Source organism: Hemiscyllium ocellatum, chromosome 37, assembly GCF_020745735.1.
Source record: "Hemiscyllium ocellatum isolate sHemOce1 chromosome 37, sHemOce1.pat.X.cur, whole genome shotgun sequence".
Lineage (NCBI taxonomy): Eukaryota > Metazoa > Chordata > Chondrichthyes > Orectolobiformes > Hemiscylliidae > Hemiscyllium > Hemiscyllium ocellatum.
Window position 1 is genome coordinate 17,091,740 of NC_083437.1, and position 61,963 is coordinate 17,153,702.

A 61,963-nucleotide genomic window follows, 5' to 3' on the forward strand; every position below is an offset into this window, starting at 1 on the left:
AGAAAGTGAGGAGTACACATGCTGGAGATCAGAGAGAGTGGTGCTCGAAAAGCACACCAGATCAGGCAGCATCCGAGGAGCAAGAGAATCGATATTTCGGGCAAAAGCTCTTCATCAGGAATTCCTGATAAAGGGCTTATGCCAGAAACATCGATTCTGCTGCTCCTCGGATGCTGCCTGATCTGCTGTGCTTTTCCAGCACCACTCTCTCGACTCTGACAACAGCGACTTGAGAGTAAATGTATAGCAGAACAGTGGGAGCGCTCAAAAGGTTACTAGGAGTGTACTCACTGATTTACAGTGAGTCTACCATCAGTAATAGGGAAATAATTGGAAAAATAATGAAGGAGAGAATGAATCTCAATTTAGAGAGGCAAGGTTTGATCAGGGATAGTCAGCATAACTTTGTCACAAGGAGATCATGCCTAACAAATCTCGTAGAATTTTTCAAGGAGGTGACCAAGTGTTAGATGAGGGCAGGGCTGTTGATGTGGTTTATATGAATTTCTACTTTGTTAGAAGGAGGTCATACTTAACAAATCTCATGGAACTTTCTGAGGAGGTGACCAAGTGTTTAGATTAGGGCAGGGCAGTCAATATAGTTAATATGGATATTGGCAAGGCCTTTGACAAATTCCCACATGGGAAACTGAAAAAGAAGGTAAAAACTCATGGCATCCAAGGTAACGTAGCAAGATGGATCTAAAATTAGCTTAGTGACTGGAGATGGAGGTTTCTGTTCAAAGACTGCTTGACTGGAGCCCAGTGTGCTGTGACATACCACAGGGATCAGTGCTGGCTCCCTTATTGTCTGCAATATTCATCAATAATATAGATCAGAATGTGGGTGGGATGAAAATCAAATTTGCAGATGACACAAAGACAGGTTGGGTAGTTGAAGTTACGAGGAATGTCTGCAGTTACTGAAGGATAAAAACAGTTTGGTCAGATGGACAAATCAGTGGCAGATTGAATTTAACCCTGAGAAATGTGAGACATTCTTCCAAAATACATCACCTCAATGAATGGTGGGACACCAGGAAGCTTAGAAAAACAGAGGAATCTTGGGGTGCTTGTGTCCACAACACTGCAAAGGTTGGAGGTCAGGTTAATGGGGTTGTTCAGAAAATAAATAAAGAGAATTCAAGGTAGCAGTGACCCAGTAGGTCTGCCCTGCTGAGCTCTACACCAGACAAAATGCTGCACTCACCCTCCCTTTATTATCCAATGTGGTAGAAGTAACTATTTTTTGACCCCTAGAATTGTTTAGTGCTAGTTTAAAATTGTTAGGGAAATGAGTAAAAGGAAGGGACCATAACAAGCAGGGACTCCCCTGCAACAATGGACTCAGCTGTGGCTGCAGTTTCAGCCTCCACATTCACGCCAGGGGACATACCTATAGAGCAGAGCCTGATCTCGGAGTTTGTGAAACTCCGGGTCTGGGCCTTGGAAGAGCAGGTCGATGACCTCAAATTGAGGTCATTGGAAGAACATCCACCTGGTGGGCCTTCCGGAGTGGGAGGAGGAAGGCCAGCTTGTCAGCCTCTTGAAGCAATGGCTCCCACAGTTTTTGAAGCTGGAAGTCGAGATAGGCGCAGATTGGACCCGCGCTCCTGCCCGGTCCTAGTGTGACTCCAGCATTATAGAGAGAAGCAAATGGAATCCTCTAGAGCACTGGGAAGGATCCACAGGCTCTGATACACAAAGGATCATGAATTATGTTTTTCCAAGACTTTTCTCTGGGCGTGATTTGTAAGAGGAAGGCCTTTGATGAGGTAAAAAGGAGGCTGAGGGACTTGAATATCCTAAGGGTCAAAAATAGCTACTTCTACCACATTGGATAATAAGGGGAGGGTGAGTGCAGCACATTGTCTGGTGCAGAGCTCAGCAGGGCAGACCTAAGTATTCCGTAAGATATCCAGAGGGTCCGTGTTCAATTTTGACTCACTGGAAAAGACAAAGGACTTCCTGGATGCTTTAAAATAGACTCGCTGGCTTGTATAATATTTTGTCTTTCTCTGTAGTTTGCCTGGTTTACCTGGTTGTTGGGGTGGGACGCTTTTTAAAAAAATATATATCAGGGTCAGAATTGTTTCTTTTTTCTTCTTGCTCTTCTCCCTTCTCTCTCTCCACTCTCATCATCCTTTGTTCCTTTTTTTTCCTTATCATTTCCTTTTGTTTTTTTCTTTGGGTATGGGATGGGAAGAGGGGGTGGTTGGGGAAGGCGGGGAGAGGTTATATATTTCTGTTCTACTAGGAGTGCCAAGGGTTATAGTATGGAGGAGATGGGTTCAGTGCCCACTTTTAACTTTCTTGTTATAAGATGTGTGTATTTTTTTCTCAGCTGAAAATGTGTTGCTGGAAAAGCGCAGCAGGTCAGGCAGCATCCAAGGAACAGGAAATTCGATGTTTCGGGCCTAAGCCCTTCATCAGGAATGAGGAAAATGTGTCCAGCAGGCTAAGATAAAAGGTAGGGAGGAGGGACTTGGGGGAGGGGCGATGGAGATGTGATAGGTGGAAGGAGGTCAAGGTGAGGGTGATAGGCCGGAGTGGGGGTGGGGGCGGAGAGGTCAGGAAGAAGATTGCAGGTTAGGAGGGCGGTGCTGAGTTCGAGGGATTCGACTGAGATGAAGTGGGGGGAGGGGAAATGAGGAAACTGGAGAAATCTGAGTTCATCCCTTGTGGTTGGAGGGTTCCCAGGCATATTTTTTCTCACTTTGTCTTGTCTGGGGTAGGGGGTATGGCTTCAGCTAGAAGGAGTCTTAGAGGGGTTAATGGGTAATATGACTGCTCTCTGTGGGCAAGGGGGAAAGTCTCCTTTCATTTGTGTTATATGTTGGTATGTTGTAGAAGTAGCGTTTAGAAGTTTTGATTTGGTAGCTTTGGAAGTTGTATTTTTAAATTTATATGAACTGTTTGTTGTTTTTACTCGGCGCGCTATGAGTGGGGTTCTTCCTCCCAGGGGGTCACGGACTATTTCGGATAATCATGGCTAGCCATTCATTTAAATGGTGCACCTGGAATGTTAAGGGGCGTCATTCACCAATTAAGAGAAAAAAAGGTACTGTCAAGCCTTAGAAAAGAGAGGGTTGATGTAGCCTTGCTGCAACAAACATATTTAACCGAAAAGGAGCATTTGAAGTTGCAACAGGGAGGGTTCGGACAGGTGTTTTTCTCATTCTTTAATTCAAAAAGTAGAGGAGTTGCGATCCTTATCTGGAAGAATCTCCCATTTCAAATGTTAGACCAAATTAAGGATGAATATGAGCAATTAATAATTCTTAAAGCTTTAATACATGGAGAGGAGTGCGAGATTTTGAATGTATACCGTCCCCCTGCACATCCCCTCAAATTTTTAAAGGATGCGCTTTCCAGATTGATGATCCATGGGGCACGTTATACAATTATAGGAGGAGACTTTAATTGCCTTATTGACCTCGAAGTGGACAGGATGCCTCGGGGTCCTGCAGGTACATCCCCATCATCCAGCCAGTTGGTGGACCTAAACAGGGAGCTGGGGTTGGTGGATGTGTGAAGATGTCTTCACCCCAAAGGTAGGGATTTCATCTTCTTCTCTAATCCACATAAGTGCTACACCAGAATTGACATTTTTTTTGGCCTATTGACCTTCTTGAATTCGATGCTGTCTTGCAGAATAGGGAATATACCCATTTCCGATCATACGGCAGAGTACATGGAGGTCAAGGCCAGTGGTAACGGGATAGGCTCCCAAAACTGGCGAATGGACACTTTCCTCTTGAAAGATAGCAAGTTTATAGGGTATTTTTCGTGGGAATTTAAAATCTTTTGGGACTTTAATTTGGGTACGGCCAGTAATCTGTCAGTGCTCTTGGAGACTGCCAAGGCCTATGCACGGGGTTTGATGATTTCTTACTCTGCGACCTGGAAGCGGCAGAGCAGAGAGCAGCAATGTTTGCTCGAGGCTCACCTGAAGGCAGCTGAGTCAGCATACTTTGTCAGACTGTCTGTAACCAAATTGCAGTGAATCACAGCCCTTAGGGCTACTTTGTATGCTGTTCTCACCCAGACAGCAAAGAGGGAAAGCTCATTTGTGAAACACAGAGTATTTGAGTATGGTGATAAACCGGGTAGATATCTAGCGTACCTGGCCAGAAAGAAGAATGCCTTCAGACTATCACAGAGAGTGCTGATACTCTTACTTGCAATGCCAAAAAGATTAATGCAGCATTTAGGAAGTTTTACTCTGAGCTGTACTGGTTGGAGGGCTGTGAGGACAGGCTGATGAAGATGGAATCCTTTTTTAAGACCCTGGATGTAACTTCAGAGGAGGCGTCCTTTCTGAATGCCTGACAATCCAGGAAATACAGGAGGCGGTGAGGCAGCTCCAGAGTGGTAAAACGCCCCCCACAGATGGATTTCAAAGTGAGTTTTATAAGGAGTTTATGGACATGCTGGCCGGACCACTCTTGGATATGTACAACTACTCACACAGTCAGGACTGCCTCTCATCCTCTTTGAGAGAAGGAAATATCTTTCTTATTCTTAAGAAAGAAAAAGAGGATTGCACTTTGTACAACATGTAGGCTCATATTGTTACTAACTTGGATTTTAAAATTCTGTCCACAATGCTGGCGTTAAGGTTAGAGAGGTTTTGCCTTTCGTTATAAAGGAGGACATGACAGGTTTTATCAAGGGTCGTAGGTCTACTAACAATATTAGAAGAATATTAAACATGGAGCAGGTATGCCAGCAAGGGTCGATTCTGGGGCTTGGTAGTCTCCCTGGATGCAGTGAAAGTGTTTGACCGGCTGGAGAGGCCGTACCTCTTTTTTTAACTGGAGTTGTTTGGTCTTGGAGGAGTTTTTGCCAAGTGGGTGGCAGTGTTATATAGTGACCCAAAAACAGCGGTTCTCACCAATGGTAGAAAGTCGGACAATTTTAGTATCAGCTGAGGCAGCCGACAAGGGTGCCCTCTCTCAACATTTTTATTTACATTGGTGTTTGAGCCGCTGGCGGAGGCCATTCAGAGGGATCCCAACATAATTGCCCCGGAGATAGGGTCAGGCAGGCATAAGATCACTCTTTATGCGAATGACATTCTTCTCTTTTTAACTGATCCGATGACATTTGTGCCCTGTTTAATACAAGTGATTAATCAATTTGGTTTGTTCTCAGGGTATAAAATTAATTTTATGAAGTCAGAGGCTATGCCTATGAGGGGCCTCACTCAAAGATCCAATCTTGGGGATGGAACCCTTTTCCCTTTCAGGGAGGTTTCCTGTTTTATCACCCCAGCCTTTGATCAATTATATAAAGTTAACTTTGTGCAGTTGCTAGAGAACATAAGGCAGGACCTTCAGCGCTGGGAAGATCTTCCAGTATCTTGGTTGGGTAGAATAGCTCTGGTCAAAGTAAATGTTCTTCCTTGTTTATTATATCCCATGCGAATGCTCCCTTTGATGCTGTCTAGGCAAGTACTACAAAGGCTTTACAATTGGCTTGGATCTTTCATCTGGCATCACAGGTGGCCTCTTATTAAGCTGGATAAATTGCAGCTTCCGCAGGGGATGGGAAATTTGGACTTCCCGGACTTTAAGAAATATTAGTTGAATTCCTTACTTTCCTATGTGGCTGACTGAGCCTGCCAAGACCCGCGATCAATCTGGTTGGACAACGAGGCCTCCCAGGCAAAATGCCCCCTCATCAATTTGTTGTTTATGGACAAGATGAGGACTGTTATGGACCATTGCAGAAACCCACTTGTCCTTAACACAGTTAAAGCATGGAGAATGATGCTGCATGGTGAGGGCAACTTACAAAAAAAACTCCCCCTTTCATTCCCATTGTGGGAATGTTAGGATTCAGGCCAGGATCGATGGACTGTGGCTTTAAGTTCTGAGAGTCTGGAGGAGTCTCCTGTCTGGAAGATTTATTTGATGGGGAAGTCATAATGTCTTTCGAGCAACTGAGTTAGAAATATGAGGTATCTAGGAAGGACCTCTTCCATTACTTTCAGGTTCAGGACTTTATACAAAAGAAGACTCCACTGATGGTTAGTCCCTTTAAGTCGGATATGGAGAGGAGAGTACTCTGGTCTACGAGCGCTCTCTCGATCAATACCCTTTGTCACTTGTTAAAAAGTAATGTTTTGGAGGACATTGAGTGGCTATGTAGAACCTGAACCTGGGAACTGGGGGTGGAAATCTCGTCAGAGGTGTGAGAGGATATTTGGGAGAACATAAGGAAGATTTCTATTTGTAACAGGAAGCAGGCTATGCAACTGAAGATACCCCACAGGGCTCATCTTGCACTGGAGGAGCCTATAACATTTAAGACGGAGCGTCCCAATGTGCCCCAAATGTAAGACAGGTGTTGGCACTCTTACTCATTGCTTGTGATCATGCCACAAGCTTCGTAGGTATTGGGGTGCCACAGCGAGCGTTTTGGAAGAGGTTTTGGGAACCGAGGTTAAGTTGGATCCGGTGTCCCTCCTCTTGGTCTTCCAAATCTCCCCTCTTCGGACATGCATGGCAAGAAATTGTTTAATATTCTTTCATTCTGTGCGAGGAAGGACATTCTAATGAGCTGGGTATCAGAGAATCCCCCAGGACTTTCAGGCTGGCATAGATTAGTTATGGAGCACATCCCCCTAGGCTTCCTTACGAGTATGGTACACCAGAAAATTGAACTGTTTTATAGAACATGGCAGCCCTTTCTGAATTATATAGACACAGATTAGTTAGTTATATTGATCAGGGCCTTTGTGTAGTCACGAGGGCTATGTCTGGTGGTCCAGGGGCCTCTGGGGGGAAGAATCTTGAACAAATACAGGTCTGCTTACTAATGCTCCCATTGGTGGGGAGCTTTGATGGGATTGCGCTGAGCGTAGTAAATTAACTGAATGTAAGTTGACCTGGTATAACTTGGTTTAATTTTGGTTTTTTTTCTTAGTTATTTATTTAAGTGAAATTTTTGTAGGTGTTTTTTTTCCCTCCCTCTCCTTAGTGGTTGGTAGAGTAGAGTAGTAGTTTGTTTTCTGTTATTGTCATTATATTATTAAGTTTTTACACTATATTGTAGTGATTTTGTAATTTTGTAAAAAAAAAATCTTTTTCTCAATAAAAATATTTACAAAAACAAAAGAAAGCAAATAGAGTCATAGAGTCAGAGAGATGTACAGCACATAAACAGATCATTTGGTCCAACTCATCCATGGCTGACCAGATATCCTAACCTAATCTAGTCCCATTTGCCAGCACTTGGCCCATATCCCTACAAACCCTTCCTATTCACTGCCCATCCAGATGCCTTTTAAATGTTGTAATTGTACCAGCCTCCACCACTTCCTCTGGCAGCTCATTCCATACATGCACCACCCTCTCTGTGAAAAAGTTGTCCCTTAGGTCCCTTTTAAATCTTTCCCCTCTCTCCCTAAACCTATGCCCTTTAGTTCAGGAGTCCCCCACCCCAGGGAAAATACCTTGTCTATTTATCCTATCCATACCCCTCATGATTTTGTAAACCTCTGTAAGGTCACCCCTCAGCCTCCGATGCTCCAGGGAAAACAGCCCCAGCCTGTTCAACCTCTCCCTATTGTTCAAATCCTCTAACCCTGGCAACATCCTTTCCTGAAACTTTCAAATTTCACGACATCCTTCCAATAGGAAGGAGACCAGAACTGCACACAATATTCCAAATGTGGCCTAGCAGCAAAATGATCTCCCAACTCCTATACTCAATGGTCTAACCAATAAAGGAAAGCACACCAAATGCCTTCTTAATTATCATATCTACCTGCTAGTCTATTTTCAAGGAGCTATGAACCTGCACTCCAAGGTCTCTTTGTTCAGCAACACTCCCTAGGACCTTACCATTAAATCAATAACTTCAGCCCTGATGTGCTCTTCCAAATGCAGCACCTCGCGTTTATCTAAATTAACCTCCATTAGCCACTCCTCAGCCCATTGACCCATTGGTTCAAGATCCTGTTGTACTCTGTGTTGGGATGCTTGCTGTTATTAGTTGTGTATAAGAGTAGGAAAGTTATGTTGGAGCTTTTGTCATGCCTCGACTGGAGTACCGTGTACAGTTATGGTCTGCATACAAGAAGGACAATGTGATTGCACAGGAGAAGATGCAGAAGAGATTCAGCAGGATGTTACCTGGAACCTTTAATTCCTTTACTGTTCTAAAATCTATCTTTGCTTTGAAAATATTCAATGCGGCAGACACAACTGCTTTACTGGGCAGGGAATTCCATAGATTCACAATCCTTTAGGAGAAGACGTTCCTACTTAAATCTGCTCCCTCTAATTTTGAAGCTTTGTCCCCTAGTTCTAGTTTCACCCGCCAGTGGAAACAGCCACCCTGCTTCTATCATATTTATTCCCTTCATAACTCTATATGTTTCTTTAAGATCCCCCCTCATTCTTCTAAGTCCCAATGACGATAGTCAAAGTCTATTCAATCTCTCCTCATAAGCTAACCCTTTCAGTTTCACAATAAACCCAATGAACATCCTCTCATCCCTTCCAATGCCAGTACATTCTTTCTCAAGTAAGGAGACCAAAAGGGGACGCAGTACACTAGGTGTAGCCTCATCAGGACACTATACAGCTGCAGCATAACCTCCTTACTTTTAAACACCATCCCTCTGGCAATAAAAGACAAAATTCCATTTGCCTTCTTAATTACCTGCTGCACCTGAAAACCAACTTTTTGTGATTCGTACACAAAATCAGAACAGTGGGAACAGTTCTAAGGATTACTAAGGGAGTGCACATTGGTCTATAGTGAATCTATCATCAGTGATTGGGAAACTACTAAAGAAAATTGTGAACTAGAAAATGAATCTCCATTTAGGGAAGCAAGATTTGATCATGGATAGTCAGCGCAACTTCGTCACAAGGAGGTTATGCCTAACAAATCTTGTAGAATTTTTCGAGGAGGTAACCAATTGTTTAGATGAGGGCAGGGCAGTTGATGCAAGGACGTTGACAATGTGGGATTCTGATAAAGAAAATAAAAGCTCATGGGATCCAAGATAATGTTGCAAGATGCATCTAAAATTAGCTTAGCGACAAGAGATGGAGGGTTGTGATCAAAGGCTGTTTGTGTGACTGGATCCCAGTGTGCTGTGACATACCACAGGGATCAATGCTGGCTCCCTTATTGTCTGCAATATTCATCAATAATGTAGATCAGAATGTGGGTGGGATGATGCTCAAGTTTGTAGATGACACAAAGACTGGTTGGGTGGTTGGCAGTGAGAAGGAAGGTCTTAGTTTACTTGAGGATAAAAACAGTTTGATCTGATGGACAGATCAGTGGCAGATTGAATTTAACCCTGAGAAATGTGATGCACTTTGAAAGAATGACTCAATGAATAGCAGGACAGTAGAAAGTTCAAAACCACAGAGGGATCTTGGGGTGATTGTCTACAAATCCCTGAAGGTGGGAGGTTAATGGGGTCAATAAGAAAGCAAGTGTGACACTTGCCTTTATTAGTTGTTCTAAGAGTATGGCGCATTTTTAGATTCCCTACAGTGCGGAAACAGGCCCTTCGGTCCAACAATTCCACACCGACTCTCTGAAGAGTAACCCACCCAGACCCATTCCCCTACTAATGCACTTATCACTACAGGTGATTTAGCATGGCTAATTCACCTGACCTGCACATCTTTTGGACTGTGGGAGGATAATGGAGCACCCGGAGGAAACCCACACAGACACGGGGAAAATGTGCAAACTCCACGCAGACAGTTGCCCGAAGCTGCACATTATTTTTACATTTTTAAAACTCCCTTTGGCAACTGAACTGGGGAAGTGCACTTGTAGTTATCACGCTCTGATAATGGAAGACAAGGTGAGGATGTGGATCATGAACCGCTCTCTCATTCCAACACTATGATCAGGCCCATTTTCACTCCATCTGTTTGTCTAATTACTCCTACTTGCTCTGATGTCAGGATGTGAGTAACTATGAGCCAGATCTCAGCATTCACACTGCCAAGGCTGGCTCCCATAATCATGACAGGGTTTTAAGTCAACTTAAAGCAAGTCTACTCAGCTGCCATCGTGGTAAAGGAACCAGCTTTTCTGAGCTACTCAACTTCAATGATGAGAGGCTGGCTAAGTTCAGTTTGTTTCTTTCAAGAACAGAAATGGTTGTGGTGGCACCTGATGGAAAAACATCAGAGGAACAGATCCAACGGAAACATTGGATGTCTTGTAATGTCCTGTAGTTGCAGAGGTCAACTGTCACATCTGCACAATTATGTGACTTACACCCAAGACAGTATGTGATATGAAGTATAAGAAAGCAGCTCTGTGATAAAGAAGTATCTAGTTCCAAAACCACACAAGAGAAGGTGTTTAAAAACAACTGCACCAGCGTCTCGGAGAGCTTGTCTGTTGTTCTAGTTCTAATGGAGCCGCAGTGTGCTGTGACAGTCACTGCTCAAGAATGTTCACTAGGCACTCGTGTGTCTGAAGATAAAAGGCAAAGTCTCTCTCTCTCTTTCTCTCTCTCTCTCTCTCATTGAGTGTTAGAAGTAAGTCATAACTCATCCAGACTCTGTTAAAAAGAAAACAGGACAACTCTTTCCAGCCAACTTGTAAAAACAAGAAATTCTGGATCAACAGTGGCACGGACTTGGCAGATTAGCCATTGAAATTGTCGGGTTATAGGGATATGTTAGACAGATGGGTTTGGGTGGGATGCTCTTTGGATGGTTGGTGTAGACCCAATGGGCCAAATGGGATTCTAAATCTTTACAATAACCACGAGATGCCCATTTCCAAACAGGAAAAGACAAAATCTTCCTTTGCAACTTAAATCATTTCTTGCATCTATCTAACAGAAATAAAATGGTCCACTTTATGCTGATAAGAGCTGCTTTTGATCCCCAAAATTATACTTGCTTTATAAAAAGGGACCTAAGGGGCAACCTTCTGTTCAGAGGGTGGTGCGTGTATGGAATGAGCTGCCAGAGGAAGTGATGGAGGCTGGTATAATTACAACACTTAAAAGGCATCTGGATGGGGATATGACTAGAAAGGGATATGGCATGGCAACGGTGAAGGATCTTGGCGTGACACCATTGGATGAGTTGAACACTGCACTATTGGCCAAAGGCCATAGAACATTCAGGAAGGTTAGGAATGAGGGGGAAAAGAACACACACCTGGATGCCACCACCCTCAGTGAAGATTCTTAGCAAGATCCCACCCGGTGGAAGGCTGTGTGGCAACTCAAGAAGAATCGAAAGAAGCGTGCTTCAAAGATCTGTAAGGCTACAGTGTTTGGCAGCTGCATGGAGCAGCTGAGAGGTAGGCAATGAGAGAAGGTGAAGCTCTATAAGGAGCTGGAGGAAGTGAAGCAGGAACTGTAGAAAGGAAGAGGCAAAGCAGCAGAACAGGAGCAGAGGGACCAGATGAACATGGTACACGTGGGACAGTTTCAGACCCAGAGCAATAAAGTGTACCAGGAGGCACAGTGCACTCACAGTGATCAGGGCACAGAGCAAAAGGCTGTGCACAATCTAACCCCCAAAGACAACATCCTACAGGCTGTACCCAGAGTACTGCAACATATAAAGAAAACAGAGCCCGCACCATGGATCATCCACAACACCAGTACAAGATTGAAAAATTAAAGTCCCGGCTTTCTGTGTGAATGGGAATGGTTTGTACATTTGGGACAATTGAATCAGATGGGGGTGGCAATGATGGGATAGACTGTGAGGAACCTGAAGAACAAGCCAGAGATACGCTGAGACCGGTGAAGATTGGGGAACCCCCCGTCCCAGAGTGGATCCTTTATCAGCCCCAGGATCTGAACCTGTCCTGATGAACCCATTGGCCACAATCCATCAAAACAATGATCCAATGAGTGATAGAGCCTGGTTTAAAGTGGCACGATTGGCGGAGATACAGATAGCATCCCTGGATTTGAGACCCCAGCTGAGCCTTGTACATTTTCCACCAACAAAAGGGGCTTTCCACAGCCTCTAGGATAGTGACGGGGGTAAACTTAAATGGGAAAGTCCCAGGGCCTCACCATCCATTCTCCCTTCCTCAGTCCTCAGGATGTGGGAGGAGTGGGTTGGGTGGGGGACTGCAGGCCATGAAAACAGCAATACTTCATAACTGCTGTAGGATACAATGGAGGAGCTAGAACAACAGGTGTTTAGGAGGATGGCCTGGGCTTGGGAGAAAGAGACTTGTGAATCAGTGCACCCCAAATCATAAGGGGGAAAAATGCACTCAGTAAAAGCCCCAAACCCCAGTCCCATGTGGAGTGGGGCGATCAAAACAAAGTGGAGTTACTATTGGAGCCATCCACCTCTATACGTCCATCCTGCAGCGAAAGATAGGGATCAGTAGCACACAGCTCCAGGGCTGTAACAGCCACTGCTCAGGAGGGAAATGCTACAATTATAGGGGCACAGGCACTGGGGACTGTAGGGTACTCAGGCAGTTAGCACCACCATAGGAACCCAGTTCATGCCACTGCATGGACTGGGAGATGAGCTGCAGTTAATTCGGTGGGGGAGAGCACACAACCAAATTTAGGGAGGAAATCCCACCATCTAACCCCCACCTCTGGATACACTCCCCAAGGCCGTGCCTCTCCTCAGGGGGTGTGCAGCTCCAGATGGCACAGTGTGGCCACAGAATGGCCCCTGGTAGACAGTGAGGTGGAAGACCGTCACACTGAGTTTTAACTGAGGGGTCAAGGACGACACTTAACATGTCCTGAGGTTTTGATAACACATGATCGGCCCATCAGAAAATTCTTTTAGATGGACCCAGTGCTTGGGTAAGGCGTTTTTAATACATAACCTGGTCAAAGTGTCTAAAGCACAGACTCAACATGTCAATCACACAACAAGGATTTGTTTTAATCCAGATTCTGGTATTCCTGCAATTCCATGGCTAAAATGTCTGATGGAGCCTTTACTTACTGAGCTGCTACAAACACTGGCCCTACTCATAAGCAGACACTGGCCCTACTCACTCATAAACAAACACTGGCCCTCCTCACTCATAAACAGACACTGGTCCTACTCACTCATAAACAAACACTGGCCCTACTCACTCATAAGCAGACACTGGCCCTACTCACTCATAAGCAGACACTGGTTCTACTCACTCATAAACAAACACTGGCCCTACTCACTCATAAGCAGACACTGGCCCTACTTATAAACAAACATTGGCCCTACTCACTCATAAGCAGACACTGGCCCTACTTATAAACAAACACTAGTCCTACTCACTCATAAGCAGACACTGGCCCTACTCACTCAAAAACACACAAAGTTGGTGGCACTTTTATTGTCAGGATAACCATGCTTCAGGTGAAGTTGAGGACCTTCATGGTAATCTCAACTATTGATGAGAATTGAACACGTACTATGGGTATCACTGGTATGGCAAACCAGTCATCCAGCCAACTGAGCTAACCACTGCCCAGAGGCTGGCCTATGCTTTAGTGCAGGGCTTCCCAAAATGGCGACTGAGGTTCAAAGTTGGACTGCCAACAACCGACTCCAATGTCCTGAAAGACGGGTCATTGATCATTTTTAAACCTTGAAATGGGGTCATAGATAGAAAAGGGTTGGGAAGCATGACTTTAGTTCATTTGTCAACAGTAGTCCTGGACCTTGGATTGAATCAGTCTGCAACACTCAGATGTGGACAACTCCTTGCAATGGAAAACCAGCAAACTTTGGACCTAAAGCAATGGGACAGTTAGGTTCTGCAAGGTTAGTGTAAAGGATGGATGGATTAAGCTGAAAGATGACATTTAAAATCCTTTCTGATACTGAAGAACAGTCATATTGGACCGAAATTTTAAAGATTTCTTTGTCCACAGATGTTGCTAGACCTGTAGAGTTTCTTCAGCACTTTGCTTTCATTCCAAATACCTTCACACACACATACCTGAGCCAGATGATAGTGGTAAAACCTGAAACAGGTAAAGATACAACTTAGTTACTGACCGTTTGTTAAAAGGGGGGCGGGCAGAAGTGGGGTGGAGTTTACCAGTTGTGATTTTCATTTCAGTCACGAGGTCGACATTTTTTTGGAGAAGAACAAACCTCAAACACAAACTCGCAACATAATCGTTTCTGTTTAAAATTTTTTTTTCAAGACTTGATTGCTGTTCTGTGTTCGCTGCTGTTAATTCCTTCCACAGAGATACATGCCCTTTAATTGTAAAAGCCGAGGCTATTCTCTCCTAGTTCTGAATCTATCAACACTGCCTGTAGGCTAAATAGTGCCTATCAGATCGGTGTAGTTTGATTTTGATGAGCTCTTCCAAGTGGGTGAATTCACAGTTAAACTTCTGCTTCGACTCTGCACAACTAGAGGCAACAGTTTAAAACGTGGAAAGGCTGCAAGGTTAGACTGATCTTATTTCAAGAGGCATCTGTATGCTTTTAAAACTAAAACTCCCTTTAATGGCTCCAAGGTGGTTGTCCCGTGTAAAGTGAGTATTTTTTTTATATTTGTACGTGTCTGAATTATTTTTAAGCTTTTGGAATGAAAAAAAGAACCTATTTCTGTCTGCCTGACCCACTGTTTTAAAGATTATTCGGAAAATTAAAGACGCTAGAGCAAGGATTCTGAGAATTTTAGTTCAGATGGTTTCAAAGTGTGGAGAAATTAATTTTGTCTTTTAAGAGTTTTCTGCATGGATTTCTTTTCGCTGCAAATATTAAATTGCTGTTTGGAGAGATCAAAAGAGCAGTGCACGGGCTACATTTTAAATGCCAAAAAGTCGGTGTTGAGAGAATTTGGTTTGATGGCATTTAGTTTCATTGTTTGTCTTTGGTTTCTTACCCACTGGCCTCTTTTTCTTGAAAAAAATATCAAGTTACACAGTGAGAGAAAGGTATCTCGCTGAAGGTCTTCTGTCTGGTAGAGGATATAATCAAAAGGGACCTCTGTACCCATTGTTTGAAACCAGTAAATGAAGCGCACTGTTTGTGTTTGCAGTAAATCCAGGTTTATCACTTTTTTTGTTTCGTTGTCAAACTATTCTGGTTAATTTGGATAAATGTGGTCGATAACTACTTCAAAGGGGGGGGTGGGGGGGAGAGGGAATGGATGTTTGTAATAACTACAACTTTTAACACCTATAAATGAGTTATCCTCAATCTCTTACAACACACTTATTTTTCCCCTTCCCTACTCGAAAAGTGAGTGGGCACTTGTTGCCAGCACCTCTTCCTTTATCAGCCTCCGCTTTCTTCCAGCTCTGCCCTTGTGAACATAGTGCTCTCATAGTGAACTCATCATGAATCATATATCAAATTTGGGAACTGTGGTGTTTGTGATTTCATGCAAGGCCATTGTATTTACTTATCTGCACTGTAGACATTGCACTTATTCTAGTGATCACAAGTTTGGTCACTCCTCACTTTCCTCACTTTTTTTTTGAAAGAGTTTTAACTTGCTCAGAAATACTGTTACTCACCTTTTGGACTGTTGGGACTTCAACTCGGGCTTCCTGGTTCAGAGAACACTACTGCTTTGCCACAACAGTCATAAAGTCATTTTTACTTTGTAAAATTTATGCAAAACAATTTCAGTTGAATATTTTGAGCTGTTGGAGCAAATCTATACATTTACGGTGTTATGTGTCATGAGAAAAGAGAGCATTTGACCTCAAATTTAAAGTCTGTTAAACTTTTTTTTAGTAGATTTGTCTCCAACAAAACTTTGTTCCAATCTAAACAAAATGCTGCATATGTTAGACATCTGTGAAACTGTTAGAAACAGTGTGGTGGCGAAACTCAGCAGATCTGGCAGCTGGAGAAAAAGACTTCACTTCAAGAAGTGGTGTCATGTTGGACTCAATGTTAACTCGCTATCTCTCTCCAGAGGTGCTGCAGGATCGGCTGAGTTTCTTCAACACTTTATATTACTTTCTTGCTGTTTTAGAAAAGACCAGAATTGGGTTTAGTAAGCAAATGACCTTTTGATTTATCCATTGTTTATTTTCATATTATCACTGTAGAAGCCTGTACTAATTATAAACTCTCTTGATAATTTTAAATTCTCTCACTCTCTTGGTAGTTTCAAATTCGATTTCGATTTGACTGTCCTTGTATTTCAAAATTCTCACCTTGACCATCAGGTTACCACATGGTATTGCTCCTTATTTCAAAATTTGCTTTCAGTTCAACAGCCTTCAGATACACCCTGAGCCACACCAATTTAAATCACTCCATAATTGGTGACAATGCCTAGGCCCTACCTGTTAGTGTTCCCTCTTTTAAGTCTCTCTATCTTTTAATCTCTTTCTCTCCCTCTCTGAGATGCTACCTAAAATCTATCTCTTTTTGACTGAACTTTTGGTCTTTTGCCTCAGTATCCCCTCCTGACTTGGTATCAAATTTTATTTTGCGGAGGGTGCCTTGTGACACTTTACCATACTAAGTGTTGTGAAGATGCAAGCTGTTGTTCAGAAAGATATTAATAGGTTCTGCATTGAATTTTGCATTAATTGAGGTAGTTCGAGAACATTGTTGAATCAACAAGTTCAAATTATTCTCTCTCATTTGTAATGGAAATGAGCAACGGTTGGCTTTTACCACTGTTTTATATTCAAGGAGTGTTTTCAAAGAATAGTTATCAAAGCCTGAAAAGAAATTGCTGAGTATCACTGCAGTTAGCAGACTGGGATGTTTGACTGCATCTCCTCAATTCCAGTGTTGAGTCCATGAATATGAAAGTGGGTGAAGCACCTTTTCCAGCGAAAGCAGTCCCTGGGTGGCAGTTCTGTCAAAGGAGAGTTCCAGAAAATTGGAAGCAGACCCTTGGCACTCATTTGCAGTTCTTGACTGAAGAATCAAATGTTACTTTTGTAAGAGGAGGGGCAGAGTTTTCCTAGAGCCGCTTGACAAAACAAATCAGCTAAGTGTTCTGTGACTGATGGTCGCTGCTAGTTGAACATCCACCTCTGCCATCACCATGCAGTCATCCTGTCCACCACAGAGGGATTTCAGATTGAAAGTAGTGTGTAGGGTGTTCTGAGGGATAGGGATCCATGATCTAGGTTTGGCACCAAGTTCCAAGAGCATTGCCCAACTAATGTCCAGCTGTAATTATTTACTGCTTTTGATTTTCAGCTAACTTTTTTTCTTTATTGAAAAGAAGCTTGTTCTTGGTGTTCATGTGAAAACTGCAAGGCTGCATTTTTGTCCCCAGTTACTGTTGAGGACTTTCAGAGTTGCTGCTTTTATGTCACCATGGTAATTGGTCTGCTGGAGGGATCCTGTACTGCAATGTTCAATGGAGTTCTACATTAGTAATGCACTGACTTACTTATTTATCATGGAAATTCATTGACCTTTTATATCTCTGGAACCTGCAGAGTTACTTATTACCTGGACAAGCTTTTTTTTATTGTTATATATCCCTCCAATTTACAATGACCGTAAACACCAGAAGGTACAAAGTCAAAAGTTACAAAGTGAACATGTAACCACAGTAATTATTTTGAAGCGACTGAATTATTGTGTGCCAGAGCCCACATTCTACGTGGTGGGCTACTCTCAGTGAAAATGCTCATATGCCTCAGATAACCATGGCTGACATAGAATCCTTCATCTTCAGCCATGGGTCTCTGGAAACAGTGATAGCTAGTCACACCCTTCCTTTGCTATTCCAAAATATGACCTGTGAGTTGAAATAGCTAAGGTGCCCTGAATCACCAATGGAGACTTGTCTGTGGTCTCTTTCTCTCTAACCTGTGCTCACGTGTGCATTGCCCTCCCCTTGCTTCACCCTTTGTGACATTTGGTAGGGCGGAAAGCACGTTTTATTTTCCGGGGCAATGTTTTGGCTTTCAGAGATTCTTTTTTCTTGTTTTCATGAACTCACTTGTGAGCTGATGCAGTCATGTAATGTTCTAGTGTTGATGTGGGGAATTTGGACTGAAGCAGAATTAGAAGAATTCATCAAATCCCCAATTACTAATTTACCATTCAACTTCAAGCCACAACTCCCCTGAAATTCTCTCGACACCATGGTATTTCATTTTGGTACAGGACAATAGGCATACATTTTTCTCAGAATAACTAATAGACATCTGCGCATGTAAAGCCTTTTCCCTAAACACGCCCTCCACATACTGAGATCACAATTATGGAGTGGCAGAGGCTGAGGGATGACCTTGGAGGTTTATAAAATCACGAGGGGCATGGATAAATAGTCAAGGTCTTTTTCTGCAAGGAAGTGGAGTCCAAAACTCAAGGGCGTAGGTTTAATGGGAGAGAGAAAAGATTTAAAAGGGACCTAAGGGGCAACATTTTCATGCAGAGGATATGCTTGGATAGAATTAGCTGCCAGAGGAAGTGGTGGAGGCTTATTACAACAACTAAAAGGCATCTGAATGGCTATATGGATAGTAAGAGTTTCGAGGGATATGGGCCAAATGATGGCAAATGGGACTAGATTAATTTAGGGGAAATTATCTGGTTGGCATGAACAAGTTGGACCGAAGAGTCTGTTTCAGTGCTGTATGTCTCTATGACTCTATAATACATTCTTATTGTGTAGGTACAAAGAGACAGGAAAATTTTAAACAGGTAGTGTACCAAACATTATATGGCCACCATTCCCAACCCTTCCCATTTGCAGCCTCTTTTCCCCACTCCTTCCTTTTGCAAGCCTGATTACCTTCTCTCTTTCTTCTCCCACTCCACTCTCTTGCAACTGAAGAGTGATTAGATAGAGATAAATATGATCCAGTAAGAATAACAGCAGTTGTGTACTGGATCCTGAGAAATGAGAAGGAACAGTCTGTACCACAAAGAGAGATGTGCTACTTCACAGTACGGCATGTATTATCATGTAAATAAAGAGTGTTGCAGGAACTAATCAAATACCAATGATAATCACTTTTAGCAGAGGAAATCTTCATGCAATAGACGAGTGTTAGCTGACACGATTCCAAATAGAATTCAGAAGGGGGATCAGAAACACCACTCTCCAATCTCTTTCTCTGAAGCTCCTCTCACCACAAAACCCTCAGAACTCTCACTTTTCCAGCAACAGGCCTGGACTCTCTTCTGCTGCTTCTCTAGCAACAGCCCCAGGCCAATTCTGAGGGTGGGTGATGTGAAGGATGCAATGTGAACCACCTGATGTGTCTGTTCAGAGGACTGTTGCTAGCACAGACATGATGGGCCTGTATCTTTTCTATGGTTCTATAGTTCTTCTGGTTCAATATCTGGAGTAACTACATTTTTAGATGGCATGGCTTGTGGAAGAAAACAGCAGTGAAGATGGGATCAGCTGAAGTAGCTGTCCTGTGTCTAAGATTCACCCAGATGTCTGACTCTGGCTGTTTGTTTATTCAGGTACCTGGTGATGAAATGGAAATTCATTTTATTATTCCTCACGATCTTCGTCATCAATCCAGAATTGGGCCTCAGTTTCTTCAGGTAGGCCCTTCCTCCTCCTGTGCCCTGGAATGCTGGGTAAATAACTTGTTTCCCTGTTGTACAAGCCAACTTTGAATTTTCACAATGGTGCTGGAGCTGTTCTTGGCCTTTGTATGCCTATTTTAGGATAGTAGTGAGTGTGACCCTTCTAGTCACTATTCAGTGACATCCCCTGGAAAATATCGTGATGGATATAAGACTGGTGTCAGCCAAGATTGTTCCGACTGTAAAATAAAGCATTTGATATTTGCTTTCTATGTGCAGGTAAGTGGGCAAATGGTTTTATTTTGTACAGGTATCTGCCAAAAAAAGTCAATTTCAAGTGAGGGTATCAAACCTCTAAATCAAAAAGTGTGGTGCTGGAAAAGCATAGCCAGTTAGGCAGCATCCGAGGAGCAGGGGAATCTATGTTCAAACATAAGCTCTTCATCAGGAATGTTGGAGGGGAGTGCTCAAGGGGGCTAAGAGATAAATGGAAGGAGGGATGGGGCTGAGAGAGAAGATAGCTGGGAATGCAATAGGTAGATGAAATGGGGGGGGGGGGGGGGGGGGGGGGGGGATAGGTGGGAAGGAAGATGGACAGTTCAAGAGGGCAGTGCTGAGTTAGAGGGTTGGATCTAGGATAAGATGGGTACAGAGGAAATGAGGATACTGGTGAAATCAACATTGATCCTGTGTGGTTGGAGGGTCCCAAGGTGGAAGATGAGGCGTTCTACCTCCAGGGGTTGGATAACTAGAGTTTGATGGTGAAGGAAGCCAAGGATATCTTTTTTTTTCTTCTTTGCTGACAGAAACAGTTGTGGTTATGTTCTGCAACTGTGGAGTTGAATTTGTTTGCCACAATTGGGTGAATTCTAGAACAAACCCCTTTCTCTGTAGCCCCAAACTAGGACTTGCAATAACCAAACTAGGAATGATGAGGAAACTGGCACTCAATTACCCCTGCTAATGTAGGAGTGTGGGCGCCTTGTGATCACTGAGCTAGGATGGCATGGTGTTGATGTGACAGGAGGCGTTAACAATGGGTGTTATATATATAAATTATATTGATTCAGGGGTTCTGCTTTGTTCTCAGATGGTGAAAATATGTGAGATGGCATTTTAGCCTGAGGATGAACTTTGACAAATCAATTGTATGTATCTCTCTTGTGCGCTCTCTCTCATGACTGATAACAGACAGATGAGAGAGGTGCTGGAAAAGCACAGCAGGCCAGGCAGCATCCAAGGAGCAGGGAGATCGATGTTTCAGGCAGGAGTCCTTCCTCAGAAAGGAAGCTGTAAGCCTCTGGAGTGGTTAGATAAATGGGAGGGGGTGGGGCTGGGGAGAAGGTAGTTGAGTGTGCCATAGTGGACTTCACCAGTTTCCTCATTTCCCACTCCCCACCATACCCCAGTTCCAAACTTCCAGCTCGCACTATCCTCATGACCCGTCCCACCTGTCAATCTTCCTTCCCACCTATCCACTCCACCCTCCTCTTCGACCTATCACCTTTACCCCCACCTCCATCCACCTATTGCACTCTCATCTACCTTCTCCCCAGCCCCACCCTGTTCCATTTATCTCTCCACCACCAAGGCTTCCAGCCTCATTTTTGATGATGGGCTCCTGCCTGAAACGTCAATTTTTCCTGCTCCTCGGATGCTGCTTGACCTGCTGTGCTTTTCCAGCACCATTCTAATCTAGATTCTAATCTCCAGCATCTGCAGTCCTCACTTTCACCTGATGGAAAACAGAACCAGGTTCATTCAATTACCTAAAATACGCCATAGACCATTTCCAATGGAAGCAATTATGTAATCGTGCCAGACTTATTTGCCAGTGGTAACTGCAAGGGGGATTCCAGAAGGGCGTTGATGGGCAGAGAGCTTCTATTACCCATCCCTAATTGCCCAGAGGGTAGTTGTCAGTCACCCGTGTTGTTGTTTAAAAGCACACAAAATCTAATCAATGAGTACATGTAGAAGTGCTGTCTGAAATATTAACTGCAGCCTTTCAATTGTCTCTTCTCCCTGCACCAATCTTTTAATCGCATGCCTGGCTTTCCTCATCTGTCTGTCCCTATGCCGGTTAGCATGTGACTAAGGTTATGGTCCTTAGATTGCCACTCGTGAAGTTGTTAGCTTCCAAAATTTCCTTTGCAGGACCTCTGTCAGCCTGTCATTAGTCCCCTCAGCAACATGCCTTCCTGAACCCCTAGTACTGAATCCAAGGGGCTAAATGCCTCCCCCATCCCACCCATCCATCCACTGCCCTCAGCAGTGGGGGCAAGTGCAGAAGCAAGTAGATAAGCACGTAATTCTTATGGTTTTGCTGGCACCATCCCAGTACTGGTTGTTTTCCTGGAGTTGGGTTCGGGGATAGAAGGGCTCCCCTCCTGCAAGTGGCAAACAGCCAATTCAGGCAAGTAAAAGGCCAACTACTAGTAGCCTCAGGACATGGTCAGTCAAATGGATGTAGCCTATCAAAGACAAACAAGTCAATCAAGCTTTGAAACCACAGTCATGGCCATTCGTTCGTTGAAGGTTTTACAAGTACTACCTCAGATGGAGATGTTACAGTCTTTTCCTTGGCTGTGAAGATGAGGGTCCAACACCTACAGCTGCAGGACTTATTAATTTTGATCCTTCAAACTTTAAGACATCATCCATTGTCTTGGATGATGAACGTGCTGTCAAGCCATTAGTTATCCCAATAAGGGGAAATTAGTATTGGCAGCCATTCTCAATGAGGTGCAGACTCCATTTTGCTGACATAGAATCCTGCCCTGATATAACGAGATTCATCATGATGTGACCGATAATGTGAGTCTGATATTTGTAAGAGAGAAAACACCAGTCTGGAATGAGTATGTGAACAGAGGGGTCTTGGACACTACATTAGAGACCGTTGCTTAATAAGCTATGTATGAGTTTAAATGAAGGAATGTATATACAGAAAGAGTTAACAAGTCAGGTTTCAAGATAAAGATGAAGCAGCCTCAGGCACTATGTATATGCAGACATCCACAGACTATCATTCAAAATGTGTAGGTGGTTGTGTTTGTTTGTGTCCAACTATCTCAATGCCAGGGTGTTGTCCAAGTTTCTCAAGGTGGTTTCTGAGACCCAGGGATCTTCAAATGCTGTATCAATGATCTTCTGTTCATCATAAAGTCAGTGGCGGGATGTTTGATGATTGGACAGTCTGCAGTACAATTTGTACCACCTCATACACATCAAACAGCCTGTTCCAAAATGCAGCAAGACCTGAACAACATTCAGGCCAGGCTTGACATGTAAAAATCAAATCATGTGAATGTTCATCTCAAATAGGATGAGACAAATTTATAATCTCCTCTCGATGTTCAATGGTGTTAGCATCACAGAATCACTCACTATCAACAGACTGAGTTATCCTTGACCAAAAATTGAACTGGACCAGCCATGTCCTGTATCTGCAAGAGTAGGTCAAAGGTTAGGAATTCAGAGATGAGTAACACATCTCCTTGTTTTCCAAAGCCTCTATACAATCTACACAGGATCATTCAGGAGGGTTATGGAGTACTCTCCACTTGATTAGATGAGTGCAGCTTCAATAACACTCAAGAAGTTCAACACCACGGAAGTCAAAGCATCCCACTAGTTGACCCCCCGTCTACTCCTTCCACATCCACTCCCTTCACCACTGACACTCAGTAATAGCAGTGTGTACCATTGACAAGATGCACTGTGACAACTCACCAAGGCTCCCTGGACACCTTCTACCTCCCCCACCCAGCCACCCACCCACACAAAAAAAATGGTGGATGGGAGAATATCCTGGCTATAATAGAGCCATAAAGATCTACAGCCTGGAAACAGACCGTTCGGTCCAACCCCGTCCACGTCGACCAGACATCCCAATCCAATCTAGTCCCACCTGCCAGCACCCGGCCCATATCCCGCCAAACCCTTCCTATTCATATATCCATCCAAATGTCTTTTAAATATTGCAATTGCACTAGCCTCCACCACGTTCTCTGGCAGCTCATTCCATACATGCACCACCTCTGCGTGAAAAAGTTGCTCCTTGGGTCTCTTTTATATCTTTCCCCTCTCACCCTAAACCTATGCCCTTTAGTTCTGGACTCCCCAATCCCAGGGAAAAGACTTTGTCTATTTATCCTATCCGTGACCCTCATAATTTTGTAAACCTGTATAAGGTCACTTCTTTGTTTTTGAGTTTTTTCAGTGTAGGAGCTGATTTCCTCACTTTCTTAGAGCAGTAATTGTTTTTTTTAATAAACATCCAAAATGCCAATACTTCAAATGGGAGAAAAGAGCACAAGTGAGAGACAAAGTTTTGGGAGAGTGACACATGGAGAGGTCAGAGAATGGCGCTAGAAATCAACAAAAATATAATTTTCTTTTTCAAGAAGATATTCAGTTTTGGATCACTGGGACCCCTTCTGGGTAGAAGCAACCTATGTTACAAGGGCAATTAGAAAGGGACCAATATCCAGGTGGGGAGACTTGCTCGTGCTACAGAGGAGGCTTTGAGAAGGTAAGTGGGTGGGACAAAGAGAGAAGTCTGAGACTGGTACAGTAGAGAAGAGGAGCAAGTTAAATAGCCAAGGTAGGCAAGAACAAAGCAGAGAATGGAGTAAGATTGATAAATTAAACAGCATTTACTTCAATGAAAGAGGCCTAATAGCTAAGGAGTTGAACTCAGGACATGGTTGGGAACATGGGACTGGGATATCATCACTATTGTAAGAATGTAGCTCAGGGAGGGGGAGGGGCAGGACCAGCAACTTAATGCTCCAGGGTATAGATGCTGCAGGAAGAATGGGGGTGGGGGAGTGGTATTTTTAGTTTGGGATAACATTATGGCTATACTTGGGGAGGATACTCTTGGGAGAATGTCTAATGAAGTTATTTGGGTGGAGCTGAGAAATGACAAAGGGATGATCATCTTATTGACATTGTACTATAAACTGCCAATAGTCAGCAGGAAATTGAGAAGCAAATATGTGAGGAATTCTCAGATATCTGTAAGACTAATAGGGGATGGGGGATTTTTTACTTCCAAACATAGACTAGGACTACCATAGTGTTAAGGACTTGGACGGGGAGGAATTTGATCAAGAACATTTTCCTATTCAGAATGTAGATATACTGACTTGAAGTGCAAAACCTGACCTTCTCTTGGGAAATAAGACAGAGCAATTGACTGAGGTGTGAGTGGGGGAGCACTTTGAGGCTAGTAATCATAATTCTATTAGCTTTTTAAATAGTTATGGAAAAGGATAGACTTGATCTAAAAGTTAAAGTTCTATATTGGAGTAAAGCCAATTTTGATGGTATTAGGTAAGAACTTTCAAGTGTTGATGGGGGAGATTATTCACAGGTAAATGGGCAGTTGGAAAGTAGGAGGCCACTAAAAAATGAGATAGAGTTCAGAGACCGTATATTCCTGTTAGGGTGAAAGGCAAAGCTGGTAGGTGTAGGGAATGCTGGATGATGAGAAAAATTGAGACTCTGGTCAAGAAAAAGGAGGAGGCATAGACAGTTGAAATCAGGTGAATCCCTAAAAGAGTACAAGGACAGGAGGAGAATCCTCGAGAGGGAAATCAGGAAAGCAAAAAAGGGGAAACAAGATATCTTTGGCAAATGGTGTCAAGGAGAATCCAAAGAGATTCTACAAATACATGAAGGGAAAAGGAGTAAGTAGGGAGAGAATAGGGCCCCTTAAAGAGCAAGACTGTCTGTGTGGAACCACAGATGGGTGAGATACTAAATGAGCATTTCATGTCAGTATTTACCCTGGAGAAGGATATGGAACCTAGAAAACTTGGGGAAGTAATTAATGATATCTTGAAAAGTGCTATATTACAGAGGAGGAGATGCTGGACATCTTAATACCCATAAAGATAGGTAAATCCTTGGGACCTGATTGGGTGTATCCCAGAACTTTGTGAGAAGCTAGGGAAGAGAAAGCTGGGCTCCTTTTGGAGATATTTGTATCATCGATAGCCACTGGTGAGGTGCCAGAAGACTGGAGATTGCTAACGTGGTGCCATTATTTCTGAAAGGTGGCAAGGAAAAGCCAGGGACCTACAGACCAGTGAGCCTGATGTCAGTGATGGGTAAGTTATTGGAGAGGATTCTGAGGGACAGGATTTACATGCATTTGGGTAGGCAAGGACTGATTAGGGTAGTCAACATGGCTTTGCGAATGGGAAATCATGTCTCTCAATCTTGATTCAGCTTTTTGAAGCAGATTAGTAGATATAGTCTATATGGGCTTCAGCTAGTCATTCGATCAGGCTAGCAAAGTTAGATCACATGGAATCCAAGGGGAGCTAGCCAACTAGCTACAAATTTGATTTGAAGGTAGGAGACAAAGGGTGGTGCTGTAGGGCTGTTTTTCTGAATGAAGGCCTGTGACCAGTGGTATTCCTCAAGATTTAGTGCTGGGTCCTCTGCTTTTCATCATTTATATCAATGGTTAGTCAGTTTGCAGATGACTCCAAAATTGATGGTGTGGTGGACAGCGAAGAAGGTTACTTCAGAGTACAATGGGACCTTGATCAGATGGGCCGAGGAGTAGCCGATAGTTTAATTTAGACAAATGTGAGTGTTGTATTATGGTAAGGCAAATCAGGGCAGGACTTGTACAATTAATGGTAGGGTCCTGGACAATGTTGTCAAACAAAGGGACCTAGGGGTGCGGGTGCAGGTGCATAGTTCCTTGAAAGTGGCATCGCAGATAGATAGGATAGTGAAGAAAGCATTTGACATGCTTGCCTTCAATGGTTAATACATTGATTATCTGTGTTGGGAAGTCATGTTGTGGCTGTACAGGGCATTCGTTAGGTTACTTCTGGAATGCTGCAATCTGTTCTGGTCTCCCACTACAGGAAGGATGTTGTTAAAATCGAAAAGATTCAGTAAAGATTTACAAGGATGTTGTTGGGATTGGAGGGTTTAAGCTATAGGGAAGAAGCTGAATAGGCTGGGGCTTTTTTCCTTGGAGCATTGGAGGGCGAGGGATGACCTTTATATAGGTTTATGAAATCATGAGGGGCATGGATAGGGTGAATAGCGAAGGTCTTTTTCCCAGGGTAGGCGAGGCCAAAACTGGAAGGTTTGGGTTTAAGGTGAGAGAGGAAAGATTTAAAAGGGACCTGAGGGTTAACTTTTTCACGCAGAGAGTAATGTGTATATGGAATGAGTTGCCAGATGAAGTGGTAGAGACAAGTACAATTACAACATTTAAAAGTCATCTCGATGGGTATATGAATAGGAAGGGTTTAGAGGGATATGGGCCAACTGCTGGCACATGGGACTACATCAGTTTAAGATATCAGGTTGGCATGGACTAGTTAGACCAAAAAGTCTGTTTCTGTGATGTAGGATTCTATGACTATGACTCTATCACCTAGAAGAACAAGGGCAGCAAACATATAGAAATAACACCACCTTCCAAGCCACACACCATCCTGACTTAGAAATATATTAACTTCACCATCAATGGATCAAAGTCCTGGAACACTCCCCTTAATAGCGCCGTTGGTGCATCTTCACAATGTGGCCTGCAGTAGTTTAATAAGAGGGTTCATTATTACCTTCCCAGGATAATTAGAGATGGACATTAAATGGTAGTCTAGCCAATATATCCATATCCCAAGAAATAATTTAAAATGTAGTTCCTCTACAATGAAAGCTTACTTTTTAAAAAAAAAACCAAATGGGAACGAGCACATTAGAATAGATCACTGAACCCAAAAATGTTGCTCTTTGACCACAAATGCAAACTAATTTCTATTTATAAAGCATTTTGAAGCACTGTATTTCTCCCCCCGTACTTTCGTAGTGAGAATGATCTCCCAAAATGAACATATCCTGTCTCAACTGTTTTGTATCCAACTATAAAACGAGTGCATTATTTTAAGTGGACGAGCTGAATTGTCCCAAATTAGTTAACAACTGAGATGATGTGATCGAAGTTGCACATCCAAATTTTCTAATGATATAAAGGTGGCATTCTAAGCAAGAGCAGATTCAGATGTTTGATTTTCTCATTCTCCTTGGATTATTGTACTTTATCATTTTCAGAATCCATTATCTTGATCTTCTGTTTCATTTGCCTAGGATAATGCAAACCTCATGTTTAAAATGTTATTTTATTCTGTGATTGCTATTACCTAGAAGTTTCCCGATGCCTCCAGCTCTTGTTTACTCCAGTTTGTTCTTTGTTACTAGATATAACAGTGATTCCTCTTTTGGGCTCCTCGTGGACTTTGTCAGGACAGTGTCCTGAACAAACTATGTGAATGTCCATTTTCTTTTTCCCTTTTTTCCATTTGTCATCCTGCCAGATTGTTTTTAGAGTATCGGAAATCTGATCGGAAATCATTTGTTTACTCATTTTGTGGAGAAAGTGAGGACTGCAGATGCTGGAGATCAGAGCTGAAAATGTGTTGCTGGAAAAGCGCAGCATGTCAGGCAGCATCCAAGGCACAGGAGATTCGACGTTTCGGGCATAAGCCCTTCTTCAGGCTTATGCCCGAAACGTCGAATCTCCTGGTCCTTGGATGCTGCCTGACCTGCTGCACTTTTCCAGCAACACATTTTTACTCACTTTGTGTCATGTTTAAGTATTTTTTCCCTCATTGGGACTGACTATAATGGAACAAAATGTTATAAGTTTGTGTTCTTTGGCTGGGCTCTCATGCTTCTTCACTTACCTGCTCTGACTCAGGTTTGAGTGACATTTCACTATCCACTTCATCTGATATTTGTAATCTCAATCAATTTCAGCATGCTATTGTAATACTTTCCACAGTTGCAGATGCCTATTTAATTATTTCTGGAACATGACTTGTAACGCCACTCATGATTTTGGTTTTAACCACTTTACCAACCATCTGTTCAATTGGCTTTACAAAATCTCACCCTTCCTCCTTGGTTTACTGTAGTCACATGTACCTGAGTACGGTAAAAAGCTTTGTTTGCAAGCAGTACAGGTAGATCATAATAAGTAAGGACATACAGAGCATAGGGTGCTTTGTCAGAGTGAGGCATACAGATTACACTGCACAGGAGGTGCAGTAGGCAAGATCAACATTAACAGATCAATATTATTTCAAGTTTGAGACAGCCCACTTGTCAGTCTGATAATGGCAGGAAAAAAGGTATTCTTAAACCTCTTGGTGCGTGCGTTCAAATTTCTGTATCTTTTGCCTTACAGAAGAGGTTGTAAGATAGCATTACTCGATAGGAGGGGTTTTTGATGATGTTGGCAGCCTTTCCACGGCATTGAGAAGTTTAAATGGAGTCAGTGGATAGAAGGTTGGCTTCCGTGATGGTCTGGGCTGTGCACACAACCTTCTGTAGTTTCCTACGGTCCTGGGCAGACCAGGCTGTTATGCGCCTGGATAGTTTGCTTTCAATGGTGCCTCTGTAGAGGTTAGTGAAGGACATGCCAAATTTCCTAAGCCGTCTGAGGAAGAAGAGGCACTTTTGTGGCTACTTGACTGTCACATCTATATGGGAAGTCCATGGCAGGTTGTTGGTTGTCGTCACTCCTGGGAGCATGACGCTCTCCAGCCTCTCAACCTCCACTCTGTTGATGTAGCTGTGGGTGTGTTTTCCTCCTTTCTTTCTGAAATTGGTGGTCAGTTCTTTTGTTTTGCCTACATTGAGATTGAGATTGAGATTGTTATCTTTACACCACAACACCAAGCATTCGATCACCTTTCGATATTTGTTGTCAGCAAACTCTGAGATGGTGTTCATTCTGAATTTGGCTACACAGTCATGGGAGTACAGTAGGGGACTGAGAATGCAATCTTGGGGGACTCTAGTGTTATTGTGGATCAGGTGAGTTGTCTATTGTCGCTGATTATGGTCTATGGGTCAGGAAGCTGAGGATCCAGTTGCAGAGAGGGGAACTGAGACCTAGCTCTTGGAGTTTGGAGATCAGTCTGGAGGGGATTATGGTGTTGAAGGTCGAGCTATGGTTGATGGGTAGGAGTCTGACATAGGTGTCCTTGTTGTCCAGATGTTCTAGGGATGGGTGCAGGGCCAGGGAAATGGTGTCCACTGTGAACCTGTTACTTCAGTACCTCATCCTTTAGCATACATCTTTCTCTAGTTTCTCCCCCAATTTCCCTTATGTCCTGTTCATGCTCATCTTGCCCTTAGGACCTTTATTGTTCTTCCTCCATCATATATCACACCAAATTGCTGACTACCACCCTACTCCCTTGGCCATGCCTTTTGTTAGCAGATATTGTTAACACTTCTGTCTCCTCGAGCACTGTCCATCTTACCTTCAAATCTGCCATCATCACTGTTTGGCTGAAAAAGCCTTGAGCTTATGTCCTCATGGCCCCAGCTGATGCTATTACTGGACAAGTCAAATGCTGGACAGGAACCTGGCTTGATAGATCATGTTTTGATTCATTCTGGTTTTAACAAAGCAATCTCTGGCTAAACTGAAAGCATGGAATGTTTCAGATTTTACTTTAATGAATTTCACTTCTATTATTAAACAAAATGGCATTAAAATAAAATAAACCAAACCATCTCGGGGATTCCTGAAGAAGGGCTTATGCCTGAAATGTCGATTCTCCTGCTCCTTTGCCTGACCTGCTGCGCTTTTCCAGCAACACATTTTTTCATCTCTAATCACCAGCATCTGCAGTCCTCACTTTCTCCTATCTCCTTGGAACACAAATTCAAGTATTCCTAAACATACAGTAAAAGTGTAATCTCATTAATCTCAAAATACTCTTTTTCCTAAATTGAAATGAAACAAAACCGCTTTTGTATAGCAACATTAACCACCAAGTGTGCAATGTTCACCTCCTGGGCCTTGTATTTAATTTCCCGGTAGGTGTAAATCATGCATGACTTCACCTTTTTGGACTGAAACTGCAAATAGCTTCTCCCTTGAGCTGACATACACCTGCTTCAATGTACTCAGCTTGAAGTCATCTTCTCACAGTTTTATGTCTATTTTTGATATGGGGCTAACATTAACTCCTCACACTGTGGTAAACTGTGTCACAATTTAGCTTCCCCCTCTCAGAGCGCTCATCTACATAGTCTCTTATTCCAAAGACATTACGTGACTGCCCAAAATTCAAAGTCAAAATTAAAATCAAAGTCTCCCTCTGTAAGTTGGGAATGTTTTTTTTTATTTTGTTTTTAAAACTTAAGAGAAACAACTTTTAGAAGTCTCTAACAAATTTCGAGGACCCATAATTTTTACCTTGCTGGATTACAAAGCAATCTGAAAAAGAAGGAAGTCCACAAAATACTCCAGTCTAAAGCCAGGCCACGCAATCTATTTTAAAATAAATCACCATAGCTACATAAATATCTTCAAGTTAATAATTAACTTCAGGCACCCAGAAAGCACATTGTTTATGAACTTAAAAAAACAGAGCCAAAACGTCAGATGATTATAAATCTAGCAGTTTGCACCACATCACAAATGTTTGTATATAAATAAGCATTTTGCAGGACTTCTGAAGAAAGACACATTTGACTTTTTAAACTTTTTTTTTAATTGATACTAGGTGCTGTGCAACTGCATGTTCTCCCTGTTTGCAAAGCACAGGGCCCTGGCCCCTCAGCCCTGCATTCACACCACCTAGTAACCCCTCAATCCCGACCAATCCCAGAGCAGAAAAGGGTCAGTAAAAGCCTTCCTAGCCACTGGCCAACTGAATCCTTTAAGTGGCAATTTAAGAGCATCCTTTTGCTGCCAGTAATCCTCAAGAACCAGTGTCAGTGGGCAAACCACTATCTGAAGCCTGGCAAACTTACCTGTGGTCTTGTGGATGGGTCCTTCCAACTCAGGCATCCAGTTTGTTTGCACGGGAAAAGCCTGGTAGGGGGAAGACATCAAACCTAGCTAGGACCTACCTAACTTGCCTCTGTCCTCTCACCCTACTCACCTTTTGTTTTTATCTTTCCTGAAGGTTTTGTCAACAATCCTCAGCATCAGGAAGCCTTCAGCAGGACTGCCAGTCTCTGACATTCCTAGTAGCACACCAGACGTTCCACTGGGTCATTGTATCAAGTAGAATTTGGAACACACTGGCTGCCTTCTCATGATTGGTCCTCATGGATGCAGCAGGATTGGTACCCTCTCTCCTTTAGGAGGACAGGTCCACCATCATGACCATTAAATTCCACCTAAGCCTCTACTTATAAAGTCCAGTATCCAATAAGGATTACTGACTGCCAACTTGGATGATTTTTGTACGTACAACCCCATCCCCGTCCCTAATATGGCCTCCACTTTAAAATGATCGTCCTTTATCAGCAATTGACTGGACAGTTTCCACTCAAATGGTGAGTGTGGTTTTTAAAATGTGCCAGCAGTGACATCACATCATTGAATTGTTCTGTAAACATTAGTAAATTCTGGTAAATCTATTTTAACCAGCTGCCCTGCAAATACATATCTCATTACATTGCTATTTAAATGGGAACTTCCTTCTAACACTGTGGCACTAGGCTAATAAGCATTCAATGCCTGCTAACAGTGCCTCATCTGTTGTTTTTGTTTGAATATATAAACAATATAAAAATGTTTCTTTTTTTTAATGTATACAAATGTATACAGCACAAAAAAAAAGCCCCATTCAGTCCATCAAGTCTGCATGGGACAAAAACAACCACCATATTATTCTACTGACATTTTCTAGCACTTGGCCCCCAGCCTTATTTGTCTTGGCATTGCAAGTGTATGTCGAAATACTTCTTGAATGTTATGAGGGCTTCTGCCTCTACCACTCTTACAGGCAGTGAGTTCCAGGATCCCCCCAACCTCTAGGTGAAAAGCTTTTCCCCCAATCTCCACTAAATCTCTTTCCTTTTCCCTTAAATCTATGCCCCTGGTTATTGATCCCTCCATAAAAGGTAAGAGTCTCCTCATATCTATTCCTGATGAAGGGCTCCGGCCTGAAACATCGATGCTCCTGCTCCTCGGATGCTGCCTGACCTGTGCTTTTTCAGCAACACTCTCTCAACTCTGATCTCAAGCATCTGCAGACCTCACTGTCTCTTCATACCTACCCTGCCTACACCCCTCATCAATTTATACATCTCAATCACGACCCCTTTGTCTCCTCTGCTCTAAGAAAAACAACCCCAGTCTGTCCGATCTCTCTTCATAACTCTCCAGCCCAGCCAACACCCTGATTAATCTCGTCTACACCTTCTCCAGTGCTATCACATCACTCCTATAATGTCCATTCCAGAACTGTACACAGTCCTCTAGCTGCGGCCTAACTGACATTTTACGCAGTTCCAGTAAAACCTTCCTGCTCTTAAACTCAATGACTTGACTTAATGAAGGCAAGATCTGTGCTTTCTGCTCCCTTCAAATCTTTATTGCAAGCAGCTTCCCTCTGAATTGTTACAGCACAGGAAGCTGTTCGGCCCATCGTGCTCACACCAGCCCTTCAAATGAGCATCATTACCTAATGCCAATCTCCTGCTTTCTCTCCCATACTCTAGCAAATTTAGGTGTATGACTTTCTATCCAGGTTGTTAATAAATAGTGTGAGTAATTGAGGCCTTAGTAGTGATCTTTGGGGGACAACGCTGGTCACATCTTGCCAATTTCAGAACCTACTCATTCACCTGCCACTCAACCAGTTTCCCAACTATGTCAGTAATTAGCCCTAAATTCCATGGGCCTCTGACTTTCGTAACAGTCTCTTATGTGGCCGTTTATCAAATGCCTTCTGTAAGTCCATATAAACAACAAATCCCCTCTTCAAAAATGAATGGGCATAGGTTTAGGGTGAGAGGGGAAAGATATAAAAGAGACCTAAGGAGCAACTTTTTCACGCAGAGAATGGTACGTGTATGGAATGAGCTGCCAGAGGAAGTGATGGAGGCTGGTACAAATGCAACATTTAAGTGGCATTTGGATGGGTATATGAATAGGAAGGGTTTGGAGGGATATGGGCCGTGTGCTAGTAGGTGGGACTAGATTAGGTTGGGATATCTGGTTGACATGGACGGGTTGGACCGAAGGGTCTGTTTCCATGCTGTACATCTCTATGACTCTATGACTCTGTGACTCTGTTAGGTATGACATACGTGTCATGAATCCATGCTGTCTCTCCCTTATTACCTGAAAATTTTCTGGGTGTTTAGTTACCCTGTCCTTGATTATCAACTCCAATTTCTCCATCACAAATGTTAGCTGAACTGGTCTGTCATTCTCTGGTTTTCCTCTTTCGTCCTTCTTAAAACATGGAGAGATGGGTGCAATTTTCCAATCCAGAAGGATGACTCCTGTATCTCGGGAGCACTGAAAGGTCATAGTTAGGGTATCTACAATGTGCTCTCCTACTTCCTGTAACATTCTCAGATGGAAATCATAAAGTTCTGGGGATTTGTCAATCCTTAATTCCATTAGTGTCCCCATGACCAATGTTTTACTTGTGTTAATTTTATTCAGTCCCTGTTCCCAATCCACTATTTTTGCAGTACTTGGTGAGCTAGCCTCCTTCTACTGTAAATACTGAGATAAAATAATTATTCAACATTCTCTGCTATTTCCCCAAAATCACTGGCAATATCTCCACTTTCATTCTTTCGTGGGCAAACGTGACTCCTGATCACCCACCAACCCTTAACGTAACTTGAAAATCTTTTCTTTAGCCCTTTCATAAGCTTCAATTAGATTTAGATTCCCTACAGTATGGAAACAGGCCCTTCGGCCCAACAAGCTCTCACCAACTCTCTGAAGAGTAACCCACCCAGACCTATATTTCCCTCTGACTAATGCACCTAACACTATGGGCAGTTTAGCATGGTCAATTCACTTAACCTGCACATCTTTGGACTGTGGGAGGAAGCCCACACAGACACTGGGAGAATGTGCAAACCCCACATATACAGTTGTCCAAGGCAATAATTGAACCTGGGCCCCTGGCACTGTGAGGCAATAGTGCTAGCCACTGAGCCACCATGCCACTTTCTTTTGTAATCCCTTTTAGTAGTCCTTATAAATAGCTTTGTGACCCTTTGCTTGTCTTGCAGTCTTTCCCAGGACCTGTGTTTTTCCTTTCATGCATTTTTACCAGGCTTTTCTTTTCGTTTTGTGCTGTCCTTATCTCTTTAGTTGTCCGTCCTCCACAGAACTGTAACTGTTTTACCCATGAGCAGATTTCCCCAGTTTCCTGCGGAAAGTCTCTGTTCCATCTCCTAAGAGTTGGTCTTGCCTAAATTTAAAACTCTGGTAGCTGATTCATGCTTTTCACTTTCAAATGTAACATTGAATGTGATCTCATAATGAGCAATAATTGATAAATGATTTGGAGACACCAGTTTTGGACTGGGGTATACAAAGTTAAAAATCACACAACGCCAGGTTATAGTCCAACAGGTTTAATTGGAAGCACTAGCTTTCAGAGCGCTGCTCCTTCATCAGGTGGTTGTGGAGAATAAGATTGTAAGGCACAATTTATAGCAAGTTCACAGTGTGATGTAACTGAAATTATATATTGAAAAAGACCTGGATTGTTTCTTTGATTTGTAAATTTCAAAACCTTTTTCTAAAACTTATATTCTCAAGTGCACTTTAATAACTGGTGTCATGTCAGCCCAGAGAAGGTATTGAAGGTGTTAACTCCCTGTGAGGCTATCTGTGCCACAATGATCAGACTGATTCTAATTTTAAAAAACTGATTTACAGAATCTACACGGATTCATGCAATATTTGAGCAAAGTAGAATGTAATTCTGCAAGTACAAATTCACCCCACCAATTTATATATGTATGTGTGCATGAGGGTGTGTTGTGGGGGGAGGTTGGGGGAGTGTCTGTGAGATGGTGTGTAAAGGGGTTTAAGTCTGTAAAAGTGTGTGTGTGGTGCAATGAGGTCACCTATAGTGTGACATGAACCTAAGGTCCCAGTTGAGGCCATCCCCATGGGTGCTGAACCATTCTGTGTCTTACAATCTTATACTCCACAACCACCTGATGAAGGAGCAGCGCTCTGAAAGCTAGTGCTTCCAAATGAACCTGTTGGGCTATAACTTGGTGTTGTGTGATTTTTAACTGATAAATGTTCACTCATAATTCAGTGACTAATTAAATCGGACTCATTACTAATCCAATATTGTTTCTCCCCTTTATCCCCAATTTATCCAGGACAAATTGTTGTAGTAACTGTCTTTGACACAGACCAGAAATTCACTACCTTTCTAACAGATACCTGTCTGCCTCTCTTAGTCTGTTGCATTTAAAATCCCACATTACTACTGCTTTAGCTTTGCTTCACACTTGCTTACTTGCTGCATTTCTATAATCTAACACTTCAGAGCTGCTACAGTTGGCTGTAGCAACAGCACTTACTACCATTTAGGTTCTTTACTGTTTACCAGCTAAAGCCATACAGTCTCCACTGCATGCTTCAAAGGCTATTTTGACAGGCTGCTGAAATTGAACTACATTGGTGTGGAGCTGGAATCACATGATCATAGTCATGCTGCATGGAAACAAACTCTTCAGTCCAATCAATTCATGCTGAACATAATCCCAAACTAAACTAGTCCCACCTGCCTGCTCCTGGTCCGTATCCCTTATGATAATGCTGTCACTTTAGCAAGGTTATTTTGTCCTTGGGCTTTTTGTTTTAAGAGTGGTCGCAAATGCAGAGCTGCCGAAATAGCTCAAAGAGCCTAGTTTAACAATGGCAGGGAAGTGGCCAGTTCTCCCAGTTCAGGTTTGGTTTAAATGTAACAGTGAGAAGCTGCTTGCAGTGCAGAAAAGTTCCAAGCTTCAGCAGATGGTTCCTGACTGGCTTTCTGTCTGAAATCTCTTTTGGAAGTCATTCCCTCCTGCCTTTAAGAACCTGAGTTTGAATTTATCTTTTGCCAGGTTGTGTGTTTATAGGATGTTATAGGAATTGAAACAGCTCTCTAATTAAGTTGCTATATAAAGTTGATTAGGCTTTCAAATCATTAAGTTATTTTAAATTCCATTTTCTTTTGTTCGTGTTTCAACTGTAGTGTTTAAATAAGTTCTTTTTTGCTTAAAGCCGAGTGGTTTGACCAGCTGCATCACTCCTTGAATACTCCCTTCACATCTGCCTTTAAAATAAGAAAAAGTTAGGGGCTGGGCTACCTTCTTAAAATATTTTGTGGTTGTCTGGCTTGGTACATTAAACCCTCCAAACCTTTCCTATTCATGTACCTATTTGTCTTTTAAATGTTGTAACTGTGAGCACATCCACCACTTCCTCAGGAAGGTCATTCAACATGTGAACCACCCTCTGTATAAAAACAAAAATGCCACATATCTTTTTTTAAAATCTCTCTCCTCTCACCTTAAAAATATGCTCTCGGTCTTAAAATCCCCCATGCTAGAGAACAGACACCTACCAATAACCTTCTATGCCCTCATAATTCTAAAGTCACCTCTCCACCTCCTATCCTCCAGTTCAAAATGTCCCAGTATATCAGTCTTTCTTTATCATGTCGGCCAGACCAGTTAAAGATGGTAGATTTCCTTCCCTACTGCATATTAGTGAAACAGATGGTTGTTTACAGCAGTTGATAATTAGTCACCATCACTAATAACTGTCAATTCCAAATGTTCTTCTTTTTCTCCATTAAAGTTAAATCCCACCCTCCAACATGCTGGGATTTGAACCCATGTTTCCTGAGAGATTATAGTGACATTACCGCTAGCTCCCTGTATACGGCAGAAGTTATTTGAAATCAACCTGTTAAGACATGTCATGACACATCTCTGTAGCAGGTGGACTTGAATCTGAGCCTCTGGACAAAAAAGATAGGCAAACTACTACTGGACCGCAAGAGCCCTAGCGTGGGTAGGAAAGGTTGACTAATTCAAATAACTTACCTGGCATCAACTTGTAGCTGACTGGGAGGAACCAGGTTGAGTGGGTGTTGGCCTGTGACAAATTTGGAAATAGGATATTCCTGACACAATTCCACCTTTGTCAGATTTCAGTAGCTCAGCGAGAGGAATGCTTAACCTGCCCCTTCTTTTGATTAAAGACACTTTCAAACATTTCAGCCATGTCCACTGCTCAGTTACTATAATTCGTTCCTAATTGTGTATTCACTAACCTGCTTTCAGGTTTATGGAAGGGCTTCTTCCCATGGATATGTGCCATTTGCCCAAAGGATTTAAATTAAAACCTGGAAACCATGTGGATAATTACCTGGATTATTGGTATGTACTTTTCTAAATTCCTGTTAATCCATATTAAAACGTGTTCATGTTTGCTTTCCTATTTTGTACAAATGAGCAATGTTCTCAAGCACTGACTCTCGTTGCTGTGTTTCACAGTGGTATTTGCAATTATTGATGTATTTGATCCTTGTAATATTCTGTTGTTCATTTCCTCTTTTCATTATGTATCTGTGACTCTTGGTTTGACTAACAGCAGACACAACCTGGATGTGGTGCCTGAGAAACTGAAATTCAACTGGAAGCGCTTGGCATGAATTCAAAAGCAGTGAAAATAATATTGCAAACAGAAAAGCTGATGTATCATCTGTACGTACCTCCTGAGGCATAAAATCCTTACTTTGTGTCCAGCCTGGTTAGTGAAATGATCCACTGTAGAGATGGTGCAAATGGATGACTAGCATCTTGATTCAGATTTGATTCTCTTCTTCTTAACCTGAAGCTAATTTCAGACACTTACAAAATATGGGCAGCACGGTGGTTAGCACTGCTGCCTCACGGCGCCAGAGAACCGGGTTCAATTCCTGCCTCAGGCGACTGACTGTGTGGAGTTTGTACGTTCTCCCCGTGTCTGCGTGGGTTTCCTCCAGGTGCTCCGGTTTCCTCCCACAGTCTAAAGATGTGCGGGTAAGATGAATTGGCCATGCTAAACTACCCATAGTGTTAGGTAAGGGGTAAATGTAGGGGTATGGGTGGGTTGCGCTTCAGTGGGTTGGTGTGGATTTGTTGGGCAGAAGGGCCTGTTTCCACACTGTAAGTAATCTAATCTAACATGCAATTAGATCAGAGAAAGAGATACAGTGAATTACTCCACACTCTTCATTCAGTGATGTTAGAAATTAGGGCAACAGAGCCAATTGCTCTGAAGTTCTATATTCCCATGTTTTAAGAGCTCTGAAATGGAAGTGATAAGCTTATTTGTCACTGATTATAAATCAGTATAATATATACAGAGTCAAACAGCATGTGAACAGGCCCTTCGGCTCAACTTGTCCATGCCAACCAGGTTTCCTAGCCCCATTTATGCCTTTCCTATCCTTATACATGTCCTAATGTCTTTTAAATGTTGTAACTATACTCACTTCCTCTGGCAGCTCTTTCCATATACACACCATGCTCTGTGTTATAGAGTGATAGAGCTGTACAGCATGGAAACAGTCCCTTCGGTCAAACTCATCCATGCCGACCAAATATCCTTAATTAATCCAATCCCATTTGCCAACCTTTGGCCCATATGCCTCTAAACCCTTTCTATTCATCTACCCATTCAGATACCTTTTAAATGTTGTAATTATACTAGCCCCCACCACTTCTCTGACAGCTCATTCCATACACAAACTGCTCTCCATGTGAATAGTTTGCCACTTTGGTCCCTTCTAAATCTTTCCCATTTCCCCTTAAACCTATGCCCTCTCCTACCCTGGGGAAAAGACCTTGGCTCTTCACTCTAACCATACCCCTCATGATTTTATAAACTTCTATAAAGTCATCCCTCATGCTCCAGGAGAAAATAGCCCCAGCCTATTCAGCATCTCCCTATAGCTAAAACCCTCCAACCCTGGCAACACCCTTGTAAATCTTTTCTGAACCCTTTCGAGTTGCACACAATATCCTTCCTTTGGCAGGGAGATCAGAATTGTCTGAGCAGTAGTATTAAAATGCAATAGCATTACTCACCAGGAGCAACTTTTCTCCGTCCCTGGCATAGAGTCAACCATCCTTTTGTCTGCCAAACCTAATTTCTTTCTCTCTGGGTTCTATCTTCACCTAACAGCAGTTCACTCCTTTCCCCCCTCACTTTGTATCATCAGCATAAGGGCCAACATTTCTTAGCTACTTTCAGTTCTGAAGAAGGGTCACTGGACTTGAAATGTTAATTATATTTTTTTCTCCACAGATGCTGTCAGACCTGCTGAGTTTCTCCAGCAATTTCAGTTCCATATCTTCAGCACTCGCAGTTCTTTGCGCTGTTTTATGATAGTCCGTCAAACCAGACGTCATTCTGTGTTTTGACTTATTCAGTTTTCCCATCCGCTAGGATCATAACAAAGTGGGGCTGATCCGAGCTTGGAGTTTACTGAATTTAAGAGGGTCTCTGACTCTTTTAAAGACACCAGTACATAGAGACACTGGACATAAACTACATCGCAGCACTCAATTTATTACACAGATTGAATTTTCAAAAGGGCTTTGAATATTGCTAAGACTTCTCTGGGAGTGAAAGGTGATTTAAAATCTTTAAGGCTAAATTGAGAGAGTTAGCAGATAAATTGGAGGTACAAGTAAAATACAGTACCTGATTAAGGAGCAGTGCTCCAAATGCTAGTGCTTCCAGATAAACCCGTTGGACTATAACCTGGTGTTGTGTGATTTTTAACTTGGTACACCCCAGTCCAACACCGGCATTTCCAAATCAGAAGTGGGATTTGGTAAGAGTGACCTATTTTAGGTAGTTATCCAGCATAAAGAAAATATGCTTCCACGGTAATAAGACTGGACTGACTAAAACCAATTGTTATAAGTTAAATGGGACACTAATTTTTAAAATTTCCTTGAGCATTTCTGCTCTAACAAAGAGGGAGTTGGGAAAAGAAATGTGCATTCAAACTTTATCTGCAGTTCTTTGTACCATAGTGCCTTAGAATCTACTCAGAGATAATTCAACATAATCCAGTCCTTCCTTGATTACTGGTGAAGATAATAAAACCATTTGTAAGTCACTTCAATAGTCTTCTGGAAGAGAGTACAATATTCTCAAGTTTTTAAGCAACTTTGTATTGTGAATTTGATTACTGGAGGGTCATCTTTCAAATTCCTTCTAAGGAGCCTTCAATGTGATTTACAAGAACTATCTCAAATTCATGGATCTATTTGAGTGAATAGGTCAGGGATAAATATTCAGCTATCGAGAATGTGCTTCCCATAAAACAATATCCTTATAACTCAATTGAGAGAAAATTGTTCAAATGAGAGGAAGAGAGAAGCTTATTTGAGGCTATTCCCCTTAGATGAAACGTGAACTAGTGGGCATACCCTCAAAATAAGGAGAAGCAGATTTAGTAATGAGTTAAGCAGGAATATCTTCACCCATAGAGCTGTGAATCTGTGGAATTCCCTGTCCAGAGAAGCATTTGAGGGTATCTCATTGAATATTTTTGAGGCAAAGATAGTTTTTCAACAGTAAAAGAATTAAGGGTTATGGTTAACTGGTGGGCAGGTAAGTGGAGCTGAGTCCACAAAAAAATCAACCATGACCTATTGAATGGTAAATCAGGCTCAACAGGCCAGATGGTCTACTCCTGCTCCTATTTCTGAAGTTCTTATAATCTCATAAGGTAATAAGTTCATGATAGACAGTGACATTATCGAACTGAAACGTAAAAGCTGAAACTCCCCTTTGGTGGTGGGTCACAATGACTGTGCATTGATTATCACAAAGTCATCGCAGTGACAAAGACCAGTTTACATGCTACATGAGATTAGGAGATTCCACTGAGAGAAATGGACAATCAGGACTTTCCACAAAAATTGACTTGGCAACGTGATTTGCCAAATTCCATTGAATGAAGCAGCCAATGAAATATCAGCATTTGTTCTTTTGGATTGGCTTCATCACTATTAAGTCATGTCCTATGAAATGAAAAAGAAACCAGAAACGTTTAGGTGGCATGGTAGCTCAGTGGTTAGCATTGCTGCCCCTCAGCACCAGGGTCCTGGGTTTGATTCCCGCTTGTTGGTGTGGAGTTTGCACATTCTCCCTGTGTCTGCGTGGGTTTCCTCCCACAATCCAAAGATGTGCAGGTCAGGTGAATTGGCTATGCTAAATTGCCCACAGTGTTAATCAGGGATAAATATAGGGTAGGAGAATGGGTTTGGGTGGGTTTCTCTTCAGAGGGGCGGTATGGACTTGTTGGGCCGAAGAGCCTGTTTCAACACTGTCGAGAGTCTAATCTGAAGTTTTAGCAATTAACTATCAAAGTTATTGAAGAATTATGTAGCGGTTCTGTTTGTGTTCTGGCTTGTGTTTACCCAAACCAGGGAAGAACATTTTGCACCATTTAAAAGAACTTTGATCAGCGACAGAGCTAATTTGGTCATTAATCTGTCCAAAAGTGAGTTTACCAAAGCAATAGTGACTTACTTGAGCCACACTGTGGGATTAAACAAGTAGCATGTAGAGCAGAAAAATAAGGGCCAACTTAGATTTTCCAATGCTTAAGGTAAAACATGAAGTTCTGCAATATATCGGCATGAATGGACTCTATTGGAAGTGTGAGAGTAGAATAAGACAATTGAGTTTTTCTTCAAAATCAGTGAGAGAATTTGAGGCCTGCTTGAAAAATAACAGACCATTGTTCTCTCTTCCTCTTTCTTTGTAACTCACTCAGCAAAATATGTGGGCTGAAAACCCACCAGAAGTTACCTTTACTAATCAGTAAAGGATTTTCTTGGCATACACCTTACTGTCTGAAGCAAAGGGAATTTAGTCAACTACAACTGGCTAAGTTATCTGCAAGGTCATCAGTGTGTGTAAATGTGTGTGAATCTTGGAAGCATCAAAAGCTCTTTTTGCATCGTCCAAGCTGCCAGTAATATTTTAATTCTTTATTTATTTTTGGTACTTGTATTTTTTTTTCCCCTATTTTCTTGATTCTGGACTGAAATAGGAAAAGGGTTTTTATAAGATTGTAAAAACAAGTTACCTGACACTGATAAATGCTGTTTACACAGCTGATGGTTAAAGCAGTGGGAAAGCCTATTACAAAAGAGTTGGAGGTAGGGGTCAGTGTATGAATGGAGATTCGGCCAGCAACAAATAGCTGGTTCAGTCTGTGGAGTGGAGGCCAGTGGTTGATGACAAAACCATCTGCTCAACAACAACAATGTTGGTTCTCAGGTGGCTGGACAACTTGTGGGTGTGAGTGTTTTTACCAAAACCATTGGACCTCCCAGAACAGAAGGAACTACCTATTTCACTGCAATGAATACCACCTCAATCTTGAAGAAAGTCAGGTTGATTTCCCTTATCAGTTGTTGTAAGCTGTGGCTCTTGAGCAGCAAGTTAGAAACTTGATAAATGTGAACCAGTCACCCTGTACTACCTGGTGAAAGAAGATAGAGGAGCAGCAAACCATGTCCATAAACTCTGAACAAATTCCATTGAACTGCCTTCACAGTCCTTCCCTCCATCCATGACACCCATGTGTTTTGTGTCTGTCTGTATATTGCATTGGGTGATTTTTAAAAGGAGATTAGAGTTTTAATGGGTAGAGTTACATGTCAGTGATTCATACTCATAGTCTATAGCTACAGTCTATTTATTTTTGTAATAACTAGCCATTGTTGTTGACTACAGAAACCTGTGTGTGAGAAAGACCAATAAATTAGGGAATTTTGGAATTTTGTGTAACTTTTAATTTTTAAAAAATTATTGTGGAATCCAGGAGTAGCAGAGATTGTTTTCCAATATACTAACCCCACTGATGTATAACATTAATTGTTGACTGAAGAATCTTGGCTGAGTTGTTCTTCATACTGAATCTGATACCATTGGAGACACCTATAATTGGCGTATCACCGATGTAGAACATTTGAACTTTGGATTGGCAAATCAAGAAGTGGGAGTAGGAAATGAAAACAATGACCCCTCCAACCTCCGTTGTAAGAATCATAAAGCTTGAGATTAAATTTCACCACCAACAACCATAATCTCTCTGTTTTCCTTATTTTTATTTCATCTACAGTCAGTTATTCTATAACGCAATGGTTGCTTGCTTGTGCAACCCGTGTTATCGAAAAGTCATGCTTTAGAAACGGCACTTTAGTTTTGGTGATGTAATTGTGTTACAGCCAACACACGTTTTAAAAGTTCACAGTTTAGAAATCTATGCACAATTTCTCAATCACGTTGTAACAAATTTGCGATAACGAAATGCATGTTATAGCAGAACGACTATCTATTGCTACTTTTAAATTTGTCTTGTATTCCGATACTGTCAAATAGATCACTTCAGTCATGCTGTAACTCATCCTTTCAGAATCACAAACTGCTTGGCCTCCTTTTTCTTGTATTCTTTCCTCGAACGTCCAAACATTTCCATCCTTCTCTCAATGAACCGTTCTTTCCTATTGTTACTTTTGTGCCCTCTCAGTTAGGAATGTCTGAGAGAGGGGTGTCCAACAGCAGCTATGCACCAGTGGACATCAAGGTCTGCTCAAGAAGAAGCTAGAATGTTACAGGCAAGAAAGAGAATGGTCTTTCTCATGTTTATTCCTTTCTTCTCTTTCTCTTTAGGAGCAGAACTGATGTTCAGACCTGTACAAAATGGAAAGCTCCGATCCTTTGGGATGGGACCTTCAATCCCACCCATTATGATGAAATGTACAAGAATCAAAATGTTGTTATTGGTCTCACAGTCTTTGCAGTTGGCAAGTATGTTGCTGTAATTTGGTTGTATTGGATTCCATTATCAAGCTCTACATATAGTGTGAAATTTTGCACTGTCAGTGCCTTGTTATAGTACAGCTACCAGTAAAACCCATTCTGAGATGGGGTGAAAGTTTAGCAGCTGGAGAATGCAGCCTGTTTATTTTACTTGGCAGACTTCATAACATTAGAAACATTGCAGGTTATTGTCAATTTCTGACAACATAGAGCATTGAACATCATAGTGTAGTACAGGTGCTTTGGCCCTCGATGTTGTGCCGACCTGTGGAACCAATCTGAAGCCCATCTAACCCACACTATTCTATTATCAACCATATGTTTATCCAATGACCATTTAAATGACAAAGGTCATTAAGTTCAAATATTAAATCTGTTTCTTTCGCTCTAGAGGTGACACCTGGCCCACTACATATTCCCAGCATCTTCTGTTTTAAAATTTAGTTTAAAATTTCAATTTATGTTGTCAGACATTTGAAAGAGTTGTTTTTTTGTACAGACCAATTAAGTGGAAACCATATCACTCGGGTATGCTGTAAAAGACAAGGGGGTTGGTTTAGTTGAATTTGTTGGATTGTGACACAATGTGATGCCAACAGTGTGGGTTTAATTCCCATCACTAGCTGAGGTTTCTGTGAAGGACTCTCCTTCTCGGCCTCTTCCCTCACTTGGAGCTAAGGTTAAATCACCACCAGTCATCTCCCTTTAATCAGAAAGCAACTCTGTGGCATGGTAAGATTATGGCAACACAACAACAAAAAGGCAAGTGTATAGGTGGCCTATGAGGAGACTGGAACTTCCCCACAGTCTGACAACAGCTGGGATAGCAGCTAAAGCTACAATTAAATTTAACTTTGTGCTCAGTGGTGGAATTCTCTCAAGGCTGCCCTTTTCCTAATAAAGGAAGTTGGATTGGTATTGAAAAGAAAGTTTAAAGGGTTATAAAGGGAAAGGCTGGCCAAAGGGAAGAGAGTGCATAGATTCAAATATAAATTTGGGCTACATGGTGATCTAGATGACTTACTGTGTCTTCAATCTATCACAGAGCATTGTTGTAGATGTGATGTATCAAGTCGCCCCCATTTGTGCTTTTGTTTTAATAATTCTCATTTTACTACTTCAGAAGTTTAAGGGTTTTACACTCTGAGCAAGATGCATTCACAGGATGTTAAAGGCAACACCTCCAGTTGATTGATGTAACATTGCCCAGTTGATTATAAGTCAGGTTTTGTTTTAGTACGCTATTTCAACCACAAAACCATTGGAATAGTATCCAAGCTTTAGAGAGGGCAAGTGCACATTCTGTAAAATACAGCCATCTATGGGAAATAGGAATGAATGGAGTTGAAAGTTTGACAGTCCCAGTGTAGATGCTGACCGTTTGGAATGTTGGAACAAGAAGGCTACAGTACAATGCTTCATTGTCGCACTCCCTAAATGCTGTTGTAGAGAACAGGTCAGAACTGCACGCTTAGGTTAATTGTGAGCTCTGGGAGATGATGTTTGGGATGATGTTTTGGAAACTAGTTAAATAGCCCCTGATGTGGCACAGTAATAGAACATCAAACAGTTAATGGAAGCTTCTAGAACAAGATCGGGATTGTATCAAAATAATAATATCCAGCTCCTGCGGTCCCCATGGTCTCTGAAGAATCCACCTTTTTTATGCTGAGTTAAGGAGTCTATCCAGTTATCAGTGATAGCTTACTAGAGAAAAGGCGTGACAGGATTTAGCTTAATGCTTGGCAGCAAAAGATACAATTAACATTAATTTGGCATAATGACAGTGAGCATGAACCAGGAGACATCTGTCTCCATCAGGACTTTGTGCAAGGTTACTTCACCCAAAGACTCTGTGCCATTATCAGATTGGATTTGCTAATGTAATGTCGTTATCTTTCAGAACATTTATTATTTATCCAACAGGAACAAGGTAAAGAACAAAAGAACTTGTGTTTGTATAGTACCATTTAATATTCGTCTGGATGAGTCAAAGTGCCCTGAATGCATCCACCTTGTTCCTTTTTGAAATGTCAGTGTTGGACAAATACACTAGTCAGTCTGAACATTGCAAACTCCAGCAAAGAGCTACTGAAATGATTTATCCAGGTTGAGAGTAATTAAAGCCATTACAGTACACAATGCTGCTACTGAGCATCAGTGGGAAGGGAGAGATGTTTGTGGATATGTTATCAATTAAGGGGACTGCTTTGTCCCGGGTGTTGTCATTGACTGTTGCTGGAGTTCCACTCATCCAGTCAAATGAGCGAATGCAAGGAGGCAATGAGAGAATGCAAAGGTTTGTTCCATGATTGTGGAAAGGCAGCTAAACTTGGTGTGATATAATTACAACATGAGGGAGCTGGGATGAGATATGGGGTTAGCAGCGATTATAGAGGTACCTGTCTGAGTCTAGAACTTGTTGGAAACACCAAATAAGAATCAATCCTTTATATTTTATTTACTGTAGAGATTAAAGAATTGGTCAATCTCCTGTAAAAATTGACTCTTTCTCGATTTCTGGCTAAAAAAATCCCAATTCTTTGTACTCCCATCTCGCTAGTCACTGAGGTTAAACATACTCTGGCGTAACCCTGTTCAGTGGAATCTTAAATAACAAACCATTAAAGGTGGCTGCACAGTTCTTGGTGTCTACACATGTGTTCTTGGCACCTTTTTTGTGCTAATGTTTTGGAGCATAGGTGTTGGGAACAGTCTTCAACTTAGCAACTTTTCAACAATGGGAGAGGGTGAATCTCCAAGCTCTTTAAAAGTGTCACTGATATGAAAGGCAGTTTTATTTTGACTTAATATATTTTTATTAAGAAGAAATAATAAAAAAGATTTTTAAATATTACAACAAATACAAAACAATGCAATTCAAAACAGTACAAAAATAATACAAAACTAAACCCAAATAAAAAAAAATCCCTAACCCACCCTCCTATACGAATGTATAAACCTATATAGAGAAGTATAAAATTTTTAAAAAACTAAACTGGCTATTTAACTAACTAAATAAATACCTAACCACAAACAAATAAATATTAATAACTCAGCGCAGCCAAATAAAACACTCGTACACTCACAGTTCCTCCTCCCTGGATATTGGACTCATGAAACACAATCGTCATGGCTATATAAAAGCCCTTGTTAGTATGGCAGATAAATCTGTGTCCAGGTATTTCAAAAAGGGTTGCCATGTCTTGTAAAGATTCTCAGTTTTGTGGTGTACCATATTTGTGAAAAAATCCAGGGGAATATGCTCCATAACAATCTTTCGCCAACCCGACAGGCCTGGGGGGTTTTCTGATATCCAACCTAGCAAGATATTCTTCCTTGCACAGAATGTAAGAATATTGAAAAGTTTTTTCCTTATGTGAGTCTGCAGGAAATACAATGGGTAGGCCCAAAAGGAGCGAAATAGGGTCCTTCTCCACCCTACACCTAAACTCCTCTCCACTGCACCCACCACAGCGCTCCAATATGTTTGAAGCCTGTCACAAGACCAAAGACAATGGGTAAGAGTACACTTGGGACATGCTGAAGATACTTCTGTTTAAATTTTGACAAATGGTCTGGGGCTAAGTGGACCCTGTGGAGAACCTTCAACTGTAAAGCATGGGTCCTATTGCAAATTGATTCTTCCTTGCATTCTCCCAAGTATCCTCCCATGCCTCTGAAGAAACTTCAACACCCAGCTCTCTTTCCCACATCTTGCAGAGTCGATCAGACTCATCTGAGGTGGCACCCCCCAATTGGTGATATAAAGTACTGACAGAGAGTATACTCTTAGCCTTTAGTACCCCTCTTTCTGTGTCAGATTTGTAGGGATCAGTCAAAAATGAGGTCTTTTTTTTAAAAATAAAATCCCTAACTTGAAAAAAAATGAAAGAGGTCTCCATTAAGTAACTCATCCTTCCGTACTAACTGATCAAAGGAATCATTACATCTCCCTCAAATAAATCACTCATGCAAGGTATACCCCTAGCTGCCCAACGTTTAAATCCTGAATCTATCATACCTAGTTGAAAACTCGGCATACCCACTAAACGGGTAAACAAAGATGTTTTGCCAATATTACCTTCCCTCTGCCGAATTGCCCTCCATGCTTTAACAGTATTGATGACTATTGGGTTATGGCAATATTCCCTAACTGTCCTCGCTTTGTCCAAAAACAGCAAACTGGTAGGCGGGTACCTTGCCTGGGAGGCTTCGTTATCTAGCCATATTGAAAGAAGGTCCACACAAACCCAGTTACCTATATAAAAGCGAGCTTAATTAGTAATTTTTAATGTCCGGAAGGTCTACTCCCCCCTAATCTGTGAGGCAACTGCAGTTTGGCTAATTTAATGAGGGGCCGTTTACGGTGCCAGATAAAGGAGCTGAACCGACCGTTCAGCCTCCTGAGTTTGTTTGTTGAAAATCAGGGGGAGCATCTGTATAGGGTATAGCAAACGAGGAAGAATATTCATTTTAATAAGCGCTATCTGACCCAACCATGAGACTGGAAGTGCCTCCCATCTTTTGGAGATCTTGTTTAATTTTTTTCAAATAATTGAGTAAAATTGGCTTTGAACAGCCAATCCAGAACTGGAGTAATGAATATACCCAAATACACAAAACCCCCCTGTGACCACCTAAATGGGAATCTATAGTCACTCTCGAGCCAACTCTTTCGTAAGACCACCCATAGGCATAGCCTCTGATTTAGCAAAGTTAATCTCATACCCTGAAAAAGCGCCAAACGCGTGAATGCATTGTATCAGGCAAGGTACTGAGACTGCTGGATTTGTCAAGAAAATTAGAACATCATCTGCATACAGCGAGATCTTATGTAATTTTGACCCCACTTCTGGAGCTGATATATTGAGATCCCCATGAATGGCCTCCGCCAACTATTCAATCACCAACGTAAAAAGTAATGGTGAAAGGGGACAGCCCTGCCGGCTGCCCCTAGAAATATTAAAATTGCTTGATCGTACCCCATTGGTAGAGAACCTTTATCTATCTTATGAAAACTTTGCCCAGACCAAACCGGTCTAGAATATAGAAACGATACAGCCACTCAACTCGGTCAAATACCTTCTCTGCATCTAAAGAAATCACCAATCTCTGTATTGACTGCTGTTGGCATGCTTGAATTACGTTAAGCAGCCTCCTAACGTTATTGGAGGATCTACGACCCTTTATGAAGCCCGTCTGATCCTCTTTAATAATAGAGGGTAACACAGTCTCCAGTCCTAACGCAAGAGCCTTAGAGATGATCTTAAAGTCCACATTTAAGAGCGAGATGGGCCTGTATGAAGCACAGTCTTCCGGATCCTTCCCTTTTTTTTTAAGGATAAGTGAAATATTGGCCTCGCTCAGAGATGGTGGGAGACCAACATGACTGTATGAATCATTAAACATATTCAGCATCGGGCCTGACCTAATACTTATGAATTCCTTATAGAATTCACTGGGAAGTCCATCAGGACCGGGCGCCTTTCCACTCTGAAGCTGCCTCACAGCTTCCTGCACTTCTTGCTCTGATAATGGGGCATTGAGAAAGGACTGTTGTTCGGGAGTCACACCTGGGAGCTTCAGATCTCTAAAAAAGGATTCCATTTTGCTCTGCCCCTCCTCATAATTCTCAAATTGATATAACTTAGAGTGCACATTAATTTTTTTAGAATCACATGTTAGGTTCCCAGACCTTTCCCTAATCACTGTAATGGTTTGTAGGGCACTTTTCTTTCTCGCAAGGTATAGAACATAGAAAAATACAGCGCAGTACAGGCCCTTCGGCCCTCGATGTTGCGCCGATCCAAGCCCACCTAACCTACACTAGCCCACTATCCTCCATATGCCTATCCAATGCCCGTTTAAATGCCAATAAAGAGGGAGAGTCCACCACTGTTACTGGCAGGGCATTCCATGAACTCACAACTCGCTGAGTAAAGAATCTACCCCTAACATCTGTCCTATACCTACCACCCCTTAATTTAAAGCTATGCTCCCTCGTAATATCTGACTCCATACGTGGAAAAAGGTCCTCATGGTCAACCCTATCTAAACCCCTAATCATCTTGTACACCTCTCTCAAGTCACCCCTAAATCTTCTTTTCTCAAATGAAAACAGCCCCAAGTGCCTCAGCCTTTCCTCATACGATCTTCCTACCATACCAGGCAACATGCTGGTAAACCTCCTCTGCACCCGTTCCAGTGCCTCCACATCCTTCCTATAGTATGGCGACCAAAACTGCACACAATACTCCAGATGCGGCCGCACCAGAGTCTTATACAACTGCAACATGACCTCAGGACTTCGGAACTCAATTCCTCTACCAATAAAAGCCAGTACGCCATATGCCTTCTTCACAGCACTATTTACCTGGGTGGCAACTTTCAGAGATCTGTGTACACGGACACCAAGATCCCTCTGCTCATCCACACTACCAAATATCCGACCATTAGGCCAGTACTCCATCTTCTTGTTACTCATACCAAAGTGAATCACTTCACACTTACCTACATTGAACTCCATTTGCCACCTTTCTGCCCAGCTCTGCAGCTTATCTATATCCCACTGTAACCTGCCACATCCTTCCTCACTGTCAACAACTCTACCGACTTTTGTATCATCCGCAAACTTGCTCACCCAACCTTCTAGCCCCTCCTCCAGGTCATTTATAAAAATGACAAACAGCAATGGTCCCATGCTAAGTATTTGCCTGGTTTGTCACTATGCTCATATAACCTTTGCTTTGCAAAAGCCAGATCCTTCTTTGCTGTCTGCGTGAGCACGGAATTTAGTGCAGACTGCAGTGCCATAATCCTCTGTAGTTTGACCAACGAGGGTCTGTCAAAATAGGCCTTCTCGGCTGCCTGCAACCGTGCTTCAAGGAGGTGTTGCTGCTCACCCTTCAGCTGCTTCCTACTTGTGGAATATGAAATAACTAACCCTCTGGCATAAGCTTTGGCAGTTTCCCAAAGAACAGATGAGCTATCAACTGATCCTAAGGTGATGTTTAGGAATGCCCAAAATTCCCTAGAGAAATCTTCCACAACTTACTGTCCATGAGAATAAAGGGGTCCATTCGCCAGTACCTTGAATCCACTGTAACATCCTTAATTTTAACCATGAGGTACACTGGAGCATGATCAGAGATGGCAATATTACCAATCGTACAGGATGCCACCAGATCCAGGATTACTGCAGGGGTCAGAAAAAGAATCAATCCTCGTGTGACATTTATGCGGATTGGAGAAAAACGTGAAATCCCTACCTGTAGGGTGGAGACACTTCCAGATGTCCACCAACCCTAATTCCCCACACAAACCCAATAACTGTTTAGTTTGTGCAGAGGGTATTGAGGGACCTTTAGGCAACCTGTCTACTGTGGGGTCCATGAGGCAGTTAAAATCTCCCCCTATAATGATGTGCTGAGATTTGCGACTTTTCAGTTTAGAAAAAGCATCGACCAAGAAATAAAGAGGATGAGCTGGGGGACAATAAACATTTAAAATGCCATATTCTTCCCCATTTATCAAGGCTTTGAGAATTACAAACCTCCCGTATGTGTCTTTAACACGTTTCAGCAATTTTAAATGAGAAATTTTTCCTTACCAATATAGCCACTCTCCTACTTCTGTTACTAAATGATAAAATAAACTCAGTCAAAGCCATTCTGCTGTAATTTCAGATGCTCTTTGTCATCCAAATGTGTCTCCTGTAACAAAGCAATATCCACCTTCTCCTTTCTAAGACTCAAGAGTACTTTCTTCCTCTTAATTGGTGAGTGACTTCGCTTGATATTCCCGGTACACCATTCAATCAAATCATTAGCCATAATCTTCTGCAATTACATTTAAATTCCAGAGAGGAGGAACCCCAACCACAAATTGCTGAGCCTTAGTGTGACATGGTCCACCAAATATAAAAACTACATTAATTAAAACCACTACATTTAACAAACATACAAAATTATTAAAAATAAAAAACAACAAAAACCAGAAAACAATCCAACATATGAAGCACCAATAGCACCGAGTAGGGGAACTCACCCCCTGCCCAGAGGGGGCAACTACCTGTCCCAAACTGCCCATAAATAGGCATCTAACCATCTCAACCACTTTTACTTCTTCCAGCAAGAGCCGCATCGCAAGCACAAGCTAAAAAGAATAAACACCCCATAGAATATCAATATGAATAAAAAAAATTATTTCATACAAAAAGAGGAATAAATACCCCACACAGCCTTTGGTATGTCCTAACTTAGAAATTTAAAATGTACATTTTAACCACCGCCAGACATAGTTTGAACCAAATTATTATCAATAGAGGAAAAAAAAGGGGAAAGCCAAAGCTCCAACCGGATTTCCTCCATTTCTTTTACAGAATGATAAACACATACCCAAGCAACAATATTTATACATACTACAATTGTTTAAATTAGGTTAGTTTGTCCACAAAGTCTCTTGCCTTCTCCGATGTGTCAAAGAGATGGATGGATCCATCTAAGGTGACCCGAAGCACTGCCGGATATCTCCGGGAGTACTGAATCCCAAGCTCCTTCAATCTTCTCTTGACACCATCATACGATTTTCGTTTCTGGATCACCGCCACTGAAAAGTCCTGAAAAAACATGATCTTGGGCATTCGGATCCTTCCCCTGGAGTCTGGAAGCCTCCATGACTCTCTCCTTATCCCGGTAATGATGGAACCGCACTAGGAAAGGACGAGGACATTGACCCAGACCCGACCGCCGTGCTGCGACCCGGTGACCCCTCTCTATCTTCAATCCTCTCATGCCAGTCTCCAAGTTAAGGAATTTCAGAAGCCAATCTTCAACAAATTCCGCAGGCCGCTCACCTTCCTTACCTGCAGACAGACCGATGATCCGAATTTTGTTTCTCCTGCCCCCGTTTTCAAGATCATCCACTTGGTCACGCAAATTACGAACCTGAGTCTTCAGGGCTTGGATCTCTTCCTTGAATGAACTGGCATCAGCTTCCCGTGACCCTGTGCTCCACCTCATCCATCCTCTTCTCCAGGTCTCCCAGCTGCTGCTTATGCTTCTGCAGCATGAGAGAGACTGGAGCCAGCTTCTCTTCAATCTGTTTCCCCAATATCTCGCGAGATTTCGAGAGCTGGTTCACCAGGTCCTGGAGAGTAATCTTCTCTGAGGCTGCTGCAGGCCCGGCCTCAGATGCTCCTCCTCCCTTTTTAGGCATTTCTGGACAGCTGAAAATACAGGTAAGTCAATTGTAAAATGTTTCTTAGTGCTCCACAATCTTTCCAACGCCCCCTGATGACCTGGGTTAGGTGGGTTAAAGGACCGTCCTGCTCCTGCTGCGATGTGAAGCTGTGCAGTGTGATCTTCTCAGATCCCCGCCATCTTAGATCCCCCCTTGGCTAACCTTTTAATCTTCGGAAGTCACTTTTCCATGAGCGAATATGTTAATTGTGGCTTACCAATCTTTTTATCTGCTTCAAGATAAAAAGATTGGCATCTCGGATGGTGATTCCTAGCACAAGGGGACATAGCTTTAAACTGAAGAGTGATAGATATAGGACAGATGTCAGGGGTAGTTTCTTTACTCCGAGATTAGTAGAGGCGTGGAATGCACTGCCTGCAACAGTTGTAGACTTGCCAAATTTCAGGGCATTTAACTGATCATTGGACAAACATATGGGCGAACATGGAATAGCGTAGGATAGGCTTCAGATTGGTTCCACAGGTCGGTGCAACATTGAGGGCAGATGGGCCTGTACTGTGCAGTAACGTTCTATGTACCATGCTCTATAAGCTGTATTGATGAGTAATCCTGTCAAAGTGCTAATAATGGCAGTTAGTTGTCTACTGACTCAGGCTTTATCCATACCCTGGTAATCCCCATATTAAGATGTCTAGTTCCCTGTTGCAGTGATCCTCCAATATTAACATTATCTTGTGCATCGAGATCAGTTGCTTTGCATTTCAAAATCTTGAAGAATTATTATAAGTGGGGGTGGGTTGGGGGAATGGGATTGGTTTGTTGGCTGGGATTGTTGAAGAGTAAGTGTGACAACTGCTTCTAAGAGAAGGTGTCCCTCTGCATATTTCAGATACCTGGACCTGTACTTGGAGACTTTCCTGGCGTCGGCTGATGAACATTTCATGCCAGGATTCTCGGTCATATATTATGTATTCGTAGATGACTTGCTGAAGTTTGAAAGGTTGAATCTGCGGCCGAGTGCCAGAAGCAAGGTCAAGAGCTTCCAGGTTAAAGTGCACAAGCGTTGGCAGGACATTTCAATGTCTCGCATGGAGACTATCAGCAAGCTCATTGAGGATCATGTCCGGCACGAAGCCAGTCATGTATTCTGCTTCGATGTGGATCAGCGATTCCAAGGACGCTTCGGCACAGAGACACTCAGCGAGTCGGTGGCTGTCCTGCATGCCTGGTACTACCGGAGGCCAAAGTTTATGTACAGTTACGACCACAACCCCCAATCGGCAGCTTACCTGGGCACCAAGGGGGATTTCTATTACCATGCCGCCGTGTTTGGTGGGACTTGGCAGAGCGTCTGGAACCTGACTGAAAGCTGCTCCCGGGGAATCCTGCAGGACAAGCAGAAAAATGTGGAGGCTGTTTGGCATGACGAGAGCCACCTCAACAAATACTTCTGGCTACATAAACCCACCAAGGTCCTGTCACCAGAATACTGCTGGGACCGCAAGATCGGATGGCGATGGGATATCCATGTGGTCCGAATGTTGTGGTCCGTAAAAGAGTACGACATCAGTCGGCAAACGGACTGAACGTTTGGAAAGGAGTTTCTGTTGATTTTTTAAAAAATAGTGGATGGCTTGAGATCAGGGAATGATGAGAGAGGGCAGTGCATTATCCCTGTTCTCTCTTGCAATCTCTGGCTCTAGCTCTTGCTCTCTCAAACACAAACAGTATGGGTTAGGTATATGATGTACTGGTCCCAAAGTATGCCTTAACCTCGCAATCTCAGGAGATGGTTTGTTATTTTAGCCATTGTGACATTTGCCCCTCCAGACAAGAGCTGGGTCACCTGGGACACCTTATGGGTCTGCTGACACTACCCTACTCCCTCGGCCTCAGCTGGTGGTCAGATTGTCATCCATTCTTGGCTCTGACTTTACACCTCCCAAGGGTGAAAGGATATAGTGGAGATAGATGGCTGTTCTTCAGGATTATAGATACTGAAGAGGTACATGAGCTGTTCAAGATGAAGTTGAAAGGCAAGTTTAGACAGTGTTTGGAACAAGAGGAAAGCTCACATGAGAATCAACAGCCTGAGGACTCACTGAAGGGCTAATATCCAGCTACCACTTACTTAAGGAGACTGTGCATTCTATGGATAGTGATTGACCTTTTACACAATGACTGGCTGGCTGATTTAGAGAGTAAACTAGCAGCTGTGAGAAATCTTACTTTTACTGATCGCTGTTTGAAACACATTGAGATGCTTCGAGCAATCAAAATGAAAGAGGACAAGGGCCTTTCAGCTAACAGTCGAAGTCAAGCTTCTTGAAATCAACTACTTACCTGCCAACCTCTGTGCTACTGCTGTTACCCACTGTAGCAGTCGCAAGGCCCCACTGTCATTGTGCACTCAAAAACTGATCCATATATCTTTTTAAAATTTTTATTTTTTAACTTGCTTCTTATTTCTCTGTGTACATGTTTTGTGTTTTCATTCCTTTTCACTTTCAATGACTAATAAGCTCACTCTTCCATTAAAAATATTTACAAGGATGTTGCTGGGGTTGGAGGGTTTGAGTTGTAGGGAGAGGCTGAATGGGCTGGGGCTTTTTTCCCTGGTGTGTTGGAGGCTGAGGGTAACTTCAGAGAAGTTTATAAAAAAACATGGGGTAGGGGAGGTGAGGGTGATGGATAAGGTGAATAGATAAGGTGTTTTTCCCAGGGTAGGGGGGTCCATAACTAGAGAGCACAGGTTTAGAGTGAGAGGGGAAATATTTTAAAAGATTAAAAAGACAACTTTTTCACGCTGAGTGTGGTGCATGTATGGAATGAGCTGTCAGAGGAAGTGGTGGAGGCTGATACAATTACAACATTTAGAACATAGAACATTGGAACATAGAACATTACAGTGCAGTACAGGCCCTTTGGCCCTTGATATTGCGCTGACCTGTCATACCAATCTGAAACCCATCTAGCCTACACTATTCCATGTACATCCATATGCTTGTCCAATGACGACTTAAATGTACCTAAAGTTGGTGAATCTACTACCGATGCAGGCAAAGCATTCCATACCCTTACTACTCTCTGAGTAAAGAAGCTACCTCTGACATCTGTCCTATATCTATCACCCCTCAATTTAAAGCTATGCCCCCTCATGCTTGCCGTTACCATACTTGGAAAAAGGCTCTCCCTGTCCACCCTATCTAACTCTCTGATTATCTTATATGTCTCTATTAAGTCACCTCTCAACCTGCTTCTCTCTAACAAAAACAGCCTCAAGTTCCTCAGCCTTTCCTCGTAAGACCTTCCCTCCATACCAGGAAACATCCTAGTAAATCTCCCCTGTAACCTACAACATCCTTCGTCACTATCCACAACTCCACTGACCTTAGTGTCATCTACAAATTTACTAACCCACCCTTCTATGCCCTCATCCAGGTCGTTTATAAAAATGACGAACAGCAGTGGACCCAACACTGACCCTTGCAGTACACCACTAGTAACTGGACTCCAGGATGAACATTTCCCATCAACTGCCACCCTCTGTCTTGCTGAACGAAGACAATTACTGATCCAAACTGCTACATCTCCCACAATGCCATTCCTCCGCAGTTTGTACAATAGCCTACTGTGGGAAACCTTATCGAACGCCTTGCTGAAATCCATATACACCACATCAACCGGTTTACTCTCATCTACCTGTTTGGTCACCTTCTCAAAGAACTCAATAAGGTTTGTGAGGCACAACCTACCCTTCACAAAACCGCGCTGATTATATCTAATCAAATTATTCTTTTCGAGATGATTATAAATCCTTTCTCTTATAACCTTTTCCAACACTTCACCAACAACTGAAGTAAGGCTCACTGGTCTATAATTGATTTGGAGATGCCGGTGTTGGACTGGGGTGTACAAAGTTAAAAATCACACAACACCAGGTTATAGTCCAACAGGTTTAATTGGAAGCACACTAGCTTTCAGAACGATGCTCCTTCATCGGGTGATAGTGGAGGGCTCAGTCCTAACGCAGAATTTATATGGCGATAAATTCTGTGTTAGGATTGAGCCCTCCACAATCACCTGATGAAGGAGCATCGTTCTGAAAGCTAGTGTGCTTCCAATTAAACCTGTTGGACTATAACCTGATGTTGTGTGGTTTTTAACTTGGTCTATAATTACCAAGGCTGTCTCTACTCCCCTTCTTGAACAGGGGAACCACACTTGCTATCTTTCAGTCTTCTGGCACTATTCCTGTGGACAATGATGATTTAAAGATCAATGCCAAAGGCTCGGCAATCTCCTCCCTGGCTTCCCAGAGGATCTTAAGATAAAAACCACCCGGCCTGGGGACTCATCTATTTTCACACTCTGTAGGATTTCTAATACCTCTTCCTTGTGAACCTCAATCCCAAGTAGTCTAGCAGTCTATATCCCAGTATTGTCCTCGACAACATTGTCATTTTCTAGAGTGAATACTGTTTAAAAATATTCATTTAGTGCTTCCCCTATCTCCTCTGACTCCACACACAACTCCCCACTACTATCCTTGATTGGCCCTAATCTTACTCTCATCATTCTATAGGTATTTAAAGGAATAAAAGAAAGTCTTGGGGTTTACCCTGATCCTATTCACCAACAAATTCTCATCTCTCCTCCTGGCTCTTCTGAGCTCTCTCTTTAGGTCTTTCCTGACTACCTTGTAACTCTCAAGCACCCTAACTGAGCTTTCACATCTCATCCTAACATAAGCCTTCTTGTTCCTCTTAACCAGAGATTCCACTTCCTTCGTAAACCACAGCTCCCGTGATCTACAGCTTCCTCCCTCCTGACAGGTACACACTTATCTAGGATACACAGGAGCTTTTCCTTGAATAAGCTCCATATTTCGAATGTGCCCATCCCCTGCAGTTTCCTTCCCCATCCTATGCTTCCTAAATCTTGTCTAATGTTATCATAATTGCCTTTCCCCAGCTGTAACTCTTGCCCAGTGGTATACACCTATCCCTTTCTATCACTAAAGTAAACATAACAGAATTGTGATCACTATCACCAACGTGCTCACCTACTTCCAAGTCTAACACCTGGCTGGGCTCATTACCCAGTACCAAATCTAATGTGGCTTCGCCCCTTGTTGGCCTGTCTACATACTGTGTCAGGAAGCCCTCCTGCACACACTGGACAAAAACTGACCTCTCTATAGTACTCGTACTACAGTGTTCCCAGTCAATATTTGGATAGTTGAAGTCCCTCATGACAACTACCCTGTCTGTCTCACTCCTATCGAGAATCATCTTTGCTATCCTTTCCTCTACATCTCTGGAACTATTCGGAGGCCTATAGAAAACTCCCAACAGGGTGACCTCTCCTTTCCTGTTTCTAACCTCAGCCCATACTACCTCAGTTGACGAATCCCCAAACATCCTTTCTGCAACTGGAATACTGTCCTTGACCAACAATGCCACACCTCCCCCTCTTTTACCATCTTCTCTGTTCTTACTGAAACATCTAAATCCTGGAACTTGCAACAACCATTCCTGCCCCTGCCCTATCCATGTCTCCGAAATGGCGACACATTCAAAGTCCCAGGTACTAACTCATGCTGCAAGTTCACCCACCTTATTACGGATGCTCCTGGTGTTGAAGTAGACACACTTCAAACCAACTTCTTGTTTGTCGGTACCATCTTTCGTTCCTGAAACTTGATTTTGGATCTCCCTACTCTCAACCTTTTCTATACCTCGAACTACAATTTTGGATCCCATCCCCCTGCTGGATTAGTTTAAACCGACCCCAATAGCCTTAGTGTATTTCCCTCCCAGGATATTGGAACCCCTCTGGTTCAGATGAAGACCATCCTGCTTGTAGAGGTCTCACCTACCCCAGAAAGAGCTCCAATTATCCAAGAAACCAAAACCCTCCCTCCTGCACCATTCCTGTAGCCATGTGTTCAACTCCTCTCTCTCCCTATTCCTTACCTCACTAGCACGTGGCATGGGCAACAAACCAGAGACAACAACTCTGTTCATCCTAGCTCTCAGCTTCCATCCTAGCTCCCTGAATTTCTGCCTTAAATCCCCATCTCTCTTCCTACATATGTCGTTGGTCTCCTATGTGGACCACGACTTGGGGCTGCTCCCCCTCCCCCTTAAGGATCCCAAAAACATGATCAGAGACATCACAAACCCTGGCACCTGGGAGGCAACACACCAATCGTGAGTATCACAGAACCTCTCATCTGTCCCCCTAACTATGGAGACCCCAATGACTACTGCTTTGCTCCTCTTCCCCCTTCCCTTCTGAGCAGCAGGGACAGACTCTGTGCCAGAGTCCTGTGCCCCACTGCTTTCCCCTGGTAAGTCGACCCCCCAACAGTATCCAAAACGCTATACTTATTGTTGAGGGGAATGGCCACAGGGGATCCCTGCACTGCCTGCCGATTCCCTTTCCGTCCCCTAACTGTAGCCCATCTGCCTTTTTCTTGTACCTGAGGAGTGCCCACCTCCATGTGACTCCTCTCAATAACCCGGTGGCACGGTGGCACAGTGGTTAGCACTGCTGCCTCACAGCGCCAGGGACCTGGGTTCAATTCCCGCCTCAGGCAACTGACTGTGTGGAGTTTGCACGTTCTCCCCGTGTCTGCGTGGGTTTCCTTCGGGTGCTCCGGTTTCCTCCCACAGTCCAAAGATGTGCGGGTCAGGTGAATTGGCCATGCTAAATTGCCCGTAGTGTTAGGTAAGGGGTATGGGTGGGTTGCACTTCGGCGGGTTGGTGTGGACTTGTTGGGCCGAAGGGCCTGTTTCCACACTGTAAGTAATCTAAAAAAAAAACCCCCTCTGCCTTCCAAATGATCCCAGCTGTAGCTCCAGTTCCCTAACGCAGTTTTCGAGGAGCTGGAGTTGGGTGCACTTCCTGCAGATGTAGTTAACTCCCACATTCTGCAGGAGGAACATTCAACTGCCCTAACCACCATTCTAAATCCCAAAGAGATTGTTGAAAAATAAGGAATAAAAAATAAACTCGTTACCTTACCAGAACCCTTTTTTGGTTAGAAGAGGAAGATGGGTAGGAGACACTACCCGGGTAATGCAACCACACAAATATATGACTTCCCAGAAGTCCTTTGCTCCTCCCTCGCGCCTCTCAGCAAATTTAAAAGGCATTTAGATGAGTATATGAATAAGAAGAGTATAGAGGGATTTAGGCCAAATGCTGGCAAATGGGACTAGATCAGTTTAATATATCTGGTCAGCACAGCCAAGTTGGACTGGTGGACCTGTTTCTGTGCTGTATAACTCTATGCCTCTATAACTGAAGAAAACTTGGTCAAACTGCTCCATTTTAAGACAGTCATTTAAGTCTGTGAGAAAGGCATCCACAATGGAGGGAATCCATTTTTAAATTACTATCAGGGATCAGATGTATAAGAAAGGCAAGTCAAGTCTTAACCAGGAGTTTAACAGTTTCGGGTATCCTGTCTGGAATAAATTGGAGAATCCCATCTGGGAACTGGTCATAATGTGCTGGAAATGTTAAAATGATTGAGAGAGAATTCAGATTTAAGTTTTGGATAAGAGATGCGGAGCACGGGGGAAGATTGTTTTTAATGCAGATAATGGTGATACCCTGGAACTGCTTATGGAAGTGAAAGATGATCAATGATTTCAAACCGAAATTGGATGGTCTCTAAAGAGAACAAAATTTACTGGGTTCCAGAAATAAAAGCGGGATAGCTTTTTTGAGAGTTTGTATGGATACAATGGGCCACATGGCCTCCATCTGTCCTGTACTAACTCTGTGCCTCATGATGAATCAATGGAAATGCAGGTGAATGTGCAGAGAAAAACAGGACCCAGACATTCTCAGTTCCTTGACAGCAGCACAATACGTGTGATGTAGCCAATAAAAGGAGGCAACTGCACCAACAGAGTCCATTGAGGAACCAACATTTAAACAGTCACCAAACACTTAAACACATCAGTACCTGGCAGAATGAAATAACAATAAAAGAAAATTAAGGGTTTGTTTTCTGTTTATGGGAAGTGAGTGTTGCTTGCTGGGCCAGCATTTGCCACCCATTTCTAGTTACCCTGGAGAGTGTGGTGATGAGCCTTAAACTGCGGCAGTGTATGTATAGTCGCCGTGATGCTTTTAGGAAGAGAATTCCAGGATTTTGACCCAGCCGCACTGAAGGAATGATGATTGTATTCCCAAGTCTGGATAGTGGAGGGAATCTTGCATGCACTGGTGTTCCCATGAGATTGAATGCCGTTGTAGTTCTAGATGATCATGGGTTTGAAAGGTACTGTCAAAGCAGCCTTCGTGAGATCCTGGACTACATCATGTTGCTGTGTATATGTTGGTGGTGGAATGAGTGAATGTTTAGATAGGTGGGTGGATGTGGTACCAGTCACGCAGGGGACTTTCTCTTGAATGGTTTTTCTTTCCTTTTTCTTTCCTGATGAAGGGCTTTTGCTCAAAATGTCGATTTTCCTGCTCCTCTGATGCTGCCTGACCTGCTGTGCTTTTTCAGCACCACTCTAATCTTGACTCTAATCTTCAGCATCTGCAATACCCACCTCCACCTTTTTCTTGGATGGTGTCAAGCTTCTTGAGTTGAATACAAATTGGCTGTTATCTA

At 42.6% G+C, this 61,963-nt stretch overlaps 1 protein-coding gene across 3 annotated transcripts; it reads left to right on the forward strand.

Moving 5' to 3' along the window:
* The first annotated feature begins 14,154 nt into the window (after positions 1-14,154).
* Positions 14,155-57,267, forward strand: LOC132833523 (N-acetyllactosaminide alpha-1,3-galactosyltransferase-like). 3 transcript variants are annotated; one of them, XM_060851874.1, is made up of 5 exons: positions 14,155-14,482; positions 19,365-19,448; positions 37,560-37,655; positions 43,969-44,106; positions 54,212-57,267. In XM_060851874.1, the coding sequence occupies exons 1-5, from the start codon at positions 14,427-14,429 to the stop codon at positions 54,906-54,908; spliced, it is 1,071 nt and encodes a 356-aa protein (XP_060707857.1). In that variant the 5' UTR covers positions 14,155-14,426; the 3' UTR covers positions 54,909-57,267. The 3 variants fall into 3 exon arrangements, with proteins under 3 accessions (XP_060707857.1, XP_060707859.1, XP_060707858.1); XM_060851876.1 differs by having other exon boundaries at positions 14,155-14,394; XM_060851875.1 differs by lacking the exon at positions 14,155-14,482 and adding an exon at positions 14,924-15,000.
* The last annotated feature ends 4,696 nt before the right edge of the window (positions 57,268-61,963 follow it).

Bases quoted from the DNA above. Each gene is read 5' to 3' on its own strand.
- LOC132833523 (XM_060851874.1), top strand. From the start codon at position 14,427: ATGCTTTTAAAACTAAAACTCCCTTTAATGGCTCCAAGGTGGTTGTCC. The intron at 14,483-19,364 runs GTGAGTATTTTT...TTGTTTATTCAG, and splicing joins AGGTGGTTGTCCCGTGTAAA to GTACCTGGTGATGAAATGGA. The intron at 37,656-43,968 runs GTATGTACTTTT...CTTTCTCTTTAG, and splicing joins GATAATTACCTGGATTATTG to GAGCAGAACTGATGTTCAGA.